Source organism: Numida meleagris, chromosome 1 (assembly GCF_002078875.1).
Source record: "Numida meleagris isolate 19003 breed g44 Domestic line chromosome 1, NumMel1.0, whole genome shotgun sequence".
Classification (NCBI taxonomy): domain Eukaryota; kingdom Metazoa; phylum Chordata; class Aves; order Galliformes; family Numididae; genus Numida; species Numida meleagris.
The window spans coordinates 75004882-75076970 of record NC_034409.1 but is presented as its reverse complement, the minus strand read 5'-3'; the positions used below and the strand labels follow the sequence as shown (position 1 = coordinate 75076970).

General features: G+C 40.3%; 2 protein-coding genes and 1 long non-coding RNA gene across 8 annotated transcripts in view; 2 read left to right on the top strand and 1 right to left on the bottom strand.

Moving 5' to 3' along the window:
- KEL (Kell blood group, metallo-endopeptidase) overlaps positions 1–4741 on the top strand; it is a 27457-nt gene extending 22716 nt beyond the window's left edge. For 4 of the 6 annotated variants that reach the window (XM_021395182.1, XM_021395199.1, XM_021395190.1 and 1 more), the window contains 4 exons: positions 207–274; positions 514–671; positions 1599–1694; positions 2978–4741. In XM_021395182.1, coding sequence (XP_021250857.1) covers positions 207–274; positions 514–671; positions 1599–1694; positions 2978–3154 — 499 coding nt within the window. In that variant the 3' untranslated portion in view covers positions 3155–4741. Of the gene's footprint in view, positions 1–206; positions 275–513; positions 672–1333; positions 1695–2977 lie in introns of all 6 variants that reach the window. The other 2 variants (XR_002438143.1, XR_002438142.1) reach the window with 2 other exon arrangements.
- Positions 7503–9800, bottom strand: LOC110392459. The gene is made up of 2 exons (XR_002434390.1): positions 9535–9800; positions 7503–7902 (listed from the first exon to the last, which is right to left on the bottom strand). It is a non-coding gene; the product is annotated as an uncharacterized LOC110392459 (long non-coding RNA).
- On the top strand, positions 36487–70739 carry LOC110392457 (transient receptor potential cation channel subfamily V member 6-like). Its single transcript, XM_021384694.1, has 15 exons — positions 36487–36663; positions 47213–47310; positions 47834–47956; positions 48815–48955; positions 49398–49496; positions 50595–50770; positions 51798–51944; positions 62619–62831; positions 63127–63213; positions 64317–64393; positions 65433–65598; positions 65878–65944; positions 66662–66930; positions 67968–68074; positions 70088–70739. Exons 1-15 carry the CDS (start codon positions 36533–36535, stop codon positions 70359–70361), a joined length of 2175 nt encoding a protein of 724 aa, XP_021240369.1. The 5' UTR covers positions 36487–36532; the 3' UTR covers positions 70362–70739.

Below are 72089 nucleotides of genomic sequence, written 5' to 3'. Positions count from 1 at the left end.
TATTGGCTAAGACTGCTTTAATGCAAACCCATGGTAAAATTTCAAGTACTGGTAATTTACATTAGTATTTGTGTTTTTACTGAGTACCACATCTGGAAGACGATAAGCAGAAAGTGCTTCTGAGCTCTCTCGAAGTAGAATAGGTTATAAAGAATTCTCAAGTGTCTTCCTTTTCAAAGCCACTCTTTTTTATGTTTGTTTTTCAGTGCTGTGAACTTTGGAGCCATTGGGGTCTTCATGGCACATGAACTTCTTCATGCATTTTATCGTTATGGTGAGTACCAGCTGTTGGGTGAAGCTTATCCTCTTTGTTTACTCTTCTAGGCTCCAGTGGTAGTTTACCTCAGGGGATCTTAAATCCTATTCCCTATATTCATGTATACATATATTATTAAAGCAAATGAAGCTAAGGAAACCCATACAATACCAAGTGGACTACTAAGAAAACTCGGTGTGAGGGATACAAGTGAGCATCAGAAATACCTTCACTTAGGTTTCTTTTTCCCTCCACAGTGCTTCCTGGTGGCTGTCCTACATGCAACAGGAGTGTGCTACAGAAATCTATAGATTGCTTGGTCGAACAGTATGAAAGTTTTGGCTTTAAGGTCAATGGTACTTTCACACTGTTGGAGAACACAGCAGACACTGGAGGGCTTGCCATTGCTTACCAGGTATTGTAGTCTACTTAATTCTCTGACTTCAATTCTGTGATCTCGAAGTCCACCAGATGGCTCAACTGACGTGTCATAAGACTACTTTGCTATATCCCTGACCCTTGTGCTGCTCCAGTCCCAGTTTATTCGCAAGTCTGTGCCAGCAAAGCACGTGCTTTGTGTTTGCTCTGCTGTTCCAGACGCAGGCTCTCCACAGAACTGTGCTTATAACCTTACTACCACCATATGAAACCACTTCTCCCGTTCACCTATTCTGGGGTGGGCCTTTTTTTTTTTACTTCCCCAGTTAGATCACGCTTACAAAAGCAAGTTATTATTCTATATTGGATTATTATATGCTTATGTTATACCTAAGCTGAGACATGAACTAGAATACTGTATAGTGTAATGATAATAGTCGTAGTAATATTTTCAGCAGTACTTCTGTCTAGAACTCCTTCCTGTAGGAGTTCTGAGGTTTAATTAATTTTTGAGTGTGGGGTGCTCTGAGTTCACTAGATGTCAGATGGTACTTACTACAATGTTGCAACAAGAATTTTGAGAGGGTCACACAAGGATTTTTTGGTGGCATCCACAGTAACAGCATATACATTTAACAAATTTTCATTCAAATAAGTGTTTCTTTCTTTGAAAATAATTTTCTTTTTTTTTTTTCACAGCATAGTCATTAATCTCCTCTTCTGACCAGTTGTGTGTAGTAGTGTCTGAATATGGGAAGCAGAGGAGTTAATGTTGCTGTTCTCCCTTCTTACAGCTATTAGGGGTTTGGCAAGCAGCAAGGCACCTCAGGGTGAGCAGAAAGAGATACAAACATGCTAAATGCATTAAATACATATTAGATTGATATGTATAACTGACAGAAGACATGTTTCTGGGTCACTGTCTGAAGGGAAGTTTATTATTATTAATTTTCTCTCTCCACAGGCCTATAAGAATTGGCTGAAAAAGCACAAACAAGAGGAGTATTTACCAAAGATTGGACTTTCACACGACCAGCTTTTCTACCTCAGTTTTGCTCATGTAATGAATTCTAGGCTAGTCATGTATCTCTCTCAGTCTTCATTGTCTTCTACATAACTACAGCTTTTCTTTCTCAATATTCAGTCCTTTCTCCCTACTCTTTGAAGAGCTGGATATGATGGATGTTGTTGGAAGATTCAGAATCTTATTTTTAAAGCTAAAATTCACTTATGGGGTTCCTAATTTGTTGTGGATCTCAAAGCAAACAAGAGGCCTTTCTATGTATATAACTTCATAAAATCTCTGGAATCTATCAAAGTTAATTTGTAGCAAACTAGTTGTGTCAGAGAAAGCTGACTTAATTGTCAGACACTGAGTACGTTTGTTTTTTTTGCTGCTGTGAGCAACCATAATAATGGAAAGTGGAACGTTAGTGGAAAAGGCAGATATTCCTCTGTCCCTAGCTCCATAGCTTTGTCATGGTGTAAGGAAATTTTGAGTGACTGATAGAGAAAAAAATTTAGAATGCTACTTAAAGAACTAGAAATACATGTACAGCTAGCTGAAGATTTCTGTGGGAACATGGTTTAAGGATTCGTGCCATTGTACATAGTTGTGAAGCTGAGTTTCTCAACATGGACTTTTGGATTTCTGCGCTCAGAAAAGTTTCATGCTTATTAGTCACTGTAGCTGTGTAAAGAGAAAAGTTCTGTGTGTATATTGGCATCAGGTCAGGGCAGTATGTAGAAAAGCAGTAATTTGGTTCTGAAATCACAAATACTTGGGTCTCAGTACCAAGAATTATATTTTAGAGGTGATCTGACAGGTGACTGGATCATTTCTCAATGAATAAGGACTGAATTCACAAGAATGAAGAATTTCCAAATGTAACACCAGTAAAGACACATAACCTTCCTCCCAAACTCTCCCATAGTAATGTGATGTTAAGTACTCCCTTTTCTTAATGATCATTAATTTATTTTTTAATAAACTAAACCTGAACACTGAAGGCTACATCTATACTGTTACAGTAGATGGTGTCCAAGGTTGCATAAGCCTGAAGTCCAAGGTGGTCTAAATTCCTTGTATTGTGGACTACATGGCATAAAGAAAAACACAAGTGCCTGATCAGATAGGGAAACTGGGACAGAGTATAGGGAAAGGGAGAACAATCTGCAGTTCTAAAGCAAAGGGTGTTAATATTGTTGGCATCCATGAAAGTGTTTCCTTGTCTACTCCAGCAGTCTCAGTCATGTGGAATATGCAGAGGCATGAAGAGCTTTATGACTTATTTCCATGAGCACTTTTGCACAAACTTACTTTTCTGTTTTGCTTCCCTTCAGGCAATGTGTGGACACCAGGATCCTGAGGAATTAGAGTCTTCCTTGGATACAGATCCACATAGTCCCTTGCCACTTCGTGTCTATGGACCTGTCAGCAATAACCAGGACTTTGTAAAACACTTCCGTTGCCCCCGTAGATCACCAATGAATCCAGACAACAAGTGCCACATCTGGTAATCAATATGAAAAAGGAGGAAGAGAGATATGACCCCAGGGAGATGAAATCTTGAGCTGTGAAAGTATGACTCATGGGTCATACTCAGGGCCAGTGGAGTGATGTGGAGCTTTTATTTACTCTTCTACCTTCCTTTTCTTGTTATCCTTTTCTCAGCAGTTTATGGTAGGAATCGTCTCAAATTGAGCTCATAAGAGAAAAGGCCCTCTTCCTGCTGCTCCCAGCACTGTCTCAGATGGGACAACTCTGTAGTTCAGCAAGTCCTAAGGTAACAAGACAACCAGTCCCTAGTAGGTAGCTTCTGAGGAGTTGTTAACAGAAGGACTGTTGCATCATTAGGCTCTCTGTTCAGTGCACTTCCTTGTCCACTCCAGCAACCTCACAGTCATGTTGAATGGGCAGGGCAATATGCTAGAGCCCTAAGACTTGTTCATACAAGATTGTATCTTAGAAAAATCCTTTGGGTTACAATGCAAACCACAGAAGTAAGTTACCAGTGAGAGAAGAACCCTTTTATCTTCTTCGGTATATAAATGGAGATAAGTTGTAAGGAAAAATTAGTGGTTCCAGTTTCAAGTCTAAAGATGAGTCATTTAATCATGAAGGTTATTCATGTATTCCACATGGAAACATCCTCTTTGAGGGAAGTGGGACTGGGAGTTGAAAATTGTTTCTTTCTTTCTTTACCAGAAAGATTCCTCTTTCTTAGTCTCTCTTTAGGGTTTAGGATATGGTTAAAGGTGAAGCATGAGGTAGTCACAAGGGTTTGTAGAGGTATCTGAAGATCATTAACTGGAATATTCAGAATTCTCTGGATCCTGAACCAGGCTTTCTCATCCCTACATTTGTAAATATTTACAATCCAAACAGAGGAGTTTATCTGTCATAAAATATAATAAATACTCGAAACTGAATTTAGGTAATAATTTACTTTAGAGGAAAAGAAGAGTAAGAAATAATATATTTTAGGGTAGCAGGAGATGTGCATGAAATACATTCTCAAGAGCAACCTAATAATTACATCAATTCAATTTTCTAAAATTTCCCCAAATCAAGAAGCATTCAAAACTCCCCCACAGTTTGCATACTCTTAGAACTGTTCTGTTTATTTTACTTATTATATTGAATCCCTGGATATTGTTTGTGGAATAGATAAGGGCAAGTGGAAAGAAGAAGAAAGAAAAAAGCCCTTTGATTACAAACTGTTTATGGCCTGGTCTGTTTCTTTATTTGGCCTGTTCTCTGCACGAACAGAGTACATAGCTGAACTTCACAACTAATAGATAATAATACATTATGATAATAGGATTTATTTAACCATTATAAAAACAAACAAAACAAAAAAGAAAATTAGTTTTTTTAAAGATATTTATCTTTTAAGCACTGTATACTCTTCCTCTACTTGTTTAATCAACTTTGTCCTAGCAGCATGTTCAGAACATTCAGTCTTTCTTTCAGTTGTTAAAATAACCAACTGTATGTAACATTATACTACACATTGTTTGTATTACAGCAGTTATTTCACTGGACTTAGACTACTTGGCTTCTTTGTTTATAATGTACAGAAAAAGAGACAGTCTGTGACTTGATAAGTTTTTTATTTCTTGTATCTATCTTGTTAAGCGTGTGTGGGGAACAATTCTCTGGAATATGCATTTTTTTTCCCCTTCTTTCTACCATGTATGATGAATTTATGGGTCTTCTGTTTCAAAGATAGGGTCACTACTGACACTGGTTAGTTCAATCCTTATTTATTCTGAGTAGAGTAGGATAGGATAGGATAGGATAGAACGGAACAGTTCAGTTGGAAAGGACCTTCAAAGATCATCTAGCTCAACTTCCTGACCACCTCATAGCTATTAAAGAATATTAATGAGGGCATTGTCCAAATGCCCATTGAACACTGACAGGCATGGGGCATGACCCAACTCACTAGGAAGCCTGTTCCAGTGTTTTGACCACCCTCACATTAAATAAATCGTTCCTACAGTCCAGGCTGAGCCTTCCCTGTCACATTTTTGTGCTGTTCCTTTGTGTACTGCCATCTGTTGCCTGAAAGAAGAGCTGGCCACCTCCCTCTCTGCTTCTGCTGCTGAGGAGGTTATAGAGAGTCACAAGGAGGTTGCCTCTTGTCCTCCTCACCACCAGACTGGACAGCCCAAGCATCCTCACAGGACATGACTTCCAGACCTTTTACCAGCTTTGTTGCCCTCCTTTGCTCAAGTATCAAATATCTTAACGTTCTGTCTATATTGTAGAGGCACCCTCAATCCCTTTCTGATGATCTGCTATCCAACCATTCATCTCCTACTCTGTATCTGAATCTGGCATTACTCTTTCCCAGATGTAGAACTTGGCATCTTTATTGAACTTTATGCTATTAGTGAATGCACAGTGCTCCAATCTATCTGGATCCCTCTGTCCCTCAACAGCAGCAGCCCTCAGTCTAGTGTCATCAGCAAACATGCAGTCCTGCATCCAGATCATTGATACAAATGTTGAACAGGAGTGGACCTAGAACTGAGCCCTGGAAAACAGTGCTGCTGACTGTCCATGAGACAGATGTAGCCCCATACACTATAATCCTGTTGTCTGAAAGGCAGATATGTTACCCAGTGTGCAATAAGCTGGTCTCACACACATAGACAAGACATTCATTTATTGCAAAGTTGTGCAAATTTTGGGTGCTAGATGGTCTTTCACAAAGCTAGCACACTCCAGGATTTTCACAATGCTTTTTTATACATATTCTTATCACTTGATCACTACTCACTTATCCAGCCTACAAGACAGGGATAATCTCACTACCTGCAGGCTAGCTAGACTTGCTAATTAACTACATGTTTTTTCAAGATCCTTCTGTCTTCAAAGACAAGTTTAGTAGTGGCACTGTGATTGGGAGATCCTCCATTTAATCACTTCAGCAGTTTCAAGGGTGGTCAACCTGACAAAGATAAAAGTACATATTTGCTATTTCTAAGGATACACATACAGAGATGGGCTGCTCTAAGGACTTCTTCTCACAGCCTGTAGACATATCTGAGATTGCCTGGATGCAAGTGCAACACCTCGCACTTGGCTTTGTTGAACCTCATTAGGTTAATGTAGGCCACTTTTTGAGCCTGTCTAGATTCCTCTGGATGAAAACCCTTCCTTCTGTAGAGTCAACTGCACCGCTCAGCTTGGTGTCATCTGCCAACTTGTAGAGGATGCACTCAATCCCATTGTCACGGTATTATCTAAGGGTCTGCGTCCGTGACAAGGGGAACAGGCCCGAAAGAAAAAAAACGAGAAAAAAAAGGAAGGAAAGGAAAAAAAAACTGCCGGCGGTAAGGGCCAGCCCCCGGCGGTCCGGTGGCTAAAGCGGCAGAGAAGCCGCGGAGCCGCCACCTGGGAAGACAAAGGGAAAGAGGGAAAAAGAAAAAAAAAACAAAAAACAGCGGCACCAATCTGAGGAGGAACAACCAACTTTACTAAATATATCAAAATGAGGCTAGTAGAATTATATTAGAGAGTTTACAGGCTGAAAATCTTACACAGTAAACTGCAGGAGGACCACGTGCTTTCTCCGCCGGGCAGGAAGGAACAGACCCCGCATCTCCCACGCGGCTTCACCACCCCCTCTAACGCAAAGACCCCTGGGGAGTGCACCTCCTCCCCTCCCCCTCAGAGGGCCACACCAAAAAAGGTAGTTTGCAGTAATCAGGGAATTAACTCTTTAACTGCCCGTACCTTACATGATGTAATGATGTGGAATACCGACAACAAAAAATCACAAAACCATAACACCCATCATCTATGTCACTAATAAATATGTGACCATATATGTCACTAATAAAGATGTTAAAGAGTACCAGTCCCCAGGGACACGACTCATGACTAGCCTCTGCCTAGACATTGAGCTTTTGAGAACAATCCTCTGGCTATGACCATCCAACCAATTTATCCACAGAATTGTCTGGCCTTCAAATTCACATCTTTCCAACTTAGAGATAAGGATATGGTGTGGGATGATGTCAGAGGCCTTGCACAAGTCCAGATAGACAACACTGGTTGCCCTTCTTTTGTCCACTGAAGCCACCACTCCATTGTAGAAAGCCAGCAGATTGATCAGGCACAATATGCCCTTGATGAAACAATGCTGGTTATCTTGGGTCACCTCATTGTCTTACATGTGTCTTAGGGTGCACATACAAAGATTTGCACAAAGGCTAATTCTTACTGACAACAATCCTTTGAGCTCTACCACTGAGCCAGTTCATCACCCAGCACAGTGTGAACCTGTTCATCTCACAGTTGAAAAGCATGTGGGAAGTGCAGGAATGGAGGTCTGGCCTAGAAAAAAATGCATGAACTGTACATTGAATTTATTGTACTTTTCAAGGAGAGAAGGAAGAAAAAGCACTTTGAATATGTGCACAAGATCTCTGTCCTTTTTCTCAGTGTTTGCAGGTTCACTGGGATGTGGATGTTGAAAAGAAGCCTTGCTGCCTACTATGTGATCATGAAACACAAGTAGATATTCAAATTGTCAGCATCCATGACGACAGTGATGATCTTGCTCTTTATGTCACAAATAAAAAAATGAGAATCATTATGCTAATGTTCAAGGAAAATGCCAGATACAACAGAAGAATCTTCACTGCTGAATTCTTCATTCTCTGAGAGGCCTCCTGCAGCACCATATCGATTAACTTCATTCCTTCTCCGGTAGATGAGGCTACAAATGTTTCTTCCATTTTCTCCCAGCCTGCAGCCACAGGTGGATGTGGACAACATAAGCTTTGTTTTGAGTCTCCATCTCTTTTCTCTTCCTGCTTTCTAAACTCTAGACTTCATTTCACTCTCCCTGTGTGTACATTCTCTCTTTCATACCTGGCAGCTTTTTATTCACAGCCTTTCCCATTCTATTAGCTTCCCTTGTGCTTTTCTTGGATTTACTCTATTCAGTCTGCCCCTCAGTGCTCACCCCCTGTCCCCCATACTGTTCTCATTATTCCCAAGTGTGGTTCCTTGATGTGTGTGGATACAAGCTGTGTAAACCTCACTAAAACTTCTCTACCTTTGCCCTCTGGAGTGCATGCAATTGCTGCAGGGTAGTAAGTGATCCTCCAGGAAGGGGAGACCACCCTTCTTGCTATTTTACCAATGGAACTTATGTACAAAGGCAGTAGTAGAACCACTGACTGGAGTCTTGACATGTTATTCTGGCTCCTAACCTACAGATTAACTTGCCTTAATCTTGGACGTGCATTATCACTATAGACTTGCCTAGTAGTCACTGGACAATCTGACCCTGGTTACTTTCATCCCTGGCTTTACCTTTAACTGCCTCAAAATCATGGACTTGCCTAATGATCTATGTTCCTGACTGATCCTAAAAAACATCCCCAGGCCTGCCTTTCTTGCCTTGCTGAATAGACACTCATCTGCTGGCTTCTTGTCCCTTAGAAAGCAGCTGGAACTTGCTGAAAGTTAGATTGGGCCTTCTAGTGCCCTAAGCTGAATAATATGGAGATGGGCCTATGATCTCTCATGAAGGACCAATGTGGTCCTGGGCACTGATCTCTTCATCCCCTGTCCAGCACCCAGGATTTTGAGTGAGGCCTCCTGCACCCTCAGGATGCTTAGCCTCTTGTACTCCACAGAGATGGCTTGGACCTTCCTTTTAAAGCTCGCGGAGCTTCCAAAAATCATCATGGGCACCCTGATACACACACACACTAAGCCATATCCACTTCTCAGTTTCCTGTCTCTTTCCTGGCTCTTCATTCTTGTAAATTGCCCTGTGGCATCCTGCAGCAATTAGGTCCCTTCCAACCCCTATGATCCTGTGATTCTGTGACTACAGCCTGTCCATTCTGAATCCTTACTCTGTAAGGTGTGATGAGAGCCTGCTGAGAATGGAGGCTGCAGTCAGAGTCATGAGTGAACTAAGAAGCTTTAATGGTCCTGGCTTGCCTAAGCTTCTGCTTTCTCCCTCATCTTCTGTCTGGTTTAAACGTAGGGTGAGGCTGTGTTTGACCCTAGTTACTGTCACTGAATCTGAACCTGACAATGACTAAGATTTCAGCTTGAACTCAGATCTGCCCTATCATGATGGACTTGCCCGCCAATCTCTTCCCCAGGTCTGTACTAATGGCCCTGTTGCTGCTGCTCTGGGGCTGTGGGGACTGGGCCCTGGTGAGCAAGAGCTCTGTTCTGCAGGTATTATAACTCTTGGCTGGTGGCTTCCTGTTCCTTATGGAGCAGCTGGTCCCCACTGTCCCTTCATACCTCTTTTAATTCCTCTTCTGCTTTTGTCTTTGCAAAACCAAGCTTCTATATATCCTATCTCATCTGCTTTTCTTGGTCATCCTTTCCTTTCAGCACATCTTCTCACCTGCTGATGGACTGTTTCCCTCTTGCTGACTCTCCTTGGCTGCGTGAATCATGGTCTCGCTTCTCAGTGGTATGAAGGCATTAGAGAAGACTAGGCAGGAAGTGACCAGGAATATAGCCACCACATAAATGGTAAACCCCAAGGAAACCATCAGAGTTGGATTAATCCTCACTCAAATCTCTTTTCCAACTCAAGATACTTCTGTTCTTTACTCGTTTCAGCTATAATGGAGTCAGAATTTCCCTAGCAACATGGTCTTACATTGTGACATCAGAGGGCTCTTCTGACATACAAAGTTGTCATATTCTTTTAGGCTGAAACACTGTGGACTTCACCCCATAGTTAGCTAAAACATCCTGAAGCACAAAAAAGAGTGTGAAAGCTTTTGGGAATAAGCAAGAGTATATCTTTACTCAAAGTCAGAAAGTGAAAATATGAAATGGGTCTGTGATAACAAAAAAGAGTGATAACAAAAGAAGATCACCTAATGTGAAAGATCATGCTTAATCCCGATAATTTCTGTAGCCACACCTCACAAGTAGTGCCCAAAGTAACTCTGAAATTGGAAAAAAATATTTTATAAGGCTGATGCAATTGAAAGGGAAATGAAGATGTAATGTACCACTTCTGTGCTTAACTAATAATTCATATTTTGTGCTGCTTGGTACTCTGTGTGGAGAATAATAAATTATATACTTTTTAAAAGCACTAGAATTGTAAGAAAGTGGTTTTTAATGTCCTCTAGATGGTGACCTAACAACATCTAATGCAGAAATATCTGTTCTGGCAAAGTACGTACTCTTTGGACACAAGTGTATATATATATGTAAAACTCATGTTACCTTTCACCTTGCCAGACCAAACTGCCCACTATAATGAAATCTCAGTCTGCACATTTTTCTATCTAGGTCTCTAATGTTAACTTACCACCATGTAGCTCATGGGACAATTCTCTAATAATTTTTAAACTCACATTGAACCCCAACTATTATTTTCTGTACCAGATATTTTCCACAGTCCCTGAATTCATGTAGAATTTTATATTACCAGTGGCTTTCTCTTTTACCATTTATTTATTTACTTATTTATTCTTCTCTCCTACTAATAATGGTCTTTCTATTCAAGATCATAACTTTTTTTCTTTTCTTTTTTTCAAAATGCTCCAAACCTATCTGCAATTCAGGCATATCAGGAATTTAGCTTGTCAGTTCAATATAGTAATTCTCCCAAGATTACTCAACTCAGTACAGAAGTAAAAATACGCAAGGACATATACACTCTAATTTACAGATGCTGAGATCTCTTTACCAGGTAGTGGGCTTTGGTCATCATCAACTTGCTGTTCAAAATTTTCAACTTGTTTTTTTTTGTTGGTGGTTGTAGGCTTTTTCTTTTTCATCTAGTCTTCAAAATGTATTACATTCAGCCCAGAGAGTGTTGATGAAATCAGGATTTCAGGAACTTACTCCGTCATTTTTTTCAGGAATTAAATTTAATGGTTTAACAATACAGAGGTGTATGTCACATAATGTTTCCTACTGAATTGTGTGCACTAAGAAGTGAGATCAATATACCAGGTATCAGTAGCTATATACTGAAGGGTTAACAGATCTCTAGATGCAGATCATAGGGCAGAGTAAGAGGGAGTGGGACAGGAATGTGGAATTTTCCATTCTGCAGTGGGACTAGTAAAGCGGCTTCCAGGGGCATGCTTGGATCTAAGGGAATCCGTACACAATTGACTGTAAGATTGCATATCAAAGGTAGTGTGCATTCCTCACAGGGAACATGGAACACTTTCAAGTCCTCACTTGCACCTTTATTTAACCAAAGTGGGTAAGTAAATAATCCCAGGTGTGGGAACTCCTACTACAAACCAAGGTCATGGTATTCATTCTGTCTTAAATCTAGGCTCCTGCCTCAGCAAGGGAGTCTGATACATGATGCTTGCTTCAACATCTTCTGTTGCTCTGATATCAGTGTTGGTGAGACACAGTTAAAGAGGAAGATTAGGTGACAAAAAACTCTTTAAATACAGACTTTTGTTAGACTGTTTTTCTAATGGATGAATATTAGATCCAGATAACGATGTATGTAGTGAGATAAAGAGTGTGGCCGCTTGCTCTGCAGCCACTCCAGCTGCTCCAGACAAAAGGCATCTCCCATCTGACTGGCGCCCAGCCTGCTGCCTGGGAGCCTGCCATATCTGCCCAGGCTACTTTACGTGGCTGCTGCTTTTCCCTTCCAGCGGGTAGCAAGTTGAATATGTATCCCAGAGACATACATGAAGAGACAGACACAGGTCACTGACATGACACAGTGACACACAGGCTGCTCTGGTTAAGGATGCCTTCAACAACAGTTGCACACAGGACTCACACAAACCTACAAACGGCTGAGACTCCTCCTTCTTCCTTTCCTTCTGGTAGAGATACAATTTCACAGGTGCAGGCACGCACACAGCACTCACAAGAGCACATGCATTTGCACATTCTTTGAGTATCAGCACAGTCTGTTCAGCACCCTGGGCCATTTACTCCCCTTCACATTTGCAAGTCCCTGGAAGTGTACCAGCACGGACTTCCCCTGTCCACCTGATACCTCAGCCTGGACCTGAGGTTCCTACTACTAGCAAATAGACACACACACACACATCAGGTTAAGGAAGATGCAGACACTTGGCCCCCATCCCAGCAGTCTGCACCAGGCACATGGTCTGTAGGATCTGCAGCCTCACTCCAGCTGCCGGTGCAGAGCCCACACTCACATCAGTGTCCCCTAGGTAGCTGGTTTGGGAACAAGCACTGCTCCCTCTCCAGTGTCTGAGAGTAGGGAACTATACTCATTGCAGTGGCTGACACCACTGTGTCTGTTCCCTGTATCTGGCAGGTGGTGGGTGGTGCAGTGACAGTGGGTTACCTCCGCTGTTGCTGATTTTTGCAGGTGCAATATGCAGGCTCTTGTTCATCACTGGCAGAAATGCATAGCTAATGATGTTGACTATGTTAAAAAATAGTGTTTTGTAGCTGAGAATTTTCTCTATCAAATAGTGTTACTATGCTCTTTGTATCTGTGAGAGTTTCCATGAAAATAAATAAGAAGCATTATTTTTGGAATGAACAACATATTTCCTTGTTACAGAGTGTTTTGCATCAGATGGTGAAGGTATGTGTGAAAATTACAATCTTTATGAAGTCAGCATGAGAAAGAACAAAAAAAAGTTTAAAGCATTAAAATAGAACAGACCTTTTTTTTTAAATTTAATTTTTATTCCCGAAATAAAATCACACTTTGTCAGCATTGCCACCCATTGTGAACAGATTCCTTTACATTATACAAATCTATCTTCAATAGATGAATTCAACCAATAACAAAAAAACCCTCTAGCTCAAATAACTATGTCAGTAATAATAACAGTTAAAAAGATCAATACATTATTTTTAAAGGTAAATATATCTAGGAGAAAAATAAAGTTATAAATAAGAAACAGGTAGTAGTGTTTATGAAATGAAGCAGGAGAAGTCATCAGACTTCTCAGAAACTCCTCCAGGTAAAGAAACTCCTCTGGAAGTGAGGAAGGAACAGAAAATAGCAATTTGAATTTGTTGGATATTGTATCTAAATTTGAGATATTTTGAATGAATTTTTTTTTTCTCCTTGGGTCTCCTGGCCTGCATAATGGTACATTAACATAATTTCCTGCCATAGAGGAGAGTTAGTTTACGATCGAAATCTTGCTCCTGGTCTTGACCTTTTCTAGAATCATCATGGTCATTTCATGCTTATTGTCACAGTGACTGCACTAAACAACTGATCCTTGCTTAAAGTTGTGCTTTTCTAATGAGACCAAGAGGTAAGGGTGCATTTCTGTAGTTAATATTGGACTCTTAGTGTAGTCTAAAGGACTGCCCTAGGATTCCTCTGAAGCAGAGGTAGAATGGGTGGAAAAGAACAGTGGCTATGGATTACCCTGTCCATAGAGTGGATCCAGAGGGATGTAGTATGAGCAACCTATGAGAGAGGTGATAAAATTGAAACAAATGGGTAAACCAGAGTGTCATGGTTTTGTGATTTTCGGTTATTGGTATTCCACATCATAACATCATGTAGTGGATATACCTGGTTCTCAGAAGAGAAGGACTACTACAGTCCCCACGGTACTTTGCTCCTCTGTTACCATTTTCCAGCTGGAGGGAAAAGATAAAAGTTCGCAGTATAAAAACTTGCAGATCACGAGACCTCATCCCTTTTTCCTCCTGTCCCTCGTCTTGGCAGCACCTCGCTCTCCAGCCGTCTTATTGTCGGTAGTAGAGTAAGGCCTACCTTGATTTTGGGACATTTTCTCTCTCTGTATTGGATTTATCAGCTTAAATTGTAATTATATTGTATTATAGTGTGTTGTTTTGCATTCCGATATTTTTTTTAGTAAATTAGTTTGTTTCTCTTCAGATTGTTGCCACTGTTCTTTGTTCTCAGGGCCATCTCCTTACCCTTTTCCCCTTTTCCCTTTTCCCGGGGCGTGGGCCTGTGGATCCCCCGTCCCCTTCGTCACGGAACCGGGCCGAACGCCCGTAAACCGTTGACACCAGAGTCTGCAATAATTCTAGAGAATTTAACTCAATATTTCATTTTTTCCTCATGTAACTAACTGCAACATGTATTGATGTGATGTGCAAAGACAAAATATGTAATCCAGTACTGCTCACTGGCCACTGCTTTCAGATTGGTCTTGGGGACAGGGATCAGACAAACTAGTTAATGTATGCTTTCTCTCTCACCAGGCTGAAAGAGCTGGTGCATTAAATCTAGTAAAGCAGCTCTCTGGTCCAGTGAAGCACAGGACCATTAGCAGCACCAGGAAGGTTATCACTGTCTGCATCAGATGACTCCCCTATGTGAGGTCAAAAACCTATTAGATTTGTAAGGAGAGGTGGAGGAGGCTGTAAAGTAATTCCCAAAACTGAGCAGAAAAGGCCTTGAGGCAAGAAGGAGCCAATGAAGGGAAGAAAGGAAATGGACTGAAAGATCATTATCAGTGAATTTCTGCATCCTACCCTAAGGCCATATTCCTCAGAGGACAGGATAGTGCCAGGTGGTTAAAGGCACACCCACTGGCTGATTTTGATGCCATGATCAGAAAACTGATAGAGATGGAGAACATGGGGACACTCTAGACTGTTGTGAGGGACTCCAAGAACATGACTGAAAGCAGATGCCCTTGAGAGTACCTAGAACTACAAGAGCCAAGTAATAGGGTAAGGGCAAATGGTACAGGTAGAACTGCATGAAGAAACCATAAGTAAGTACAGGGATGCAGGACAGGAAGAGAGGAGTTGGTAGATTGTTTTGAGAACCATATGCTGGGAATGGCTAGGCAGCTGTAAGACTAGAATGACGGAGGTTGAAAGTTCTGGGTTTGAAATGAATGCATATCAGACCACAAACAGTTGTTTGAGGAGGCAGGTATAGAACGTGGCGGAGTTACTGCCAACGGTTCTACATTCTGGCTACTAATCTGCTGCTGTGGAGAGTCAATAACTGCACTGCAAATTCTGAGCAACTGATTCCCTTCTGACAGTTAAGTTCTTTATATTTTTTCAGTCAAGCTTATTATAAGAATAGCAAGTAGTCTGCTGGAATCTGTTTTTTCATGACTCAACATGCATTACACAGTGAAGAACACAGTCTTTTTGCTTTCTTATGTAGAATTCTCAATTTCTAATGGTATCAGTACATAGGGAAGAAAAAGCAGAAACCTGGCGGGGGTTTCCAAACATGGCACTTTTCCTCTACTATTATTGGATCCCAAAAAAGGAAGATTCCTTGCTTTTTCTAACACAGCAGATACCAACAGTCAGGTAGTGTCATCCCATATAAGTGATGAACATAGCATTATTATTCCAGAGGTTTCATCTATCTTACTGTGGCATAGTAACAAGAAATGGAAAGGTTCTGAACTGAGAGAGAGTGACAATGTGTGATCATTAATAAAAAAAACTGTGCAGATTAGATTTTCACTGAAGCATGGACATGGGTCAGGAGGTTCCTGCAATGTACTGAAGATAACTTTCTGATGCAGGTGGTGGAGGAGCCGACAAGGACAGTTGTGCTCCTGGACCTTGCTCTTACAAACAAGGAAGGGATGGTTGGGAATGTGAAGGTTGGGAGCAGCCTGTGAAGAGGCAAGGCCCACATGGAATTAAATCTGGTGAAGGAGGTCATGGACAACAAGAAGGGCTTCTTTAAGTATGTCAACAGCAAAAGGAAGACCAGGAAAATGTGGGTCTGTTGCTTAATGAGGGGGGTGCCCTGGTAACAGAGAATGCTGAGAAGATGGAGATACTGAAAACTCTCTTAGCTTCAGTCTGGGCCTCAGAAATCCTAGACCATGAAGGTAAAAAAGTGAGTCTGAGGAAAGGAAGACTTCCCCTTAGTTGAGGAAGATCTTGATAGAAATCATCTAGGCAAAATAAATGCACCCAATTCATAGAATCATAGTGCGCCTTGGATTGGAAGGGATCCAAAGGATCATTGAGCTACAACGCCCTTGTCATGGGCAGGGTTGCCAACCAGTAGATCAGGCTGCCCATGGCTTCATCCAGCTTGGCCTTTAACACTTCCAGGAATGGAGCATCCATAACTTCTCTGAGCAGCCTGTTCCAGTGCTTCACCACTCTCTGAGGTTTTTTTTCCTAACATCTAACCTAAATTTCCCCTCTTTTCATTTAAAGCCATTCTCCCTTGGCCCATCACTGGCAAGTCATATAAAAAGTTGCTCTCCTTCCTGCTTACAAGCTCCCTTCAAGTAATGGAAGGCCACAGGGAGGTCTCCCTGGAGCCTTCTCCAAGCTAAACAAGATAAACTCCCTCAACCTTTCTTAATAGGAGAGATGCTGCAGCCTTCTGATCATCTTCATGGCCCTCCTCTGGACCTGCTCCAGCAGTGTTGCATATTCTTGTACTGGGGATCTCTGGCCTGGATGCAGTACTCCAGATGGAGCCTGACAAGGACAAAGTAGAGGGAGACAATCATCTCCCTCACCCTGCTTGGCCAAAAGAGGCCACCCCTCTTTTGATGCAGCCCAGGATGCTGTTGGCTGTGTGGGCTGTGAGCGCACACTGTTGGCTCATGCCCAGCTTTTCATCCACCAGAACCCTCCAAGTCCTTCTCAACAGGACAACTCTAATGACTTCTCCCAGTTGGTAGACATATCTGGGATTTCCCTAACCCAAGTGCAATACCTTGCACTTGGCCTTGTTGAACCTCATTATTTTCTCATGGGTCCATGTGCAGAAGTCCATGCAGAATGACAACAATTGCTCTTCCTGTGTCCACTGAAGCCATCACTCCATCATAGAAGGCCACCAGATTGGTCAGGCATGATCTGCCCTTGGTGAAGCTATACTGGCTGTCTCAGAACATCTCCTCACCTTGCACGTGCTTTAATATCTCTTCCAGAATGATCTGCTACATAATCTTCCAAGACACAGAGATGAGGCTCACCAGACAGTAGTTCCTCTGGTCTTTCTTTCTCCCTTTCTTGAAAATGGGAATGATGTTTCACTTTTTCCAATCACCAGAAACTTTGCCTGACAGCCACAACTTTTCAAATATGGAGAGCAGTTTGGCAACTGCAACAGCTAATTCCTTCAGAACACTGGGATGCATGTAGTCTAGACCCACAGACTTGTACATGTTTAGTCTCACCTATGGGACCTGATGGGATGCACCCATGAATGCTGAGGGAGCTGGCAGAAGTGATTGCCAAACCACTCTCTAACATCTTTGAAAAGTCTTGGAGAATGAGGGAGGTATGTGAAGACTGGACGAAAGCTGATGTCACTCCAGTCTTCAAAAAGGGCAGGAAGAAGGAACCAGGCAACATCAGACCAGTCAGCCTCACCTCTGTCTCTGGCTTATCCTGGATGTTATCACGAAGCAAGTGGATGAGAAGGTTATCAGGAGTAGTCAACATGGATTCACCAAGGGGAAATCATGCTTGACCAATTTGGTAGCCTTCTGTGATGTCAGCGCTGGCTGGGTAGATAAGGAGAGAGCGGTGGATGTTGTGTACCTTGACTTCAGCAAGGCTTCTGACACTGTTTCCCATAACCTGCTTTTTTGTAAGCTTAGGGTGCATGGGACAGATAAGTGGACAGTGAGGTGGAATGAGAACTGGCTGACTGGCAGAGCTCAGAGGATTGTCATCAGTGGAACAGTCTTGTTGAAGGCCTATAACTAACAGTGTATCTCAGGGGTAAGTGCTGAGTCTGGCCTTGTTCAACAACTTCATCAGTGACCTGGATGAAGGGATGAAGGGATGAAGGGAGTCCACTCTCAGCAAGTTTACTGATGATACAAACCTAGGAGGAGTGACTGATAGACCAGAAGGCTGTGCTGCTAGTCTACAAGAGCTGGACAGGCTGGAGAGCTGGGCAGAAATGAACCTGATGAGGTTTAATAAGGGCAAGTATAGAGCCCTGCAACCAGGGAGGAATAACTGCGCACATCACTAGAGATTAGGTGTTGATCTGCTGGAAAGGAGGTCTAAGAAGAAGGTTTCCTAGTGGACAAGTTGACCATGAGCCAGCAGTGTGTCCTTGTGGCCAAGAAGGCCAATGGTATTTTGGGGTACGTTAAAAAGAGTGTTGCTAGTAGATCATGGGAGGTGATCCTCCCCCTCTAATCTGCCCTGGTGAGGTCACATCTGAAGAACTGTGTCAAGTTCTGGGCTCCTCAGTTCAAGAAAGACAGGGAACTAGAGTTCAGCTTGAGAGCTACAAAGATGATTAGGGACCTGGAAAGTCTCTCTTATGAGAAAGGCTGAGAGATCTGGGACTGTTCAGCCTGGAGAAGAGAAGACACTTACAAATATCTAAACTGCAGCAGTCAAATGGATGGAACCAGGCTCATTTCAGTGGTGTGCTGTGACAGGTCAAGAGGTAATGGGCTAAAATTGCAACACAGGAAGTTCCATCTGAACATGTTTTTTACTTTGAGTGTGGCAGAACATTGGAACAGGCTGCCCAAGAGAGGTTGCAGAGTCTTCTTCTCTAGCAATATTCAAAACTCACCTCAATGGTTTCCTGTGCACCCTACTGTAGGGAACTTGCTTTAGCAGGGAATTGGACTTGATGATCCCCAGAAGTCCCTTCCAATCTTACGTTCTTTTGATTGTGTGACTATAAATGCCACTCTCTTATTCTCTGCTTGTTCCATTTCTGTTTTAAACTGCACTTTTCTTGATTGCTATTATTCATAATAATAACAATGGAATCATATACAAGGTGAATATATGGTGAATTTTGGAAAAGGAAGTGAGATTGTCCACATGGCTTCAGAGTTGGTTCTGCTTCTAATGTTGGCAGCAGTCTTGAAAGTTATATAACATTTATAGTTTGTGGCTAGGTAAAGTAGCTCAGAGATTACATTAGAATCTATCATCTAATGGTTAGATGTTAATTAACTTGAGGATTTAGAAATATGTTCAAAATGTTGCTAAACAATTGGACTTTGGATTTTACATGCTTAAGGCAAATGTTAGTCTGTAGGTCCCTACACTGTCTTACCAAAATTTAGATGCTTAATTATTAGTTCAAATTTGTATTAAACCTAGTCTCCCTTATTAGCAATTGAAGACAACATGTCACTTCCAGGGAGCAATCTTTCCCAATCAGTTCAAACAAGTATCAGTGCAGGATACATTATTTTATAGACTAATTCAGACTTAACCAGTTTTTAAATATGTAGATTTTAGAGAGATGAACAACTGTTCTAGTTTTTTTGGAAAAAAAAAAAAGAGAGAGAGAGAGAATTAAGATCAAGGTGGAAGTCCCAAGCTAGGATCAACTGAAGCAGACTACTCCACTTGCAGGTCCTCTTCTCTTAAACAGATGAAGAAGCTGGTGTCTTCTTCAGCAACAGAGGAGGCGATATAGCCTGTGGAGAAGTACTCTCCCACACCACAACTTTAACTATTGAAGCACTTTTCTCTCCGGCATCTCAAGACTCACATTCACTTATCCGAGTGTCTTTCTGACAATCGTCAACCACCTCCTTGTGCTATTGACAAATGTTGGAATCTCCATCACTGCGATCTACTTATGTTTTTTTTTAAAGCATTCCTGTTTTTTCTCTAAATTACTTCAGAATACCCTGGCCAAATTTAAATACAAGATAAAACAAAAAGTTTCAGTTTCATATTAGTTCAGCCACAATTCTTAAGTACATTCTTAAAAAAATTATAAGGTTGTAAGAAAGACAACATGGAAACACAGTAAGGTTTGCCTTCCACTCTTTGAATAGTATTCCTTAATCTTTTTTAGGGTTTTTTGTTTTAATAATGAAATCTAGAAAGTAGTTTATTAAAAAGCTCATAAAATTCAGTCCAATACGCAATGTAGGCTTTGAAGGCCTTGCTGTAGGAAGCATTTTAGTGATAGTACAGTGCAAGTCATGTTCATTTTCCATAGAATCTGCATATATCCATCTCTTTGTTTTTGCTTAAACATCAGTAAATTATGTTTTTCATAATTGGTGAAATGATTGAAGGCCTATGCAGAAAAATGTACAAATTATTTAATTAAATAATTAACTAGTAATCATTATTTAATAAATAAATTCATACATATCATTATGGTAATGGAATAACGCCTCCAAATGGATGAAGGATACATATGAGAATGTGAGGCAACTCTCCATGTGTTTACAGAAATTTCCTAAAGAAGAATGTTATAGCCACCATTGGAATGCAAAAGCATTAGGTGCATTGTCAGGGCCTTGCATTCCTTTCACCCCACGTGAAACATCAGTGACATTCTTCTGACATGCTTTTGTTACGAATGGTCAATTATACTAGAATCTGTTTTTTTCTTGAACTTGCTCTTGAGTTGACCACATGTTGCAACTGTTCATTTGATAAAGTACACAAATCACTGATGTAATCTTCCAGACTGTAATTTGGTTTGGGTAAATGAGTGCAGTACAATGACAAAACAGAGAGCCAAGGCAATTAAGCAGTTTGAAAGAAAGACTATAAGATTCACTGCTATTAGAGGTGTTACTTATGAACTGCCCCTGAAGCTGCATGAACTCTGCCATGCATTATGTATCAGTCACTCCTACTTGTAAGGAAGAATATTTAGTGTTCAAATAACTAAATAAACAAATCATTGTTAGAACAATTCAGAAAGATTACTGAGAAAATTAGTCTTATTTCATTCTTGTTATTTTAGTCATATTTACTAAGTAGCCATGGAACACTATATTAACCTCAGTGATTTTCATTTCTGGATTTGCCATGAGATATATACCATTCCACTTTCAGTCTGTTTACTCTTCTCACAGTTTCTGCCTTGGGTATTCACAAGCTTGTGTTTGCAGTACTGACTTGCTGTAATGGATCAGGTAGATTTAAGGAATTGCATTGCCCCTTTAAATACAACTATTCTGTTTTTGAGAAGATGTTGCAAAATAGCAACATCTTCATTTGAAGCCAAGATTTTCTTTAAGTAGTATCTGTGTGTGTACTATTACAGTGAGTTAAGTAGGGGCATTAGAAGTGGTCTTTAACATGTTTGATACAGGTAGTTAGAAGTCAGACAATACAGTACTCTAGATTAGTGCTGTGGTTTTTTTTTTTTTTTTTTTTTTTTTGAAAAAAAAACCAAAACTACCTCAAATTTAATGTTTCAATTTTATTGCTTGCTAAAGGATTTGAATTATCTAAACAGAGTTGTCTGGAGATGGAGAGACAAGTATTTGTGTCCAGTTCTGAAACATTTTGACTGAGATAACTTTGTGGCAGGATGAAATGGACCAACAGTGGCTGCAACTGCAAAGATGCCATCTCAGATGCTTTGCACTATCTACATCTTCTGTAGATGTGCTTGACATTCACTTTATCTACTTCTTTAAAGCTGAGGCCTTCTATTTTTTGAGATACTTCTTCCAAAATAACCATTCATTCCTACTACCAACAAACTGTATTGCTTTGTTTATCAGGCAAGAAAAAGTGTTCTGAAAGTGTAGTTGAGGCAGAAATACTCCCTAGTACTAACTCTGTCACTTCCTCAGAATTGTAACAATGGGCAGAATTTACCAGAATGTACATTATTCTCATAATACTCTTTATAATGTTATGTCCAATCTGTAATCTGATCTGTACGTTTTGGAATGTGAGCCATGCCCACCACTGTAGCACCTGTTCTCAGCTGTATATTGAATTTCTTTGTGTGTTTCTTCTAGGCTAGCTCTGGGAAACAAATATCAGAAGTTGTTTCGAAGGTTCTTTTTTTTATTCCTCCCTCATTCCAAAGATAGCAGATTCACAAGTGTTTTTGTTGAGATTAACCCAAAAGGTGGGGAAGTTCAAATGCCTAATATTTAGTGATTTATGTGACCTCTGAGCTCCTTCTCATGTTAAATGACATAGTTAAAAGATATATTCTTAGAGCTTTCTCTCCATGGCTTGGAAAGTTCACTGTTTCTACACAATACAATCAACATGTTACTAATATAAAAATATTGTATATAGTTTCAAAGAAAAAAAGAACATTACAGAGTGATCAAGCAATGTTATAGAACTGATGCAAAAGATGAGTTGATTTTAAAATGGTAGAAATTATATATACTTACCGATAGTGAGAACTATTCTTAAAACTGTAAAACTATTTTTTTCCATAGCCATATTGTAAGTTACTCCTGTTTTTTAAAGACGTTTATTCATTTGGGTAAGATTACAGCATATATCTCTCCCTTAGTGTAGATAACTGTGGGAAAATGTCTACCCATTTAAATTATTTAGTTTTAAATTATCTTATAATTTATCATCAGGTTATCATTTCTCTATACGTCTCACACAGGTAATGCTAAATAAATAGCATTGCTTCCATTTTTATAAAAATAATAAGAAAATGTCAATTCTAAACTTCTCCTTGACCATAATGTGCCCTTTACAACACAGTTTTATCCAAAAATGGTATGGAGATAGATGTGTCTATGAAATATGGATCTGCAAAACAGTAGTTTTGTGAAGAGTGGGAATAACATGGCAAAATAATGCCTACAAGTTTTATAAGCATTATCTTACTGACTATATATGCATAATACCTCATCCTCCAAGTTCTCTTTACTCTACTACAAAAAAGCAGGCATCAGAGTTTCATTACTCGATGATGGAAGTGAAAATGTTTCAAACTGTTGAAAAACAGAAATCTCCAAATTAGAAAAAATCAAAAGGACTACAAAGCCTAAAGAAGAAAAGAGTGAGAGATGACATTACACTTCTGGCACCAAAACACTGAATTAATGATCTGGTCCATAATAGAAATAATAAGTTTTCAAATTAAGTTTGTCTATGACTTAAGATGAGAATGGATTGTGAGTCAATGTTTCTAGCTGCCTTCAGAAGGGACTTAAGTGGCAGAGAAAGCTTTAAGACTTTACAATTTCCCTTGACATTCCCACATATGGGAGGAGAGAAATGAAGTAGGTGTGTTCAGTTAGCTTTTCTTTTTCAGTAAACTTCATGACTCCAAAGAGCAAATTATGGAAAAATGCCGTGGGTGCAAAGTGGATGGATATTCATGTCAGAAAATGCTTTGCAGTCTTTTCCCCAGGGTTTGGATGAAGGTCACTCAGATACAATGTTCTTACAGTGGTTCTAAAGAAGTGACCTCTTCTCTTACAGGCTTAAAATTGGAAGATGGGCAATGATGTGCCCCTAATTCTTGCTCCTTGCTGTGTTAATGGGAAATCAAGTACCCAAGAGCTACAGCTGATCTGATCCAGTATTTGTGAAGGTCCTGCTCTAAGTGGAAGGTTTGAATGGATACCACCAGAGGTCTCTTCTCAGGACTGTGAAGAAAACTACATTTTATTTTCAGCAGAATTATGGCTTTGAATTCCCAGCAACTTGACTGTGAAATCATGAGGAACAAGTGATAAATTGCTTCTTCCCAGTGATAATAGAGATCATACATATTTCAAGAGATATCAGATTAAGAAACAGAATGGGTCATACAGAACTCCAGAGAAAGCTAAAAGGATCTTTTATGTAGTAGGTTTACACGTCATCCTGTAGTGGTGAAATACGTAGGTTGCCCCAAAAGTAATGCCTCCAATTTATTTCTATGGAAATGACAACAGATACAAAGAGCACTTACAGAGCAAACTCTCGGCTACACAACACTATTTTTCAAGAGTCACTACCATTTGCTATGAGTTTTTGCCAGCTATGAAAAAGAATCATTATGCCACTGTGGTAAAAATCTGTCACTGTCACTGTTGCTACTGCTGAAAGGCAACACCTGTCGCTTCACTGTGCTCAATCCACTATTTGGTCTTCATAAACATTCAGTAAGCATCAATGAATGTCAGTGGGTGCCATTTTTTCCACATGGAGGAATTCAATTCCATACCTTCGCTTCAAATGCACTTCCATGTCAGATGCCATTTTGTCAGACTGCCCCTCTGTTACCATCTGTTGCACAGCAACAGAATGTAATGGAATATTGTTGAGAAAGTTCAGCCTCTACTGCCATGCCACCAACATCCACCTCTGATGTTGTGGGACAACATAATAAAATAAGAGGCATTACTTTTGGAGCATCCTTTGTACATGAATTAGTTTAGTTGGTTGTAGTAGCATCAATTTCCACTGGATTCTGTGCAACAACTCTTTTAGCTTATACAAAGAGATACTGTTGTGACTATAATGCTGTTTAACCATTAGCGTGTGCGTGTTCCAAATAGGTCATGATGAAAATTATTTTGTAGAAGAACTGAAGTTGGATACCTCTTGGGAACAACAGTTTTCCAGGTGCTTTGGAAGACAAATTCTTCATTTTGCAAATCAAAACCTTGCCAGTTTATTTTAGCAAAATTCAATGCCCAATTCACCTGATCTCATACATATCATTGCATAAAGTAATTAAAAATAAATGCTACAATTTTTTTTTTTTTGCATAAGATCTGTCTTCTAAAATTATTTTTCAGTGGAAATAAGAGATTTAGCTTTAGCTCTTTGCTCCTAAGTCCATTTTTTTTAAATTTAGACATAACTCATGAGTATATCACAATTGTGATTTGTTTGTAAGTAGCATTCAGGCCGTATGTGTTGAAAATACTAATACAAATAGAGTTGGTTCACACACACAAAAAAGCACTTCAGTATATTCATAGCTTTCAAAAAGCCCACGCACTCTCCTTGCTCAAAGCAGCATTAATATCAAAATTCAATCAGTTTGCTTAGTGTTGTTCAACTGAGTATTGAAAAGCTCAAACAACAAAGATTTTACAGCCTCCCTTTGGCAACCTATTCCACTACCAAACCACCCTCATTGCAGTGTTTAATTTTTTCTTCTTGTCTTTTGTTCCCCTGAGAAGAGTCTGGCTCGACCCTTTCTATAACACTGTTTTAAGGCAGTTAGAGACTGTGATTAGACCTTTTCTGCAGAGATGCTCATCAGGTGATCTTTCCTGTAGCCTGTAGGGTTTTTTCCATCTCAGAAACAGGCCTGGACATCTCTTTGTTGAACTCTGTGAATATTCTGTTGGCCTGTAACTTCATCGTGTCATGGACACTGTGAATGGCAGCCCTGCTCTTCAGTGTTTCAATCACTCCATATAATGTGATGTCATCTGTAAACTTACTGAAGGTACCCCTTGTATTTTGAATGCATTTGTATGAAAACCATTAACAATGTGAATAAACTCATCAATCCAGTAGAAGGTAGTCGATATCTCATTTTTAACACATATAGGACAGAAGCTTCTTAAAGCTTTCTGCTACCCCTACATCAGCTCTTGTTATGTTTCATGGATATGCAGCTTAAATACAAGGACAACCACTGGGACTGCTGGGAATACCCAAAATAAAATGTGTTGATGTTTCTTACTCAGCTGTTGGACATTACATTGAGTCCTGAGCTTGCACTTAGCGATAGTCAATGTACAGTGTGCACATCTGGGATATATGGACAGAACAGGGAGAAAATGAGTCATCTCCTAATGTTATTTTCTTATATCAAATTTACGCCACTTCATTAACTTGCAATCTTTGTGTCATATTATCAGTACTCTCAGCAGCAGGAGTGATATTTTTGTTGCTCTCTCAAGAAAAAATGTCATTTTGGACCATCTAAACAACAAAGGAAAGAAATCCTTTGTTAAGAGATACTTTAAGGAAGATTTAAACATATGTAGTGTTTGGTCCATGACCATTGACAAAAAGGGGTTTCACAGATGCTTCAAATGAGCCTGGAATATACCATGAACCATGCTTGCAAAGGAAAAGGGAACTTTTTATTTAAAACAACGTTCTCAGAAACCCTTACAAAAACAGAACTTTTGCTCTAACAGTTTGTTTTCTAAAAATCTGTCCTATTCAGAGTTACATAAGCGAATAGAGCTTGTTTCCTCTCAGACTAGTTTGTGGTTGCTAGCAAGACATGCTTCATAATACTTCAGGACACTCCTCATAATAGAAAAATTCAACTGTTCATCACTTTAGTTCAGCCCAGGCAGTGCCTGGAATATGTCCGCGCGTCTGAAAATTTAACTTCTTAGAACTTTTGTTCTGTACTCAGTTTTCAGTCAGTGCAGGTCTATTTCAGGGAACAGCTTTCTCATATATTCTTCATTCCCCAGGGAAGAGAGAGTAATGTTAAACTTTGATGATTCATCATAATCTTTATTATGTTCTTGGAATGACAAATCTTTTTTCAGTTGTAAAGTGAAACTGTCAATTTCATGGGGGAAAGATAAATGTAACACTAAAGCAAATATGGGTCTTGAAGCTCTCTGAGTGTAATGGCATATCAGGCTAAAAATCTGTTAGTTGATGAAGTCTAATTGGATAACATGAATATAAGGAAAACACGAACATATTGCAAAAAGTGCAGAAGAATGGCAATGAAATAAAATCTTCAGATCCAGCACAGCACTATGACAGGCACCAAATCTCAAGCTTTTCATTGTGACCAAGCACACACAGAAAATGAAGCAGCTAAGCATCCTGTGAAAACTCTTACTGTTAGCATGTAGTCGTACCCTATTTTCTTAATAAGACAAACTCTTCATTATTAAATAGAGTGAAAATGAGAGAATCTGTGGAAAAACAAAAATACAAACAAATAAAAATCACAACCACTAATTCTTCAATAGAAACTAAGGGGAAGATTACATGTTGCTAATAACAAAGTTGACAAATATATTATCTTAGTTTAAGTTGATATTTTAATAAATGTATTAAATAGAAAACTACAAGTTCAGTTTTACTGAGGTTAGGCTGACAGGCCTGTAGTTCCCCAGATCCTCCTTATGACCCTTTTGTAGATGGGAGCTACAGTGGCAAACCTCCAATCCTCTGGGACCTCTCTGGTTGACCAGGAATGCTGATAGATGGTGGAAAGTGGCTTGGCAATCACCTCCACCAGCTCCCTCAGCACTCTCAGGTGGATCCCATCTGGCCTCGTGGACTTGTGACAGTCTAGGCACAGTAGCAGGTCTCTAACTGTCTTCATCTGAATTGCAGGGAGTTCTGCTCCCCATCCCAGACTTCCAGGTCAGGGGGTAGAATTCCCTGAGGATAACTGGTCTGACTATTAAAGACAGATGTAAAGAAGGCATTGAGAACCTCAGCCTTTTCCCTTATCCTCAGCAGTCACGCTCTCTACCGCATCAGCTGGAGATTCTCCTTAGTCCTCCTCTTAATGTTAATATATCTGTAAAATTTTTTTTTGTTGTCTTTTATTACAGTGGCCAGGTTGAGTTCACGCTGGGCTTTTGCCTGCATATCTGAGCAACTTCTTCGTATTCTCCTCAAGTTACCTGTCTCTTCTTCCAGAGGATGTACATTCTTTTTCTTCTGGAGTTTCAGCAGAAGTTCTATGTTCATCCACACTAGTGTTCTTCCCCTCTGGCTCATCCTATGGCACTCAGGGAAAGCCTGCTCCTGCACCTTTAAAATTTCCTTCTTGAGGATCATCCAGCCTTCCTGGACCCCTTTACCCTTCAGGACAGACTCCCGAGGGATTCTCCTTACCAGAGTCCTGAACAGTTCAAAGTCTGCCCTCCAGAATCCAAGGTGGCAGTTTTGCTGACTTCCCTCCTGATTTCACTGAGAATAGATAACTCTACCATTTTTTGGTCGCTCTGCCCAAGACAACTCCCAAACTCCATATTTCTCACCAGTCCTTCTCTGTGAACAGCAGGTCTAGAGGGGCACCTCCTCTGGTCTCTTACCAACTGCATCAGGAAGTTATCTTTCACAGACTCTAGAAACTTCCTAGACTGCTTCTTCTGTGCTGTATTCTATTTCTAGCACATATCAGGGAAGTTGAAATCTCCTGTGAGAACAAGGGCTGGTGATCACACCAATTACTGTCATCCATTGCAGCATTCCAGTCTTGTTTTGGTAATGGCAACTAAGCCATAGTTTGTCTGGCCCATGATGGCTTCCCTTCCAGCTTCTCCTGTTTCCTGCCCATGCTGTGTGCATTGGCATAGATGCACATCAGCTGAGCCATTTGCCTCACTCTCAACCCCAGGCTCATCTCTAGTGAGCCTGGTTTTATTCCCTTCCCCCTCCATATCTAGTTGAAAGCCCTCTCAATGAGCCCTTCCAGCTCCTGGGCTAGGATCCATTTCCCTCTTTGAGACGGGTAAGACCCATCTGCAGGCATCAGGCCAGGTGCCAAGTAAACCTCCCCATGGTCAAAAAAAACAAAATTCCTGTGATTGCACAAGCCTCTTAGCCACATATTCATGAAATATTTTTTCCTGGTCCTCTCAGTATACCTTGCTGCCACTGAAGAGATAGAGGACAATACCACCTGTATTCCTGCTCCATCAGCTAACCACTCCAATCCCCTGAAGTCCCTTTTGATAGCCCTCTCAGGCTTCTCTCAGAAACTTCATTGCTGCCAGCCTGAACTGTCAGTGAAGGGTAATAATCAGAGGGTTGAACCAGACCAAAAAGTTTTTTAGTAATGTACCTGGCCTGGGCCCCAGAAGGCAGCACATTTTCCTATGGGTAGGATCTGGCCAACGTATTGGGCCCTCCATTCCCCTCAGAAGGGAGTCACCTACAATAATTACCCTTCTTTCCTTCTTAGTAGAAGTAGTCTTGAAGAGTGAAGTCAACCACCTTGCCCTAGACAACATCCCGGGTGGACCTTCCACCAGAGCCTCAAACCTATTACATAGGGGCACATGGAGAATCGAGGTAGGTAGGGAGGCGGGTTTGCCTGCAATGTCAAGCTGACACCTGTTTCCATTCCTCCCCACCTCCTAGGTCCTCTCCCCTTGCCCAGCAGTGACAGGGCAGGGGGTCCACAACTGTTTGGAGAGTATCACTCCAGTGCCTTTCTCACAGGTCTGGCAGGGCGTTACTCCACCAGTCTGTCTCCTGCCCACATTCCCTGATGCTCCTTAACCTCTCCACTTCCTCCTTGAATTCTGCCACCAGGCTAAGCAGATCTTCCACCTGCTCACACTTCACACATGTGGTATCATCCCTGCTGCCCTCCACCGGCAGCAGCAGGCTCAGGCACTCCCTTCACTCAGAGACCTGAACAGCCACGTTCTTGGGGAGACATTCCGTCTGGGTCACCATGTTCTTTTTGGCAAGAGCTTTCTGCCTAGTGGAGACCATGGCTAGATTTGTAGTCTGGGAGGCAGCTGACAGATGAGCCAGCCACCTGCGTGGGGAGGACCAGTCCACCTGCTCTGCTCGAACTGCCCGCGCCTCGCCCTTCTGGAAAGCCACGCCCTGTTTGCCCTTCCAGGTCGCCGCACTCTCAAGGGACTGCCTACCTACGTGTGGGGGGTTTGGCTGCTGTCACTCCGCCCACACCGCGTCGTGCCTCAGGGGCTCCGTAATTCCCATTCAGGGAAGGGCTGGGGCTCCCTTACTCTTCCAATGGGTCTTTTGTCACGGTTTTACCTCTCTGCAAGGGGTCCCTCAGTGTGAGCCTCTGCTATGACGCTGATCCATGCGAGGAAAAATAATCACACACCAGGAAGTACAGGGGCCTCGTCAGCCAAGGTCCAGCCCCATAGTACCTGTGCAAAGTGAGTAAAGCAGGCCAGATGATGGTTCAAGAAAATGTCTGGATCATCAAACAATTCTGTGGTGATAAAGTAGTTCCTAGACAAAGCTAGGAAGTTAGTCCATTGATCAAGGTGATGTCCATTGATCAAGGTGATGTCCAGTGATGGTAGCCAAGGTCCACTATGAAGGCCCGTGGTGACAAATAAGTTTGAGGTCAAATGAGAAATCAAGAGTCTAGGTCATTGGAACCCATTGTCAAACACAAGTATAACTGTAACTGAGGAAAAATCTTGTGCTCCTATAGCATAAAGGAATTTCTCTAGGGTGGATCTGGAATAAATAGAAGTAAAATATTTTAACTCTGCTCTGGGATTTCACAGGTCATAGGGTGTTTGTAGCATTCCCTGTGACCTGTGATACATAGCTGAATGGCTTTACCAAGCCATCAGCAAGCACTGTGCATCTTACTGATTAACTTTTTAACTGGACCCAGATTTCCCATGTTAGCCAGGACCAAAACTGATTCCATGTCATTAAGAGTTACCTTCAAAATTCTCCCTTTCTCCAGAGTTAGACTCTCTGCTATTTTGATACAGTAGCACAATTAACTGCAGGCTAAGGCTCAAAAAATGCAGGATGGATTCCTTTTTCGAGGTCTCTGAGAATCTTTAAAGCCTGATGCCATCTATGAAATTGGGAGTCAGAGTACTCAGGCTATTTTAATTCAATGCTATATAATATGAACAGGAAACAGCTGTCACATTAACTTCCTATAATCATAGAAAGCCCAGGTTGGAAGGGATCTTGAAAAATTGTCTGGCCCCAATTTCTGTGGTAAAAGGGAACCTAGCTGAGATTATTTAGCACCCTGTTCAATTGCATCTTGAAAATCTCCACTGATGGGGATTCTACCACATCACTGGTGAGGCTGTTCCAGTGATAGGTTATTCTCACCGTAAAAAGTTTCTTTCTCATATCAGGTTGAAACCTCTCTGAGTGTAGCTTGTGCCTATTGCCCCTTGTCTTCTCCATGGCACTTCTTGTGAAGAGGGAACCTTTGTCTTATTTGTAGCCACACATAAGTACTGGAATACTGTGACCAGGTATCCCCAGAGCCTTCTCTTCATCAGAGTAAATAGACCTACCTCCTGCAGTCTGTTCTAACAGGACAGGTTCTCCAGTCCTTCAGTCATCTTCAAGGCCTTTTTTTGGATCTTTTCCAGTCTGCTTTGAATTATGGGGACTACAACTGAACACAGATTCCAGGTGACTAACACTCTCTATCTGTGCTAGCAGTGAATGCCTCTGTGGATGCAGCCCAGGATCTGATTTGCACTGCTCAATCAGCACACTGCCAATTAATGTTCAGCTTCTTCACAGAATCCCAGGATCATAGGGATTGGAAGGAACTTCTGGGGATTGTCAAGTCCAAATCCCTGCTAAAGCAAGTTCTCTGCAGTAGGTTGCACAGGAAAGCTTCGAGGCAAATTTTGAATATCGCCAGAGAAGAAGACTCCACAACCTCTGTGGGCAGCTTGTTCTGATGTTCTGGCACACTCAAAGCAAAAAACTTTTTCCTTGTGATCAGATGGAACTTCCATTTGCCCATTACCCCTTGCCCTGTCGCTGGGCACCACTGAAATGAGCCTCATTCTCTCGACACCCACTGTTTAGATATTTGTAAGTGTTGATGAGATCCCTTCTCAGTCTTCTCCAGGCTGAACAGTCCCAGATCTCTCAGCCTTTCTCGTAAGAGAGACTCTCCAGGTCCCTAATCATCTTTGTAGCTCTCAAGCTGAACTCTAGTTCCCTGTCTTTCTTGAACTGAGGAGCCCAGAACTTGACACAGTTCTTCAGATGTGACCTCACCAGGGCAGATTAGAGGGAGAGGATCACCTCCCTTGACACACTGGTCACTCTCTTTTTAATGCACCCCAGGAGACCATAGGCCTTCTTGGCAACAAGGACTCAGTGCTGGCTCACAGTCAACCTGCTGATCACAAGGACACCCAGGTCCTTCTCTGCAGAGCTGCTTTCCAGCAGTTCAGCCCCTAACCTGTATCTAAGCTGACAGTAAACTCTCCAAAAAATCCAACACAAAGTTTTTTGACTTAACATCTCAAAGTGAAACTGCTAGGAAATCATGCAGATCACTTACCCAAGCTTCCCAGAGAGCTGGAATCCTACTTACCTACTCATTCAAGATTACTTTTATCTCAGGAGGGAACTGAAGACCCGAGACAAGGCTTAAATGGGGCTCCTCTGTTCATGGGCAGGGTGTGTTTGTGTGCTTGTTTGTGAAGGAAAGAAGTTTCCTCAGTGACCCCATTTCAGTAAGAATCAGAGAACAGTTTGAGTTGGAAGGAACCTTTAAAGATTATCTTGTCCAGCCTCCAAATGTTACAAATGTCGGTGGGGTCAGTCTTACACAGTCTAGTGTTCTTTTTTGCAGCTACACTATGATTTTCTGTAACAACAGGTTATATTGATGATACCTCATCCAAATAATCAGGGCCTTTGGAATGCATCTTTCAAAGGAGTTTGTGCCTCTCCTGCCATTCTCCACCACAAGTAGCTGGCCTTGCTTCCACTACTCCAAATCAAGAAGTGCACTTCCCATCTCTACTTAACTAGGCTTAGTATCCACACACATTCACCTACAGCACACACTATTATTTAAGATAATTCAGCCTAATGTTGAATTAAAAGTAAACTTGCCTCGATTCTTTTGCATTCTTTCAATCCAGGAGATAGATCTTCAGAATTATACATCATGGCTGCTTGTGTAATATGTAGTAAATCCCTAACGGACACCTATGCTCTGATACAGTTTATAATTTGTTAATTCGTTCATATTGTTAATTCATTTCTAGTTCTGAGTTATCTGTGATTTACTGGTGGTAATGTAATTCATACTCATACAGTAGTTGAAATCTTGTGAAGATAAGAATTTCTCAAGAATAGTGGAGATAATACTTCTAGAACATTTAGTTATTTTCTTCTATTACTTAGCTTTGTTTTACATGGACATGTATCACCATTCAGTTGTGAGATATTAAACAGTACATAATAACATGCATTTGCATACAGTCATCTACAACTTCATTTTGCTTTGCTACTCCAGTAAGATGCTGTAACTTGAATGACTGGAAATATCACAATCCATCAGGGTTTCTTAATGTATCTGCAATACACTAAGCAGTTGCTGGCTTGTTGTTAGTACAAACTTTTCAGATGGAATATTATCTATTGTACATATGGAAAAATTGCACTACTATTTATTTCTGGCCCCATGAGTTCTTGGATTTATGTCCTGTGCGTACACAGAAACTGTTATTTTTCACTACTTTTTTTCTGCATTCATGCTTCTCTCATTCTTTTCTCCCACAGCTCACATCTTAGAGCTTTTCTTAGATGCTGCAACTTCAGACAAGTAACTACAGTACAAGCAGTAATGTACAGAGGCAATGCTGAAAGACTGAAGTATGGCTGTAGGCTGCACTTCCACTGTTGGTCTTAAGATGGTAGCCTAAACCCTGTTATGCAAATCCATGCACTTTGTTTTCATCAATGTTGAAATGATAAAATTTCTCTTGTAATTTCTGAAGTGGGATTTTTTTAAGAACAAACTTTTGTGAGAGGGAAGATGAAAGATGTTTGTGAATTGAAGCAAAAAATGGGAAATGTCATTTAATTCTTAAAGTTTGAGCATATATATGATTCAAAAAGAACATATGGAACAAGAGGGAGATAGATGCAGTAGAAAAATAAGAGCTTGTGAAATGGCCTGGCAGGTTGTGACTCTGAAGCTGACCCTGAGACAGCAAAACAGGCAAATCTTAGCATAGGGAAGTTTGGTACAATGCTTATCAATGATACAGAAAGCATGGCTTGGCTAGACTAGTCAAATTGGCTTCTCAGTGTCTGTATGGTGCTGTAGTCACGCTACTTTATTTGCCAGATGCTTAACATTGATTTGGGGAGCAAATGTGGAGGACAAATGAGAAAGAGAATTTCAGGTCATCATAAACAATAAATAAGTTGAGTTCCCTCTCTTTCCTTTCTCTTCAAAAGTCATTTTGTGTAAGTTTTCCTGATACTATCCATTACATTCTTTTTTGTGCCTAATAGAATCCTTTAAAATCTTTTCAGAAGATATAAAAGAGGGACTTGACAATGTGAAGCTAAACCCTTAGGTTCAACAACTTTCCTTACTTTTGCAATGCCTTTTACAGTCTCTGTTTCTTGCTAATCAGAATTCACATTCTGATGTATTTTGTGAAATATTAAGATTTGACATTTATTTGTGGTAACTTCAAAATACCATCCATCTCTTGTAATTTCCCTTCTAAGGCAACTATAAGTGAAAATTAGAGAGAAAAAAAAGAACATGTACTCACATCCTGATTCGTCACCAGGTAAGCACATTGGATTAAATCCTACATACTTTTGGTACTCGAAACTTCCAGGAAAGTTAACAGCAGTTTTGCGAGAACATGGAATGTAAGGGTCCATTCTGAAGGAAAGGAATCCATGCCATGTACTGTGCAAATCATGTCTATCTCTATATTAGTGCTGAAACTGCTTTATAATAGGTCAGATAATAGCCACTTTGATTTATATTTGAAACAAAGAAGGAACAGAAAATCTGGCCCTAACAGAACTAAAACCAATGACTATGCAGAGATTGTTCCTGTAGTCTTTTTGGGCATGCTGCTAGAAAAGGCTAACTTTAGATCTAGGGTCACCAAAAGTCAGTTAATTTAGATTTGGCTACTGAGATATGTGTTATTGTTTTTGAAAATCTAGGATGACCTAAAAGGAATAAGAAAAAAGAAGTGCAAGGTAGTGTCTGTGGCGAGATGACAAACCCCAGTGGTCAAAGTGGAGTGTCTTGTTTCCTTGTGTTTATAGCAAGTATGTGAAAATGTGAGTTTCCTGGTTGTGGGTAAAGTATTTGCATGTACTGGCTTACCTAAACTGTTTCTGTAGCTCTAGAAAGAGCAACTCATGCTAACCATGCCATATGTAATACTGATACATCCCCTGAAATCACATAGTGATTTTAGCATTGTTTTATCACTATTTTGCTCCTTTTTTGTTGTTGTTAGACACTGTTTTGTCTAACATATTTGATCAAATTGTGTTTTGCTTTTTTTTCATGCTTACTTTGCTACTCATGGCCCATGGATACAAGAGAAAAACTGTGCATGAGGACATTTTTGCGTCAACTGCCATATTCTTTAGGTAGGGCCAGGATGAAATAATCAGAAATTATCAGTCAGAAAGAGTCCAAATCAGAATTAAGAGAAGCCAAGACACTAAGAAGGGGCATGACTGCAAACAATTTGCAGTAAAAGACTGGAACAAGGAGCACTTGTAGAGGCACGTAGAACTAGAATAATGTTGAGAGATAAAGGAGAGCCTTGAGAATTAGGGCAAGGAACCAGAGTAACAATGTGACTCAGAAGCAGTGGAGATGGATACCAAGAGCTAAAACCAGATATAATGTATGTGAAAACCACATGCATTCTATTACCTTTGCAAATGAATTCTATATGAATTATAAAAACATTCTTTTGCATCAGTAAAATTTTGGTAAAGGGAAACTGTTGAGCCAGATCTACAACAATCTGAAGAATGAGAGCTGTAACAAGGCCTCCTCCCTCCCCCCACTGCTTGACAATTTAGGGAGTCCACCTGAGATACTGGCTTGAGGTTGTTTGAATTGTACTGGCTGCCCAGGAAAATAGAGATTGTGTTTGTCTATCACAGCACCTAACTGTGTATTCAATATCTAACTTAATATTCAGTATCTGAATATCTTACTCAACTTTGAATGGAGTTGCTCCCACCCTCAAGAATATTAGGAGGAATATATTACTGATATTGTTCAAGAAACCCACATTTTGCTCATAACATCTGGCTGCCTTTATCTCTCGATGTAGCAATAAAATCACTCTTCCCATTATGGCAGTTTAACCTAGCAGCTCCTCCAAAAATTGGATGCTTCAGTGAATTTTAGAATGCAATTCCTCAAGTTTTCCTTGAAGCATTGTTCCTTTTCTTTGTGGTGACTTCTGTTTCCATAACCAATATACATCATGAGTTTGCATAGGTTTGGATGCGAATACTGGCTTGCTAAGCTTAAATAACCTCTAAATAAACCAACAATTTTGAAGAGATGACTCTGCTCATTCTCGATTAAGTGTGGAGAAACAATGAGAGACTGCAGAAAATTAAAGGAAAATGAAATATGCAAGCTTCATATACTACTTTACAGAAACTCTCCTTGCAGCTTGCGAAGTGACATGATTTTGTTTGACCCAGAGAAGGTGGAGTCTATAATGACTGTGTCTTTAATGGATTTGCAGATAGTTGGAGTGGGAGGTGTGTCCTCCTCCATACTACCTACCCTGAGCACAGGGCGCGTTTCCACATGTTCACTCAGCAAGAAGGTGTTTTGCCTGACTCGTTTAGCTGTCTGTTTCGATATTGGTTGTATGTTGCTCCCCAGAGGAATTCAGAGGTATGTTAGGAGGATGATTCAAAATGAAATGCTAGAAGCCTTCAATTCTGCACTTCAATGCTGTACTGAGTTCCTCAGTGCTGTATAGGGTCTTTGTGAGGGGTACCCTACTGGTGAGCTATTTCCAAATCAGACACACCTTTGGGTTGGGCTTGTTTTGGAAACTGAGTACTTGATGAGGGCTGAGGTATGGTCTGCTAGAGAGAAGTGATTTTATTTTGTGTTTTTACATGTACTTTGATCAGCTGATGCAGCTGAAGGACAGCGTCCTCTGCAAGCAGTGCATCAGGGGCAGAGGAGTGGTGCTTTGTAATGAACCTTCACTGGCTTTTTTTTTTTTTTTTTTTTTTTTTTTAATAGTGAGGATTACTGGCTTTCAGGCAACTAGGAAAGAAAGATAAAGGGACGTCCAATGGGGGTACCTTTATTTGATGATAGTAAACCCTTTTATTACCGGATCTGGAATGGACTGAGTCAGAAGTTGCAAGGCAAAAAGTCCTGGGATAAACATCTGGATGAAATCTACTTACTCCAGCAGAAAAGGTAAGGTGATTTTTCTTGTCTACCCTTGCTTCTGCTGCTCTCTCCTTGAAGCTCATTCTCACTCTCTTCCCTTAGGCTCTTCTGCCACCAAGTAAGCTTTGAAAAAACTTCAGAGCACTGTTGTCTGTCAGGCTACCTCTTTCAGGGTGGAACGTTTCTGGAGTTCCAATGTTATCGGCTTTCACAGATGGGTTTACTAAATCTCAATTGAGTTACTCTGAGTGCAGGATTTCAGTCACAAATTAATAGTGTATGCTTTTTTTCTTTCCTGCTTCATTTGTAAAGCTCACAAGGAAGTGCATGAGTTGGGTTTTGTTTTGAATTAATTAGAAATATGTGTGACATTTACACTGCAGTCAGCTGTATTTGAAATGATAGCTTTTTAAAGGGATTCTGTTTTTTTTCTATCTCTCTGAAGGTTGCCCTAATTAAGGATAGAATGAGTTTAATGTTCTACAATCTGATGGTCATTCGCTTCCTCAGTTTTATCTGCTGTTTCTAACCCCTTTGGGTCAGGTGCAATTATTCATAGAGTGAATCCTCCTAGACCTTATGTTATCAAGGAGATTGCTTGTGGTTTCACGTGTCATACCGAATCAGGGCTCTTTGCTACTGTTCTGCAGTGTTGCTCCTTCCACACGCAGTTGTGCAGGAGAATTCACAGAAATCCAGCTGAATCTGTTTTTCATTGTTCTTATTTCTGCATGCACAAAAACTGCATTAGTCAAGTAACAAAATTGCTTCCAGTCCTCCACTCCTTCTTTTGAATTTCCTTACAAAACTCCAAGCATCTCTGGGGAGAAAAATGTGCCTACATGGGACAAAATCTGTGTGTATGAATGCACACAGCCATGCAGAGGAATAAGTAGGATAGTACCTGAGTATGAACAAATGTGTTTATCTGTCTTTAGGGAAAGGTCTTCCAAATAAGCATATAACTCCTCACCAAACAACAAAAGCCTCTGCTATTTTATTTCAAAGCAGTGAAACTTAAATAGAAGGGATGCTGGGAACAATCGTGTGTCCATAGAACTCTGAATTGTTTACATTTGTGTACATTCATGAAAACATAAGTAACTGAAAAGTAAGTTCTCAGTAGATTCTGTAATCTCCAGCTGAACACATGCAAGCTGGAAGTCTGAAAATGTTAATGTTTTTACAGTTGTAACATCATCTTCCCAATTTTAAATTATAGAGATGTGGGAGAAGCTATCTAATCTAATCATAGAATCATAGAATTATCTAGGTTGGAAAAGACCTACAAGGTCACCTAGTCCAACCATCCACCTACCACCAATAACCCCACTAAACCATGTCTCTCAACGTCCAACCATGTCTCTAATCACTAGCTCAAAGCTAGACTATTGCAAGCTCTAAATCATACTGCTTTGGCTTGGTGTATTTGAGTCCTGAAAGCCTCCCAGGAGAGAGATTCTACCACCTCTTTAGGAATCTGTTACAGTGTCATTGTATTTGCTGATAAAGGTGGCTTTTTTTTTTTTCACTATTTTTTTCAATATTGATTCAGCCTGAACCTCTGAATTCGTCATTTGATGTTGTAACTCCTTGTTTTACCATTTACTATTACCAAGGGGCCAACGTATGGCCCCTTCCTCTTTTTCACTCTTCTTCACATAGACTGCTATTAGCATGCCTCACAATCTTCTCTTTGCCTGTCAAACCCAGCTACCTCAACCTTTCTTCATACTGAAAGTCAGTGGTAAATATGTTACTATTTATCTACTATGCTCTGTCTTCATGATTTTGTGTGTCATGACTACATTAGAAGAACGATTTTTTTTTTTTTCTGAGCCACAACTGATGATGATAAAGCCTGGAAGCTAACTGGGTAATTCTCACATTCACTGGTGTTGCCATTTATTCTCCTTCATCATGTGTATTAGTTTGCTGAATCTTGTTGGCATTTGATCTCAGCATTATCCATAGAGGGGTATTTCTTCAGCTTAATCCTGCACTATATAACATTTCCCAAAGTGACATCCAAGTTCAGGAAATGTGATACAATCTTCTTGTGTTGGAGAGGACTAAGGTTTTACTTAGCTTTACTCTGCTGGTTTCTTCCTGTTCAAGAATCTCCTTGCCTAACTCACAGCTCAGTGTGAAGTCCTGGCGACAGAGGTCACAGCTCATAGGTGCTTTCTAGAATTAGCTTTGGAATTAAACATAGCCTGGAGCATATGAACATTTAAAAAAAAAAAAAAAACAAACCAGCATAGTTCATAACCAGATTTAACAAAGGGATAAATATTTATGAAAATCCAGGGCTGATAAGGGTGAAGAAGAATCAGATGCCTGTCACAGCCGATAGGTCTTCCAGAAATAATAAGAGCCATTGGTTTGTTGGTTTTGTTGTTGTTAGTCATGGTTTTGTTGTTGGTAGTCATGGTTGTTTTGTTTTTTTCTATCTGGCTTTTAGTGTTAAAAGTTCTAAGGAAACAATCTCCCTAACATGTTATTTTAGAAACTCCACCATATGAGAATTACACTGTTCATAAAAAATAATCAAGGAATAAACTAAAGCAACTAACAGCATGGATCCATAATGTTAAGTTTTATTTTTCTTTTTGCTACTGCCTGCCTCTGTAACTTGGGTTGATAAATTATCTGTGTATCTCTTCTATCTCACAGCTGCTTCTCAGGGGCTAGTGGTATCGCCTGACTTTCTGGGATGCTATGAGACTTCATTATTCTAATAACAATAAAACATTTAATCTGTGTGGTACATTTCAACACAAATATTGAAGCCCTTTTGCATATGAATTAACTGTAGATATCTGTATTCTAAGAAATAATGCATTAGAGGTGCTTGGAACAATTTACGTAACTTGCAGAGAGCAAGCTGCTTATAGCTGGCAGAAGTCACTCTGGCCATGCCGCAGTGGAAACCTTGTCACCTCTTTTGTTGCCTAAACTTTTTGTGGCTCTTCAGTCTCACAGACATTAGTGAAGTGCTTTGTTTACATTGTTTGTGAAAGCAAACAACTCAAATAAAAATTAGCTGAGTTTTCAGTTATTGAACTGAGCTGCTTAAGGTGTACAGGGACACTAAAAGTCTTCAGCTTCTAGGCAAATCCTTCCCAAACAGTGGATGAGATATGTTACCATAGTTTTGCTTTTTTTTTGTCTAAATAATGTTACTGAATTTTCAGTGCACAAATTAACGTACAACTCTTATCTTAAAATCCACAGTGCCTCTTAATATTAATTAGTTCCTTTGCTTCCAAAGATGGCAGTGAAATGAAGATATCAGTTCCCAGTTCCATTTGTAATACTTCTCAGTAATGGTTCTCCTGAGCAGTCAAGATGGAAATAATAGCCTATTAGAAACTCTGCTGTAACATGAGTGTATAAACGGGGGGAGGAACAATTGTTCACAAGGGTCGATAGCGATGGGACAAGGGGGAATGGTCTTAAACTGAGGCAGGGGAGATGTAGGTTAGATATTAGGAGGAAGTTTTTCACTCAGAGAGTGGTGACACACTGGAACAGGTTGCCCAGGGAGGTTGTGGATGCCCCGTCCCTGGAGGTATTCAAGGCCAGGCTGTACGTGGCCCTGGGCGGCCTGGTCTAGTGGTTGGCAACCCTGCACTCAGCAGGGGGGTTGAAGCTCGATGATCTTTGAGGTCCTTTTCAACCCAGGCCATTCTATGATTCTATGTAAAATAAAGTCTAAGGCATCACTGGCAGCATTTTTAGTCATTTTAGTCTTATGCTGTTCTGCCTTCATTGTAATGGAAATTTTCAGTCTAATAACAGAAAGCAAAACCTATTAATTTCAGTTGTAAAGGTCCTTCAGAACTCTCAGTGCGCAGACAAACACACATCTGACCCCACTGCCTAAGACGTGGCTTAGCCTCATAGATTTTGGAAGGTACTTGTGTATAAATTTCCTTATGAAGAGATCAACATAAAATTTATGTTTTGCAAAAAAAGAACAAATTAAAAAAATGTTAGAGAAAATCAATTAGGTATTAGGGTGAGGAACAGAACCTGGAATAAAACAACAAAAACAAAAACACTTTGTTGAAAAGGTTTGGGAGTTTTGATACAGGATGAAGTTGTGTTGCAAAGAATGTATTTTTAATTAATAATTATAATAAATAAATAACTAGTAAATAATAAATAATAACTAAACTCTAATAAACTATTCATCCATTTCTAGCATGAGATTATTTTTGGGGTGCTCTCATATGCTGATTTTTTAAAAAGGACATTATTGCTAGGAGGTTACCCTGCTGGAAGTGACAGAATAAGATTTCTGCTACTTAGTGTAGCAGACAGTTTAAATATATGAAGGAATAAATCTTCACTATCAGTTTCATGTCTAGTAACATTGTCAGATAGTAACCCATTTTATTGATTTCCAGAGAAGCTATATTTACTGCTGGCTGAAAGAGCTTCAACATACATGAACAAGAGTTTCCAGTTAGTTTGCCGAGTCTTGCTGAAGAAATTTGGTGACCCTGCATTGCTTGTCAAAGTCCCATTCACTTTGTACTGTTAGTTCCTAATGCACTCCTTAGCATCTTGTTAGATGATTGCGTTGATCCTCTTGCTGGCTGATTAGCTTCAGTCTAAGCAGTTCCGTGATCTCTTGAAGTCTTGCACGTATTTACATAAAAATGCTAGTGCAGAAGGAGGAGAGAAGATGAATCTTATTTGGTGATGTCATGATGAACTGTAGGGCATGAATATTCTGAGAACCACAATAAAGTTCAGTAAATTTGAAACAATATCTTGCTGATGAATTTATAGCCCCATGCAAATAACTATTTTAGACCCTCTGTAACAGAATTAACTGTAGAGATAAAGCATGAAGCTAGTAGATGCCAATCTTAAACTGTAGCAAACAATAGGAAATCTGCATAATTGGAATATCTGAAGCAGTAGAATCTGAGAAGGGAATGAAGGAGGAGAAAGAGATTCTCCATTGTACCTCTAGTGAGCCTAGTTTTGAAAAAAGAGGTTTCAGATAGTTTTTTGTTTGTTTGTTTTTCCCAAACAGTTCACATATTTACCATAATTTTTTCATTTTTGAAACATAGAATCGTAGAGTCATAGAATGGCCTGGGTTGAAAGGGAAGGACCATCAAGTTCTAACCCCCCTGCCACAGGCAGGGCTACCAACCTCCAGATCTGGTACTAGACCAAGTTTCCCCTTGGCCCCGTCCAACCTGGTCTTGAACACCTCCAAGGATGGGGCATCTACAGCTTCTCTGGGTAGCCTGTTCCAGCACCTCACCACTCTGTGAAGAATTTCCCCCTGACATCCAATCTAAACCTTCTCTCCTTGAGCTTAAAACTGTTCCCCCTTGTCCTATCACTATCTACCCTTGTAAAAAGTTTACTTTTCTCCAGGCTGAACAAGCCTAGCTCCCTCAGCCTGTCTTTGTAGGGAAGGTGCTCCATACCTCTGATGATCTTTGTGGTCCTCCTCTGGACTGTCTCCAACAGCTTTGCATCTTTCCTGTGTTTGGGAACCCAGACCTGGACGCAGTACTCCAGATGGGGCCTCACGAGGGCAGAGTAGAGAGGGACAATCACCTCCTTGTCCCTGCTGGCCACCCCTCTTCTGATGGAGACCAGGATACCATTGGCCTTCTGTGCTGCAAGAGCACGCTGCTGGCTCGTGTTCAGTTTTTCATCCTCCAGGACCCCCAGGTTCTTCTCCGCAGGGCTGCTCTCAAGGAGTTCTTCTCCCAGTCTGTATACATATCTGGGATTACTCTGACCCAAGTGCAAAACCTTGCACTTTGCTATGTTGAACCTCATTAGGTTCACACAGGCCAACCTTTCGATTTTTTTGAGGTCCATTTGGATAGCATCCCTTCCTTCTTACTTGTCAACCGCGCCACTCAGCTGGTGTCATCAGCAAACTTGCTGAGGGTGCACTCGAGCCCATCACTGATGAGCACTGGTCCCAAGACAGATGCCTGGGGGACACCAGTTGTCACCTGCCTCCACGTGGACATATTGCCATTCAGCACAAGTCTCTATCTACAGCCTTCCAACCAATTCCTCATCCACTGAATAGTCCACCCTTCAAATCTGTATCTCTCCAATTTAGAGATAAGGATGTTGAGGGGGACCATGTCAAAAGCCTTGCACAAGTCCAGGTAGATGACATCAGTCACCTTCCCTTTGTCCACCAGTGTTGTTGCTCCATCATAGAAGTCCACCAGATTAGTCAGACATGACCTTCCCTTGGTAAAGCCATGCTGGCTGTCTTGGATCACCTACTCATCCCTAATGTGCCTTGAAGAACCCTGTTAACTGTAATTCCTATTTTTATAACAGAATTAAGATTTATGGAGTTCTTCTTGCATTCTTTATATTCTTCTAAATGCAGTGAGCAGGATGGACTCCAAAAGAAGTAATTAGGAAGCCCTAAATCCAAAAGTATACACATTACCAGCAGAGAGTGTTTGTGAAATCCTTAATCTTGTTTCAAACTATTTTACATGACTCTCTCAGTCAGCATCTGACCTACATTCTATCTTGCATTTGTTTCACAGTGGATTTTTAGGTGTTTCTGATTTTGCCCTTACCTACATTGAAAAACAGCTTACAGCTCCCTGAGCATATAATGGAATCACCTATAAAGAAAACTGAATTACAGTAATCATAAATTGTTTTGGGTTGGAAGGGACCTTTAAAGATTACCTAGTTTCACACACCCTTACTCCTCCTCCACACCTCCATGGGCCTGAACATCTTCCACTATGTTAGGCTGCTCAAAGCTCCATTCTGCCTGACCTTCACCACCTCTGTCGATGAGGCATCCACCTACCACTTCTCTGGACAACCTGTTCAAGTGCCTGTCAGAAGTACTTACTGTTTGGCTATGTAGCTGTGCTTATCCTAAACAGTATAAGACAACATCAGCATTGCTTAGTGTTACAATATCTAGTGTAAATGGGTAAATTAGGAACTTGGTGTTGGTTGATTTCACAGTTGATGAAGACAGTAATTTAGAAAAAGCAGCTTAATTTAGGTGTTCTGAATTATCATCTCAGGGTATGTAAATATTTCTCTTTGCTGGATCATTCTCTGAAATACACCTTCTCTGTCTGTTGGCGTAATGGTACTTTATGGAAACTAAGCATGTGCTGTAGGAATTTCTGTTAAGAAACTGCTAATGCTTTTTATTTTGCTGCTGCTTTGAAACACATACCATGTTCAATGGATCAGGAAGGAAATAGATATGCATAACTGTTTGAAAATATGAATACTTTGAAGGTTCTAGATTTGTGTAACTTTTTTTTTTATATATTAGCGAATTTGTGTCTTCCAGTGGTCAACATTTATATACTCAGCATATTGTGGTAATGTATTAAAAATGAGGTGACTCAATGGTATGTTTTAAATGAGAATAAAATGTTTCCCCAATTAGGGGCCAGAAAATTAAATGAGCGTAAAAGTATATGGTATAAACATCTCAGTCATGGATCTTTGAGGCATAAGAGGAAGTTTGGTGTGATATTTACCAACAACTCTTGATTCTTCAGCAGCTTGCTATTTGGCCTGGAATCTCCAGCTCTCTGAGACAAGTAGGAGATCTCTACAATGATTACAAACGTTTGACAATTTTGCCCTCAATTTCTGAAAGCTGGGTACAGTATTTGTTAGATGTCTAATTAGTAGGCTTCTAATTTAATTAGTTGTTTACTTGAACTTTGGAGAGTTTTTTGAGAAAGGTATTGTGTTTGTGTTCTCCCACATTATCTCTTGCCCAATCCTTCCTCCCCTCTGAGGTCATTGAAAGGATAAAAGCCTACCCAGTAAAGCATCAACAACTTAATTGCAGCATTGTTTATACTATTGAAACCCCACCTCCTTCCCACTTCCTGCTTCAGAAAGTTACATTCCCTAGGAAAACTGAGTCTTCCTCAGCCAAAATGCTGGTAGAGATGGCAAGCTTGCTTCACTGATACTGAATGTTACAACATTAGCTCAAAGTGCCTCTTTATTTTATCCCTGTTTGTCTGATCCTGGATGCAATATCCACATCAAGTCATGTAATTAGCAACTATAGCAACTGCCACATGAAAAGTAATATTTCTCAGAGCAGCAAGGCCAAGAGTTTGAAGGATGCAAAAAAGGTGTCAGAATGGCTCCTTGGTTTCTTCAGTTTGGTTCTTTGTATTATTAATTCTTACTTCTCTTCTGTTCTTTAGAGTTTTTTCTAGCCTAATTTCTACCGTCTTAGACAAAGGGGTACTGTTGGTAATAGGAAATGTTCCTTTTATTGAATGATAAATATAACAGTCATTTATGCTTTTATTCTATGTAGCCTGTGTGCATTTTTGTTTTGCCTTTTCTCTGTTAGGTTTTCCCAGATGCATCATTATCCTTCTGCTGTAAAACTATGCAGAGCTCACACATTTCAACTGGATTAAATTCAGATATAATTCCATGTCAAAGGTGGTTGTTTTTTTTTGTTTTGGATTTTTTTTAGTTTCAAGATTCTATAGTATTGCATTTAAAAGAACAATTTAAAGCAAGAAATATACATGGATCACTTTGAAAGCAATGCCTCATTTTATTTCTGTGAAAACTAACACAGATGCAGCGAGTACAATAACATTATTTGATAGAGCAAATTCTCAGCTACAAAACACTATCTTCCAGCAGTCACCACCATTAGCTATGCATTTTTGCCAGCAGTGAACAACAGTCTGTGTGCTGCTCTTGTAAAAATCTGTACCTGCAGACGTGCCCCACTGTTGCTGTCACCACTGCTGAAACACGCCACCCACCACCTCACTGTGCTCACATCCACTGTTTGATCTCCATTAATGTTCAGCAAGCATCAATGAATGTCAATAGGTGCAATTTTTTTCTTCATGGAGGAATTCAGTGGTACACCTTTGCGCTCTCATGTCAAACACCCTTTTGTCAGACTGCTCCTCCGTTGCCATCTGTCGCACGGCAACAAAATGTAATGGAATATTGTTGGGAAGGTTCAACCTTTCCTGCCATACCGCCAACATCCACCTTTGATTTCATGGGCCAACATCATAAAATGGGAGGTGTTACTTTTGGAGCAAACCCCGGTAGATGTGGTTTTCAAGTTAAAGGATTAATGTTTTGCCATTTTTACACCAGCAATTGAAGATATGTCAGAAGCAATTGAAGAATGTCAGACAGAAGCTGAAGAAATATTTGATATTGCAAGGACCACGCTAATTACAAGAGTTGATTATCCTCTGTTGTGATCAGAACTACTGTCTAGGATAGCACAAAATCAAAGAATAGTTGAGGTTGGAAGGGACCTCTGGAGGCCACTGGGTTCCAGTACCCTTGTTCAAGCAGGGTCACTTACAGCAGGTTGCTCAGGACCATATCCAGATAACTTTTAATTATTGCCAAGGGTGGAGATTTCACAACCTCTGTGGACCACCTGTGCAAGCACTGTGTTGCCCTCACAGTAAAGAAATGCTTCCTGATGTTCAAACAAAGCCTATGTTTCAGCTTGTGTCCCCTGCCTCTTGTCCTGTCACTGACACCACTGAAAAGAGCTTGGCTCCATCCTCTCTATGCTCTGAATTGAGGTATTTGTGCACTTTGATATTTCCCGTGAGCCTCCTCTGCTCTAAACAGTTCCGGTTCTCTGAGTCTTTCCTTATAAGAAAGATGTTTCTGTTCCTTAATCATCTTTGTTATCCTTTTCTGAACTCATTCCAGTATGTTTTCCGTAAGGAGGAAACCATAACTGGACACAGGACCCCAGATGTTGCCTCACCAGTGCTGAATAGAGAAGGAGGATCACCTCTCTCAGTCTGCTGTTTGTGTCAGCAGACTTTGCTGGAGTGAACTGTGGTGACTGTGCTTGTAAATTCTTAATCAAATCCAAAGGGTCTACTAAAATAGCTCAGAGTCTGGTGGAAGAGCCATGGATATTCTCCAAATATAAGTGAATTATTTGGTCTGAAATTTGTCTAATGGCACACTCTTTCCTAGAACTGGCATACATTTCAGTTACCATTAATTTCCTCAATTTTCTCAACATCGGAGAAAAAAAATAATATAGTTAAGCTATTCAGTTTTCCTTATAACTTTTTAGGAGAAGCTGCTGTGTTTCACATTGCATTCTTTTACCATAGGAAGCGTTGTTAAGACGTAACGGGGAATTACTGTTTATATCTTTTCTTTTCCATCCATTCAGATGCAACATTTTTATAAAATATATATATTTTTAACTGTGCTGTATAAAAAAAACTACCTGTTTTTTTTCTGACTCCTGAGATAACTAGCTTACTGGCAGGAGGGTTATCACATGACTCATCATTTTCTATCTTCTGAGCCTCAAAATATAGACCATATGTATACACCACACACATATGTACAAACCTCTTCCCTTCTTTTCCCTTTCCTCCCCTTCAGTCAAAAATATCTCAGCTGATAAATATGCATTACTGGTCTTTAAGGAAGAAATTGATAATTCATACTGTCTCAAGAAATATTCTGGAAAGAGGCACCATTTATTTCTCTGCCTTCCTTAGAAGCCACTTTTACTTGACTGCAGGATCTGTGAGTCCCCTCTCCTTCAGGCTGCCAAGGAGAACAACATCCCAGTCATTAGGAAACTTCTCAGTGATGGAACATGTGATATTTACCAGAGAGGTAACTCTTATTATTTTCTCTAAATTGTTTTCGAGGGGAAAGCAAGAGCCTGAAACAATGAGTATAGTAGTATGTAAGCTAGTTTACTGCAACATTCATGCTGGCAGAATCAAATGACTTAAATCTATGTCAGCAGCTTTGCAACAAAGTGAGTTCTCTGACTCAAGTCCTAAACAGTTGGTAATGATTGGAGGTTTACAGCTCGGACAGGCCATTTTTACAGAGGGCCTGAAGGAGGTGATGTACAGAGGTAGGTGGGCAGTGGAAGGGCTGTGTACTCATTTCACTTCATGGAACTTACAAACGCCTGAAGTTTCTGTTCAGCATTCGTGTTTTGACGGAGGGAAAGATAGAGACAGTGCAGTTATGTGACTGTCACCACACTGTATGATGAAGTGGCACCTGGCAATACTCAAAAGCAAGATCGAGCATTCCCATAATCCTCCACCCTAAGAACTCTGTGTCTGCTTTTATTCCATATAGCTGAATGTCTAGACTCATGTGCTTACTTTACTGTTTCTAGGAGCAGTGGGGGAGACTGCCCTTCATGTAGCTGCCTTGTATGATAGTGTGGAGGCTGCACTGGCTCTGATGGAAGCAGCTCCAGAGCTTGTCAATGAGAGGATGACATCAGAACTCTACGAAGGTAACATCTCAAAGAATGAGGATGGAGAGGTTTCTCTGCAGGGGGAGGAAGGAGGTTATAACTGTTTCTGTTTAGGAAACTGGAATATACTGTTCCTGGTTCAACATATTACTAAACTGTTACATTGTAAAAACAATATACAAATAGCTCCTGCAGTATGCAAATGTGTAACTCTCAAACCCCTAACTACAGGTGGGCCTGCTCACTACCGTGGGATGGCAACGATATGTGCAGATTTGCGTTCTACCATAGACAAATCTAATCGTGTGACGAAGGAGTTACCTACCTGTTCTTCTTTTAAAAGACAAAAGAGGGTTATTTTGCTGGCAAATAATAGGGGTTGAAAACAATCCTGGTTGCTGAGTTTTGAATCAGAGCATTTTTTTTTTAAAAGCTAGAGTTTCTTACGTAATTCTGATTCACTGCACAGAACTATCAGAGAGAGTATTGAAACCACTAAAATGGTGATTAAGGGGTTTTAAAACTTCTAATAGCTAGATTGAGGGATTAGAGGAAGTCTGGGAGCTTTGTTTTGACCCACTCTTCATCTCTCGTGAAGCCCTTTCGGACTGATTCCTACCTGCAAAATAACTCACCTCTCCAAACAAACAAAAACCCCAACATGCCTCGCTGATTTAGTTAGCAGATTGTAAAATCTTCTTTTATTAACTCATGAAAATATATAAGTAGAACAAGACAACTGTAAGTCTCTAGTCCACAGCAGTAACTTCAAAGCTAAATCATATTATCCCTATGGATATGATCTACCACAACTTGTGTTTACCATGTGTTAAGTGTGAACTGCAGGCTGCTGATCAGCCTTCTTAGAGGACAAGGTTTTATGTCTGTGTTTTACAGGGCAGACAGCTCTCCACATTGCAGCAGTGAACCAGAATATCACTTTGGTGAAGGCTTTGCTCAAGAGAGGGGCCAATACCTGCACAGCACAGGCCACTGGGCACTTCTTCAGGCGCAGCTCCCAGAACCTTCTCTATTTTGGTACAGTCTTCTCTTCTCTCCCTCTTGCTATGAGAAGCAACCAAAAGAGTGATGGGGGAGGCATGGTTTGGTTCCCATCTAAACTGCATAAGTAAAGGCTTCTGTCTTCAAGGGTCATCATTCACACACTTCTGTCTCACAGTAAAGCTTAATCTAAGTGTGTAAATGCTACATTAATATTAATATACATTAATATATTAATTGAATACATTTTACATATTTGCATGTATACAAACATTATATATTACATAAAAATATTATGTTAATTTCTTCAGTCTTTTTGTCCTTTCTGAGTAGGATGAGTGAGGAACCTCACAGGTTACTTTTACAGGTTCCTTTTATAGCCTCTGGTTTGTGATGTGCATAGTTCCCCCTCAGCATACTTCAGCCTCACTCACATGCTAGGGACTTAATACTGTTTCCTCCATCCCCTTCTTTGCAGGAGAACATGTTTTGTCATTTGCTGCCTGTGTGGGAAATGAGGAGATTGTACAGTTGCTCATTGAAAATGGAGCTGACATTAGAGCTCAGGATTACCTGGGTATGTGCCTAGTAAATTGCATACATTGAACATTTTAAAGTAGACCCTATCAACTTGTTCAGTGTGGAGAAGAGAATACTCCAGGGAGACACTGTTGTAGTCTTCCTGTATTTAAAGGGAAATTATAAACAGGAAGGAAATCAGCTTTTTACAGTGGTAGATAGTGATAGGACAAGGTGAATGGTTTTGAACTAAAGGAGGGGAGATTTAGGTTAGATGTTGGGGAAAATTTTTCACTGAGAGGGTGGTGAGAGACTGAAACAAGCCTCCCAGAGAAGTGTTCAAGGCCAGGTTAGATGAGATCCTGGGCAACCTGATCTGGTGGGTGGCAACCCTGCCCATGGCAGGGGGGTTGGAACTATATGATCTTTGAGATCCCTTCCAACCCAAGTCATTCTATGATTCCATGATATATGTACATATTTATTTTTCTCTCATTACAAACACAGTTGGGATGAGGGATATGAGGAAAATGAAAGTCATTGTTAATGGCATCAGTCAATTGCCAGTCTTTTCACAGAGTTGTGTTATTCAATATGCAAGGGCTGCTCCAAAAGTAATGCCTCCCATTTTATGATGTTGGCCCATGAAATCAGGGGCAGATGTTGGTAGTATGGCAGAAAAGGTTGAACATTCCTACCAATATTCCATTACATTTTGTCGCCTTGCGACAGATGGCAGCAGAGGAGCGGCCTGACATGGAAGTGCATATGAAGCAAAGGTGTACCATTGAATTCCTCCATGCAGAAAAAAAATTGCACCTATTGACATTCATTGATGCTTGATGAACATTTATGGAGACCAAACAGTGGATGTAAGGACAGTGAGGTGGTGGGTGGTCTGTTTCAGCAGTGGCGACAACAATAGTGGGTTACCTCTGCTGATGCAGATTTTTATGAGAATGGCATGCAGTCTTTTGTTCACTGCTGGTGAAATTCACAGCTAATGGTGGTGACTGTTGATCGGCATTCTGCTGCTGATAATTTGCTCTATTAGTGTTATTGTACTCTTTGCACCTGTGGTAGTTTTCTTGGAAATAAGTAAGAGGCATTGCTTTCAGCGTAACCTATGTATTTACCTGTTCTGATTATTTAACAGGTAACACTGTTCTTCACATCTTGGTTCTCCAGCCTAACAAGACATTTGCCTGCCACATGTACAGCCTGATACTTTCCTATGACAGGAGCAAAGAGGGACCGAGATCACTTGAATTGATTCCTAACAATGAGGGGCTTACTCCATTCAAACTGGCTGGAGTTGAGGGCAACACTGTGGTAAGTTTATGTGTGACACAGTTGCCTCCATATTAAAGTCTCTATTCAGAACCAGAGAACTTGACATAACAACACCCAGAATGAGGGAGTTTGTACACACACTTAATGGCTAGAAGTCCCATATAAGATCCTAAAGTCTGTATAAGAAATTTCTTTATCCTAGTGAGAGAAGCTCATGCTTAAATAGTAGATCTTTTGATCCAGTTTTTGAAGCATTTCAGTTAGACAGTTACTAACATAAAGATCCATCCGAAGCCTTTTTTAAAAGTGTGACTGAAGTTGTTTCTGTTATCTAGATTTCATTACCCTAAACGCATGGGGAAGTTCTCCAGATATCTGCGGACATTTATTTGTCTGGGATAATACCTGTGCTGCACAGCTGTAATGCAGGCAACACTTTTTACTTATTAATAGTTTAGCAAGCACCATGTAATTCTCTGTATTCCCTTTCACATAAGCTTAAGCATAAAAACTTTGAACATCAGTGGGAGAGTGTTTCTCTTTAAGCTCAAATACATCAACATCTGAAACGAGGCCTATTGAGTCAATGCCTGTATTTCTGACACACAGGGTAAAATAACTGGATCTTTATTGTGCCAAGTTTCCTACCTTGGCAGCCTTTGGGTGAAACCTTAACACCTCAAAACAAGAAAACAAACAAAAAAAAACCACAAGTGGACAATCCACATTTCACATATGACATTTCACATTTATGAAGATGGAATAAGGGCTCTGGGGCTGCTATTGCAGCTGTTGGAGGGTGTGTAGGTTGGATTCTCCTCTCAGTGACCCAGCTTTATGCTTTACTTCAAGCACAAACTGGTAATCAAATGGATCAGAAAAAAGTTCTTCCCATTCTTAAGCTGTTGGAAGCTATTATTGTTCCTGAGAGATGTGAGAACCACAACTAAGTTAAAGGAAAATATTTTGTAATGCAGAATTTTTAACAATTTCAGTGTATTTGCAATGAGAACAAATATTTATTGGAAAGCTTCTGATATCCTTGACTGCCTTCTTTTCTCCTCAGATGTTTCAATACCTCATGCAGAGGCGGAAGCATAATCTCTGGTCCTTTGGCCCCTTGACCACTGTGCTCTATGATCTCACAGAGATTGACTCCTGGGCTGAAGATCAATCCTTCCTTGAGCTCATTGTCTCAACCAAGAAGAGAGAGGTACTGTAGGCATAAAAAGTTTTCAATGTGAGGACTGTGGTGATTATAAAAGGAGAAGAAGAATGAGTTTGAAGGCTCAGGCTCTTCTGTATTATCCACAGGGCAAAGATTTGTATCATGCTGCAGGCGGTACATGAATATAGCAGCTTTTTAACTATATATTTGTATTGGATGCTTTGACAGTTTATTCTGAGATAGAAGCTTGCAGATAGATTGAAAAAACTTCATATTAACAGATTACGTGGAACACGATTCAGTACAGGGTTCTTTCTTTTTCCCATGCTCAAAAATATAAATAACATGTAGCTCTAGAGCAGCTTTAGCAAATAATAGCTTTCTGTTTCAGTGATAGTGATTAACAACATCCCTGAGGCAAACTATGTTAAGAAATCCTAAATTGGAATGCATTTTAAAAACACTCATTATTGTTACTATTTTCTTTATTTAATGACATGGGTTATTCAGATTATGACTCAAAAAAAAGTGGGTGGATTATCTCTGCTTAATCAGAGATGAATCAGAAGACACTTTAATTATTAAATGGATAAATGCTGTAGTGGAATGCTTCCAGTCCTATATTATCTCTGTCTATAAAAATTTTAGTTAAACTTCTGAAACAAAAATTTCAGCTGCTGGAGAACAATGTGGAGGAAGTTCATGAAACTCTCATTAGTTTATATTTAAAATCCTCTAAATTTCTATGCACAGAAATTCATGAGAAAGCACTCTGTGTCATAAAACAGAACAACGATGTAAGTTGTCCAGAAGGATAAAACATAACCCTGAAAGAAGGAAGAATATTGCGTATCTGTCTTTTCCTGAAACATATAGTGTATGCAGATCCAACGTTACCAATTCTAGAGAGTAAGGTGTTCCTAGAAACCAAAAGGCTTCTTTGTTTTCCAGAATGCTCTAAATCATGAGTAGTTGCAATTTCTGCATGAATAACTAGGAATTTATCATTGCGTTTGATATACCTTTGACCAAAAATCTTTCCTGTCTCTTCTGGACACTTATATCCCCTTCTTGCTCATTGCAGGAATCCCCTAAATGGTACAAGAAGTAGGACTAGAAGAATTTAGTTAAGTTTGTGGCTCAAATTCATTAGCATAAGTCCTACTTATGCTCTAAATGTCAGTCTTTTAGCAGAAATTGAAGGCTTGATATAGATGTTTCAATGAAGCATCAACCAATTAATAACACAGAAACTTAAAATGGTCTATTTTTACATAAGCCATGAAGCTTTAGACAAGTGCTAGTCACATCTGGAAAAAAAAGTTCTTATTTTTTTATCCTAAATAATCTGATAAAAATACTTGTATTGCTGTAGTAATGGGAATGTTCTGTCATCATCAATTCAGTGTTCCCGTATATGACAAAATCATTTTGAAAGTTTATTGGATAAACTTAACTATTAGTATTTTATCTTCAAGAATCTGCCAGAACTTAGGGTATTTTTTAGTGAATTACATACATGCCCTTGTCTCCCTTTTACTGAAAAGACCTTGTTTGACTTTGGTGCTCAGCTGAAGAACTCCAAAATGATTGCTGCAAAAGCAGCTAATTGGTTGTGTAAAGCCTGCATGTGTTCTATGAGCTATGAGCTAAGCAAATTCTTCCCTTTCTATAGGTAGAGAAAATACAAATGAAATAGCACTGTCTTAAAGCAGCTGAATTTAGCTACCTTTAACAGTTGCTGAAGTACAAAGCAAACTTTTATCCTTCATGATGTCCTAGTTTTGTCTGGGATAAAGTCAGTTTTCTTCACTGTAGCTGTGTCTTGGTTTTATAATTTTGAATCAGTATTCCACATCATAACATCATGTAGTGTACTGTGAGTTAAAGAGTTAATGCTGTAGTTCCATAAATTATCAATAGTTCCAGGTACCTGGTGACAGAAGAGGAGAATGAACTACAACATTAGAGTAAGGCTTTTGGTTTCTGATAGTCTCTCTCTCTCTCATTTTATTTGATTTATTAACTTCAATTTCAATTACATTGTATTATATTGTATAATCTTTCATTCTGCTATCATATTTAGTACATTAGTTTTTTTTCCTTATCGCTGTTTTCCTCATCTGGGCCCATCTCCCTATCTTTTCCCTTCCCCCTTTCCCCTTTCCTGGGACATGGGTCCATAGAATCACAGAATCGCTCAGGTTGGAAAAGACCTTCAAGATCATCAAGTCCAACTGCAACCTAACCATATTACCCTAACTCTAACAACCCACTGCTAAATCATGACCCTGAGCACCACATCCAAATGGTTTTTAAGCACATTCAGGGGTGGTGACTCAGCCACCTCCCTGGGAGCCTATTCCGGTGCTTAACAACCCTTTCTGTAAAGAAGCTTTTCCTGATATCTAAACTAAACCTCCCCTGGTGCAACTTGAGGCCATTTCCTCTTGTCCTGTCACCTGTCACCAGTGAGAAGAGACCAACCACGCTCTCGCTGCAATCACCTTTCAGGTATTTGAAGGGAGCAATAAGGTCTCCCGTCAGCCTCCTCTTCCCCACACTAAACAGCCCCAGTTTCTTTAGTTGCTCCTCATAGTCCCTTTACCACATTGGTCATGGAACTAAGCTGAACTGGGCCTAACCGTGACATTTTTGGTGCACTGTCTGGGAAAATGAACTTTTAAAGTGAAACACTCTGACCTCTCACTCTCAGAAAGCTTTGTTAGAAAGCTTATCTTGTTTACAAGCCTTGATGTCTGGGTGGGCTGTCAATGTTCTGGGAATTACTGATCAGCAATTTTTTTTTGTTTTTGGCACTGTGCCAACTTGTTTTTATAAAGAGACAAAATGTTCTTGCTTTCTCTTGTAAAACTGTTCTTCAAGAGATTACACTCCATCATGTTCATCGTCTTAATACTTAGAAAGTACTAGACCTTATCAAGTCTGCCACTCTGCTCTATGGAGCTGTATGCATATGTAAAAAGTTAGAAGCACTGGTGGAAACACCTGTCTGGTTCCTGCATACAATGTGGTATACTTTGAACATTGAAAGTTATGTTCCAGAGGGAGTTAAATGTTTTACAGAAAATGTGATTTTTAAACAGGCTTCCATTCTGTCCCTTGAATCTCTTATACGTTTTTGAACGCTCATTCAGTGATCATGTTGTCAGTCTCTCTGAATGTATTCCTCATCATCTCACTCGGTATCTGTGTTTACAACATTTTGAGGAAGCCTTCCCCAAAACCAGAGAATACTAAGTGACAGGGAGTGTGGAGGGACTTGAGAGAGACTTTAGAGAGACGGGTATCCCCGGTGTCATGGAATTTTACTCCTGAGCACCTGCAAGATCCTAAGAATCTAAGCAGATATTTAAGACAGGGATGTTGCAGCTCAGGTAAATCTGAGGAGTCACAAATTATTTGGGGCCTAGCTTATGCCTATCAAGCCTTATTCAACACTATCCCAGAGAGGTTACAGAGAGTCTCTGATCCAGAAAGGAGAGTTTCTGGGAGAGAGTCCAAACTGAGAGTGAGAATCTCTGGGTCAAGAAAAAGAGTCTCCTAATCGAGAAAGAGAAGCTCCAAACTGAGCAAGAGAGTCTCCAAGCTGAAAGGGAAACTGCGAGCTGAGGGAGAGAAATTCCAAACTGAGAGAATCTCCAAGCCAAAAAAGAGAGGTACCAATCTGAACAAGACAATTTCCAATCTGAACGAGACATCCACTGATACAAATGAGACCGTTTCCAAAACCTCTCCTACCTCTTCCAGTCTGAATGAGACAGTATCCAAAATGAATGAGACAGCCTCCAACCTAAACAAGACTGCCTCCAGTATGAATGAGACAGACTCCAATATGAATGAGTCAGCCTCTGAGTCGAGCTAGAGAGGAAGAGCATCAAAACCGCGCAGCCTGATCAATCACAGGAGGCACCAGTATCGATGTCAGTTGCCCCTGTAAGAGGACAGAAATTGAAATAGACTTCACCTCATTTAGAATGGAAAGAAGAAGAAGAGGAGGAGGAAGAAGAGGGAGAAGATCCAGGGGAGGGGCCCTCAACAAGACCACTGTCACCAGCACCAACTAAGGCAATGGTGAAAACTAAAAATTTTGTATGGCACCCAAATGAACCCATTGTCTCCTGGTTACTTTGATGCTGGGACAATGGGGCCAATAGTGTGTTGCTAGATGGTAAAGAAGTTTGCCCACTGGGAAGCATTGCTAAGGACTCAGCCATTGACAGAGGGATTAGTAGATGTCAGGATGGGGGCCTTCACTCTCTGGAAGCAAATGCTATTAGCTGTAAAGGAAAAATACCCCTTCAAAGAAGATCTGATGCCTGAGATAAAGAAATGGACTACTATGGAAAAAGGCATCTATTATTTGAGAGAATCAGCTGTGGTGGAAGTGTTACATGACCCCACATTCATTCCTGACGATCCACACCAAGAGCATGATCCTGAGAGAGTCATGTGAACACCAGGTATGTGGCAGAAATTCACACGAACTGCACCAGAAAAGTACACTGGTGCACCAGCAGGAATGTATGAGAGAGAGCAAAGAAGACCCCTTTCATTTGAACTGGTTATTAGACTTCCTAACTTTGAACAACATTTAGCCCCTCCACAAACTTGTTTTTCAGCCATTTCAAAAGTAACTGAAAGACTGAATAAAATGGAGAGTAAACAGGAAGGTGTGATGGAAGAACTGTCTACCTCGCTTAATCGTGATGAACCCAAAGAACCTGTGGTGGTATCAGAGACACCTGGTAAGAATCAGGATTATCAAAGCAGTCTACTGAAGAGGCTGATCAAATAGATTTGCTCCCCACCTGTATCATCTAGTATCTCAGCTATTAAAAGCAGATGTCTTCCTGCTCGAGCAAGTGACAACAGTAAGTCTATGTTGTGTATTGCTTTGTGGAGTTATCTACGTGAGCATGGAGAAGATATGAAGAAGTGGTATAAAAAAAAACTACTCCTGCACTATAAGCATGAGTAAGAGAATTAGAAAACAGGTTGACTACCAAGGTGAACTCCTCTACTAGGGTGATCGCTCCAGTTGCTGTGGGACATGGCAAAAGCCATAAGGGTCCTGATCATAACTCACAAGAGAAGAATGATAGAGGTAACAATGAGAGGGGCTCTGCCCCCAGCCAGTGGGAGGAAGGGGATAATGGAGTGTGTTGGACTGTGTGGATTCAGTGGCCTGGCACATCAGAACCACTGACATATGACGCACTGGTGGACACTGGCGCATAGTGCCCTCGAGTCACAAAGGGACAGAATCAGTTTATATTTCTAGGGTGACTGGGAGTTCTCAAGAGTTGACTGTGTTGGAGGCCAAAATAAGCCTCACTAGTAAATACTGGCAAAAACATCCTACTGTGACTGGCCCAGCGGCTCCATGTAAACTTGGTATAATTTGCCTCAGAAGGAGGTATTTTAAGGGTCCAGAGGGTATCAATGGACCTTTGGAATAGCTGCTTTAGAAACAAAAGATGTTAAGCAGCTGTCTGTTTTGCTTGTCTGTTTGGCCTGTCAGAAGATCCGTCTGTTGTGGGGTTGCTAGAAGTGGAAGAACAACAGGTACCAGTTGCTACAATAACAGTGCACAGTTGACAGTACCGCACCAACAGGGATTCCTTACTCCCCATTCATAAGTTGGTTAATCAACTAGAGAGTCAGGGAGTAATCATCAAAACTCACCGTTTAACAGCCCCACATGGCCAGTGCATAAAGTCAGTGGAGAGTGGAGGCTGATGGTAGACTACCATGGCCTGAATGAAGTCACACTCCCTCTGGTTGCTGCTGTACCAGACATGCTAGAACTCCAATATGGAGTCAAAAGCAGCCAAGTGGTACGCCACCACTGACATTGCTGACACCTTTTTCTCCATTCCTTTGGCCACAGAATGTAGGCCACCGTTTGCTTTCACTTGGAGAGACATTCAGTATATCTGGAACTGTTTGCCCCAGGGCTGGAAACACAGCCCAGCAATTTGCCACAGGTTGATCCAAACTGCACTGGAACAGGGTGGTGCTCCCGAGCACCTGCAGTACATTGATCACATTACTGTGTGGGGCAATACAGCAGAAAGGAGAGAGAATAGTCCAAATCCTTCTGTGAACTGGTTTTGCTATTAAGCAAAGCAAAATGAAAGGACCTGCACAGGAAATTCAGCTCCTAGATATAAGTGCCAAGAGGGGTGACATCACATCCCAACAGATGTAGTCAACAAAATTAGTGCTACGTCTCCACTCACTAGCAAGAAAGATCTTAGTTACACAATCTTTTCTGGGTATAGTGGGTTTTCAGAGAACACATGTTCAAAATTATAGCCTCATTGTAAGCCCCCTTTACCAGGTGATGCAGAAAAAGAATGATTTTATGTGAGGCCCTAAGCAGCAGCAGGCTTTTGAGCAAATTAAACAGGAGATAGCCCATGCTGTGGACTTGGGGCTATATCGTGTATATATATACATGTATATGTACATGTATATTTATATATATATGTATATATATTTTATATCATGTGTGGGACATGATATAAAAAACATCCTCTACACTGCTGCTGGAGAGAGTGGCCCCACTTGGGGCCTTTGGCAAAGAGCCTCAGGAGACACCTAAGGCCAACCCCTTGGATTCTGGAGTTGAGTTGTACAGGGGCTCCAAAGTGAACTATAGTCTCACTGAGAAGGAGATCTTAGCCACGTATGAGGGGGTTCGAGCTGCTTCCGAAGTAATTGGTACTGAAACACAGCTCTTTTCACCACCCTGACTGCTGGTGCTAAACTGGATATTTAAAGGAAAGGTTCCTTCTGCCCATCATGCTACTGATGCCACTTGGAGTAAGTGGATTGCTTTGATTACACAGTGAGCTCGGTTGGGGAACCTCAGTCATCCAGGAGTCTTAGAAGTGATCATGGACTGGCCTGAAGGCAAAAAGTTTGGAACATCAGCAGGAGAAGAGATATCCACCATACAACGAATTGCCAGAAAATGAAAACAAATTTGCCCTGTTCACTGATGGATCATGTCGTGTTGTGGGGAAGCATCACAGATGGAAAGCTGGTGTGTGGAGCCCTAAACAACAAGTTACAGAGGCCACTGAAGGAAAAGGAGAATCAAGCCAATTTCCAGAGGTAAAGGCTGTCCAACTGGCCTTAGATGTTGCTGAACAGGAGAGGCGGCCAGTGCTTTATCTTTATACTGACTCATGGATGGTGACAGATGCCTTATGGGGGTGGTTACAACAGTGGGAACAAAACAACTGGCAACAAAGGGGTAAACCTATTTGGGCTGCTGAACTGTGGAAAGACATTGCTGCCTGAATAGAGAATATTGTTGTAAAGGTATCATGTAGATGCTCATGTGCGCAAGAGTTGGGCTACTGAAAAACAACAAAATAACCAACAGGTAGATCAAGTTGCCAAAATTGAAGGGGCTCAAATAGATTGGACTGGCGACACAAGGATGAATTATTTCTAGCGCAGTGGGCCCATGAAACCTCGGGTCATGAAAGAAGAGATGCAGCATATAAGTGGTTAAAGACCAAGGGGTGGACTTAACTATGGACACTATTGCACAGGTTATTCATGTCTGTGAAACATGGGCCACAGTTGAGCAAGCCAAGAGGGTGAAACATTTCTGGGAGGAAAGTTGATGGTAAAAACATAAATATGGGGAGGCGCGGCAGGCTGATTATGTCACCTTGCCACAAACCTGTTACAGACCCCCAGGTCCTTCTCTGCAGGGCTATTCTCAAAGAGTTCTTCTCCCAGTCTGTATACGTATCTGGGATTACTCTGACCCAAGTACAAAACCTTGCACTTTGCTATGTTGAACCTCATTATTTTCACACAGGCCCACCTTTCAAGTTTGTTGAGGTCCATCTGAATGACATCACTTCCTTCTAACATGTCAACTGCACCACTCAGCTTGGTGTCATTGGCAAACTTGCTGAGGGTAGACTTGAGCCTGTAAGATCATGGCATTGATTGGATTTATCATATTCCCTACCATGCACCAGCTTCTGGTAAAACCGAATGATACAGTCAGTTGTCAAAAACTATGTTGAAGGCAACAGGTGGTGGAACATTTAGGCTTTGGGAGAAGCATTTGACAGAAGCCATGTTGTTGGTCAATACATGATGATCTAACAGTCAAGATGGTCCTGCACAATCTAGCTACTCCCTTCGCCCCACTGGTCATGGAATTAGTCTGAACTGGGCTGAAATGTGACAAGCTGATATTATTGCTGTTTTGGATTTAGGATCAGAATGACGTTAATAACACAAATGTTTCAGTTGTTGCTGAGCAATGCTTGTACTAATTCAAGGACTTTTCTACTTCTCATGCTACTCTGCTAGAATAATATCACAGAGTCATAGAATGGCTGAGGTTGGAGGGGACCTTAAAGATGATCTAGTTCGAAGCCCCCTGTCGTGGCTACCAAGAATCCCAGTCAGCCTGGCTTGGAATGCCTCCAGAGATGAGGCATTCACAACATCTCTGGGCAACCTGTTCAAGTGCCTCACTGCCCTCTGAGTATAGACTTTTTTCCTAACATCTAACGTAAATTTCCCTCTTTCAGTTTAAAGCCATTCCCCCTTGTCCTGTCACTGTCAGACCACGTAAAAAGTTGGTCCCCATCCTGCCTGTAAGCTCCCTTCAAGTATTGAAAGGCCACAATGAAGTCTCCCCGGAACCTTCTCTTCTCCAAGCTAAATCAGACCAACTCCTTCAACCTTTCTTCATAGGAGAGGTGCTCCAGCCCTCTAATCATCTTTGTGGCCCTACCCTAGACCTACTCTGACAGCTCCACATCCTTGCTGTACTGGGGGCCCCAGGATTGGACGCAGTACTCCTAATGGGGCCTTACAAGGGCAGGGTAGAGGGGCACAATCACCTCCCTCTCCCTGCTGGCCACGCTTCTTTTGATGCAGCCCAGGATACTGTTGGCCTTCTGAGCTGCAAGAGCAAACTGCTGGCTCATGCCCAGCTTTTTGTCCACTAGGACCTCCAAGTCCTTCTCCACAGGGCTGCTCTCAAGGAATTCTTTTCCCAGTCCAGGATTGCCTTGACCCAAGTGCAACACATTGCACTTGGCCTTGTTATACCTCATTAGATTCTTGTATGCTCACTTTTTGAGCCTGTCCAGCTCCTCCTGGATGGTGTCCCTTCCTTCCTTCTTTTGTGTCAACTGCACCACTGTTGCTCAGACATCAGTTAGCTATTGGTGAGCTATTGTGTTGTGCATCACTTGTTTTATTTATTCTTTTCATTATTGTTTTTTTTCCCTTTTATTAGATTAGTGATGCTCAACAGAGGAATAATGTTTAATTTTTTTTTCATAACATCTCCCTATATTTTCTTTGCTCTTTATATGCATGTATGTAAATCAACCAGATCAGCCATGAAGGCAGTAAAGAAAATTTCTGGATTATTCCTGTTAGTTTTGTAAATTGAAGTGGATGATAAGAGAAGATTTGTTCCTCCCTCCAATGCTCATAATTCTACTGCACTAGCTTCTTATAAATCCTCTTTGTCACTTCTAAAACTATATTCAACCTTTTTGACAAAACGTTTTCTAGAAATTCTCATCTGCACAGTTTGTATGAATATATGCAGATCTTTGACAGAAAAATAACCCCAGTGCATTCAGTAGTGCTGTTTTTCCTATCATGCAAGATGCTCACTGAAGCTTCTGTTTACTCCTGGAAATATGTGGTCTTTTAGATATACTTGAGCTGCACCACTGTTATATTAAAATAAAAGGCCAAGGCCTTGAATACAATCTAAATAACCCAGAGGAATTATGTTGAATGAGCTTTGTTTGTTTGTTTGTTTGCTTTAACAGTATGTCTCTTTGAGGGTGTACTGCAGGTTTTATCATCATAGGTTAATGGTGGAAACTTGAAAATGCAGGCCGTTAAGAGTCTGCATTTAGACAGAAGTGAAAGAACTTTCAAAATCTTTCCGAAGTCCTCTTAGTTGCCTAGGTAATATCAGTTTTTTAAAGAGAGCAAATGATCTCGTGGACATTTTGATCTGTTTCCTGAAGATAAACTTTCCTCAGTTGCACTGAAATTGATAGAAATAGCTGTTGAAACCAGTACTTCTTTAAACATATGAATGAAAAACTCCAATTTGGAGAAAAAAAATCTAAGAAAAAATTCCACAAGATTGCTTAGAAACTGAAAATATAATCACATATTCTAAAAATGATGTTTATTTTAAATAGAGGAGTGTATTTGTCTGCTGTACATTGTACTTTCTTGCTTAACATAAAACATTCTTCAAATAATTTTACAGTTACAATAGAAAAGTTCATGAATTGAAATATTTTTATATGTGTTCACAGATTTGGTCAACTTTCTAGCACTGTAAATTTAGCCCTTAGGTCCGTATTCAATGTTTGTATAGATCTAGGCCACGGAGACAGAAAACTTAATCCAGTGTCTAATACACTTATCTTGTGTATCCCTCTGGTACTCAAAAGCTGTTCTCTAGGGTATATATATTTTTGCATTTTCCAAAGCTCTACTAGCAAACTGAGCAAATCCAAACTCACTTGAGCATTCTAACTTTTCAGAAACAAATTGGCTTCCTAATAGTGTGAGAGCACTCTGTTAACATTCTCCTGGGAAAGTGTCAGTGATACTTATAAACAAATTCCCTCACAGTAAATAATTCCTCCTCTCTATCTTTCTCAGGCACGCCAGATCTTAGATCTAACACCTGTGAAGGAGCTGGTGAGCCTGAAGTGGAATATGTATGGACGGCCCTATTTCTGCTTCCTGGCTTTATTCTATGTACTCTACATGGTCTGCTTCACTATGTGCTGTGTCTACCGGCCACTGAAAGCTCGAACAGGCAATAAAACAAACAGTAGAGACAATACAATCTATGTCCAGAAAATGCTGCAGGTACTGTGTCAGTAGGAATCAAAGCTCCATAGGCAGCATCAGGCAGTTTTTATCTCACCTACTTAACTGAAAAGTCCAAGTATTTCCCAGTCTCCAGCTTTCCCAGCTGTCATCCTTTTCCCATCAGCTGACCTTCGTCAGTGAGGAACACTGAGCATGATCTGTTCTCTGTTGTTTGGGCTGGGATAGTTCCTGTGGCTTTGTCAGGCCAAGTCCTGTTTGTTACAGTAGTAGTGGGCCTTCTTTTCCCCCATTCTCTATTTTAATTTCTTTTCATTCCTTTTTCTTTTTTCAGGAATCTTATGTAACATATGAGGATGAGTTGAGACTGGTGGGAGAGCTGATCACAGTTATTGGAGCTGTAGTAATTTTGATCCTTGAGGTAAGAGAAACAGTGAGCTCTTGAGTTTTGAATTTAATCAAGACAAGATTTTATTTGGTGCACAAAAATCAGTTTGTGCTCACAACTTGGTAAGGACTATTTGCTGAGTCTAAATGCTTCAATATACATCTATTGCAGTTGACACAGTCAACAGTATTTATTGGATGAAACAGATACTCTGACAGCTTACTAGTAAGAGTAGATACTGAAGAACCAAATTAGATGGACTGATCACTATCAAATACTATCTGCAGGGTAATGCTAGATTTTCCATTAGCATCATCTGTAGTTCCAACTGAATCCAGCTGTTACATGAAATTTTGAGACTTTCTATACTGATGTGTTTAGGAGAGTTGGGTAAATGACTCCTGTGCTTATACAGGAAATTTTATGTTAAATTGGAGAGCAGTGACTATGTGAGCCTGTAAGAGGAGTGTTACACAACCAGAATTCTGCAGTAGATATGTCTAGGTGATTTCCTGATCATGAATTTTAGAATTTTAATTTTAAAATTAGATAAGAGCTGAAGTTTTTTAAACTAAACACGTACCCACACATGATGTCATTATAACATGAAATTGAAGATCAAAATTTTTATATAGAGAAAACTCGAATGATGATCCCAAGGGTGACTGAAGTAAAATGGAATTTTCAAATCCCATTAAAAAAAAAAAAAAGAAGAAAAGAAAAGATGTATTTCTCATATATGTTCCAGAAAGACAGGTGCTTCTTCCTATTTTTGGCCAGGACTCTGGGGTTCCACTAGAGCTAGCAAAGAGAGTCTGATTTATAACAAGCTCCTCTTATTCCCTGAAAAGTTCTTTTTTGTCTTTTCTGAGGCTCAGCTATTTGTCTGGTTTCTTATCAGTAGTCTACAAGAACTTCAGGATCATAGCTCTGTGTTGCAGCATTTCTTTGTCTCATATCAAAATTTCTCAATCTGCCCACCTCATTCATTCTCTTTTTAAAGTAAAATTATAATCAAACTGTGAAGCAGCAAACAAAGCAGATGCAGCTGACCCCAAGACTCTCTTGATATTAGTGGTTACATTATGTTTAATAGTGGAATCTAAGTCCTAAAGTCAATAGGATATCATTCTTAGATCCCAGATATCCTTAGAGTTGGAGCAGCGAAATACTTTGGACAAACCATCCTAGGAGGACCTTTCCACATAATTGTGTAAGTATACCACCTTTTAAGTTTAATAAGTACATGATCTCTCATTCCCTCCTGCAACTCCCCCCTCCATCCAACCCTGCCTTTTGCCAGATGAGTCACCTTCTCTGTTCCATTAGGGCATGGGTGTCCAACCTTTTGGCTTGCCTGGGCCACACTGAGTAAAGAGAAATTGTCTTGGGCCGCATATAAAATATATAAAAGAGTTAATGTATATAAGTAACAAAATAGAAACAGAATAGCAGAAACACTTATGAAGTGCATATTGCAAAACTAATTAAAAATGTATCGCAAATTATTTTATACTTTTGTGAGCTTTTTGAGATTTTCAAAATTAAAAAAATTGTCAGCACTACATGAGTATTCTGGATATTTCTTTCACAGTGAATTTGTTAACTTATTAAATTATTTTAAGAAATAACACAAGCCCAATTTAAATAATTAAATAAGAAAACTTACATGCCTGCTTAGTAGCAAAAAGCACACGTCCTTACAGGCACACACACTGGTAAGTTGAAATATTATTATCAGTAATCACTGTATTTTATTCATCAACTGGCACAAGTATATATAACGTGCAATACATGCAGGTTTTAATGTGTCTGAGTGGGTGTAAGAGGAGGAGTTGGCACTGCACTGTGCATTCCCCTCCACAATGTATTGTTGTCACCTAGACAGTCTGCCCTCAAACTATGTGTAGTCAACTGATGAAAAATATTTGCTAAAAATCAAATAATAATGTTAAAAATTTACGATCTTGTGGGATTGCATTACTAGCTGTCTTGGGCCATATCCAGCCTGTGGGCCACGAGTTGGACATGCCTGCCCTAGGGCATTCCTACTGTTAATTTCTTTCTCTTATTGGCCCAAGTGGTGTGTGAGAAGCCAGGCAAGTGAACAGCTAGAGCTGAGCATGCTGATTGGTCTCTGCCTATGAGCTGGTGGCTGTATGTGCCTGTCATGAAATTTTTGTGAAGAAAAGAAAAAGGAGGGTAAGATTTCTTTACTGAACATTTTTTTACTGTCTCTTCTTTCTTTACAGTATCACATATGCTTGCATGATTCTGATAACCATGGTGATGCGTCTTACCAGCACTACTGGTGAGGTGGTGCCCATGTCCTTCGCCCTGGTACTAGGATGGTGCAATGTCATGTACTTTGCACGAGGCTTCCAGATGCTTGGGCCCTTCACCATCATGATCCAGAAGGTATAAGAAAAAATAAAAAGGGCTTGTTGCACACATTGTGACACCTCTTTGCGCCCAGGGAAAACTGGAAGAATACTTTTTCTCCCTCTGGACTTGCATTAATGGCAAACGGACAAGTTCCTGTCTGCATGAAGGGTTTGGGACTTTCATATTCTCTTTAGTGCAGAAGTTTCCTTTCATCCACTTTTGATGTTACAATCTGGAAATGAGTTACACAGGGTTGTATGGTGGCTTGGTGGCACAGTTGGGCCTTATGGTGGCTCTGTCTTTGCTCTACAGATGATATTTGGAGATCTTCTGCGCTTTTGCTGGCTCATGGCTGTGGTGATACTAGGCTTTGCATCAGGTAAGTCTACAACAGGAAAATGGTGTTATGTTACTCTGCCACCTCCTTTGATATGAATTAAGTGCTGTGGGTTTCGGATTACTCTCAGGTCATACTCTGAGTAAAAATTGGCAAAAAGTGGCGATATTGTGCATTTTCTATTTCTTTGAGTGTAGTCTCTTTCTTTGCACTGATTTATGTACTCATTAGCTTGGTTTTCAACTCTTGCTCTTTCCAGGATAATAGAAACTAGGGCAATCCAGATAAATCCACATATATCTAAATCAAAGTTTAAAAGCATATTGCATTTATGGTATTTATATTTGAAAAATGACGAATTAGTTTTATTCTATCCATGAAGAAGAAAAAATTTCCATTTTATAGGACATTTTGATGAATATCATTAGGTGCCATTTTTTCTATGTGGAGGAATTCAGTGACACACCTTTGCTTCATATGCACTTCTATGTCAGATGCCGTTTTGTCAGATCGCCTCTGTAATGGAACACTGATGGGAAGGTTCAGCATCTACCACCATACCACCAGCATCTGCCTCTGACATTGTGGGCCAGTATAATAAAATAGGAGGCATTACTTTAGGAGCATCCCTCTTACATGTAACTCCTACCCAGACTACCTTGTATTGTCAGCTTCTCTTAACAAGACCCTGCTGTTGCTCTAGCATTATGATTCCCATTTTTAAACTATATCTTTTTTTTCCCCATTGCTCTCCTTTAGCTTTTTACATCATCTTCCAGACAGAGAACCCTGAAAACCTCGGGCAGTTCTACAACTATCCCATGTCCTTGTTCACCACCTTTGAGCTGTTTCTGACTATCATTGATGGCCCTGCAAACTATGATGTGGACCTGCCTTTTATGTACAGTGTGGTATACTTTGCCTTTGCCATCATTGCCACCCTCCTTATGCTCAATTTGCTAATTGCCATGATGGGTGACACGCACTGGAGAGTGGCCCATGAACGGGATGAACTCTGGAGAGCCCAGGTAATCTGGGTAGGGTGTTCTCTTTGAATAAAAGTAAGGAAAATTTGCCCAGGAAAGATGTGTTAGCAATGCAGTTACTTACTTTACCTTCTCTGCACATTAAAGTCTTTCCCAGGCCTTCACTTTGCTCATGGACTTCTCATGGCTCAAAAAGCCATGTCCCTTTAGTTCTGCTTTACAGATTCTGTGCATCAGCCCCCAAATGTCATTTTATCAGTATGAATTTTCTAAATGCAAGACTACTTTTCCGTAGATCTTCCCATGTGAAAATAATATATATTTATATATATATCCCTTATATCTTTGGTGTAGTAATATTCCTACCTTATTTCAAATAGCAGAGGGAAAAGCCTGTTCAGCCTTTCTCATCCATCCTGTGTTCCCCAACTGTTTCTTCATTAAGTGTGGAATTTCTAATAGAATTAAAGTTGCCTCTTTCTTAAAAATCACATTATTGTGTAATTGAGAGTTAAATAATAATTACAGAGATTGACTGGGAGGAAGATACAATGAAAACTAAAGGTTACAATTTGGTCAGTAATGTCTTTGGATCCATTAAGAGAAGTTGGCCTGACTCACTTGCTGAAAAGGCTAGGGCCTTTTGATGTATTCATACGGATGAGTTACATAACTGCTCAACAAGAAACCCACTTCCTAGTATTTTTCCTGAGATAAAACAGTATATCAGTTAACTGTTGTTGTGTGGCCAGGGTAGTTAAGTTCTAAAAATGGTTAATGCTGGTGTAAATATTGTCCACTTATCTAGCTTATAAATTAATTATCCTATCCATTGCCATCAGGTATAGAAGGAGACAAGTTTGACATTGTTTGAAGAGCACCATTGGCAATCATAGCACAGTTAGAACTGAAATTGTGAATTTCTCTGTAAAAAACAGAGTATTGACTCAGTGTTTTTCTTTCATTATGTGTGGAGCTGATGAGTACTCATGAGACTGGTAATTTTGAAAGAAAGACTGATTTTTTTCTAACTCAGACAAATTCTTTCTGTTTTATTTCGTTATGTTTTAATTGTAAAGATCGTTGCTACTACTGTCATGCTGGAACGGAAACTGCCACGGTGTCTCTGGCCTCGCTCTGGGATCTGTGGGCGGGAGTACGGGCTAGGGGACCGATGGTATCTCAGGTGAGTTCTCTTATAGTGCACATAAGATCCCAGAAGAAGCATCCAAATGCATGGATCAGAGTCATTCTGATGGCCTAGAGAGGAGTGCTTGTAGTCCCTTCTAGAACAGAGATCCTAGTCCGTTTTATATTTATGACAGACACCGTCTCCTCAGAAAGTTCTACTATTCAATTCTTCTCATCAGTTGATGCTTTCTTTTCCATTAGTCCCAGGAGAAAGATCCCAGAAATTGCATGGGTTGTAAGGCATGTTTGTTTTTTTTTCCAACTCCTTATAATGATGACAAAACTTCACTGCTGTGCTTGGTTGACTGTCTCTAAGCATTGGATGCTTGAAATAGCAGAGGCAAAAGCAATCAATGAGATGTTCAGAAGAAATGAACTGTGCTTCAGATGATTCAAAATAGGACAGGAATAATTAAAGATAAGCTTTCTCTTTGGTGTAAACATAATAACTATATTTTATAATTTGCAAGGACTTCATCTGGTGACAAAGTCTTGGGTCTAGGATTTCTGTTTAAGCCCTGAAAGAACAAACTGTCTGTAGTCCAGGTAATAAAATATTCCTAATATTCATCAACATTTCTACTGGGGTGAGAAAAGAATAAACCATACTTGAGCCTGTGCTCTTTCTCACTGCTTTATTTTTTGCTGATAAAACTAGAAGGGAGGGTGGTGGCTGTATGAAACAGGACTTTCTTCAGGTTTTAGGGAGAAGTGAGCCTTGCAGATTTCCAGGTTTACCAGTTAGAACAAACAGATCTAAAGTGTTGTCAATGAACAATGAGTTCAGTCCAAGGTATAGAATGTAACTTTGCAAAAGCAATATCCCAGCAAAAATTCTTCACTGGATGCAAAGAGAAAATAGTGTTGATGTGATCTGTGAGGGCTGCTTCAAAAGTAATGCCTCCTATTTTGTTATGTTGTCTCATGATGTCAGAGGTGGATGTCAGTTCCCACCAATATTCTGTTAACATTTTGCTGCTGTGTGACAGATGGCAGCAGAGAGGCAGTCTGACAAAATGACATCTGATATGGAAGTGCATAGGAAGCAAAGGTGTGCCATTGAATTCCTCTACGTGGAAATAATTGCACACATTGGCATTCATTGATACTTGCTGGGCACTTAAGGAAATGAAACAGTGGATGTAAGCACAGTGAGATGGTGGATGGCACATTTCAGCAATTACACCATCGTAAAAGCTGTGAAACAGTGGGTCACCTCCGTGCAGATTTTCAAGAGCACAACATGCAGGCTCTTGTTCATCACTGGCTAAAATGGATAGCTAATGGTGGTGGCTATTTTGAAAAACAGTGTTTTGTAGCTGAGAATTTGCTGTATCAAATAGTATTATTGTGCTTTTTGTTGTTGTTTCCATGGAAACAATTGGGAGGCGTTACTTTGGGAACAAATGAGAAGTTCTTTCAAATTACATGTATGTTTGTTGTATGTAGTATGGGACAGTATTTCTGAAGGCAAGTCATAAGTGAGGCAGAGAAAGGTTGATGGAAGTGGACAAGATAAATCAAAGTTCAGCAAAAGATAAATGACATCCTGATATTAACAAGCATGGAGTATCAAAGGAGGAAAGACAGCAAGGAAGGAAATAGATGAATATATGTGTATATATGTATCCAGATATTATATATCTGGAGCTGGAGTTAAATGGTGTGGAATTGCCAGTAATTTATAGCTGGCAAAACAGAAAAGGCAAATCACTGCCAGGGACAGAAAGCAATGGACTGAAGTCAGTGTCAGGAATGAAAGCCTAGAAAGGAGATAATTGTGCTAGAAGCTGAGATGGTGAGGCTACTTTTATGAGAGCGTATGTTAGAGATAGAAGAAAACCAAAAGAACCACGCTTATTGATCAGTTTCCTGCTTCTGTGTAGGTGTTTCTGGAATGGCTGAGTCTCTAGGCATGTATTTGGGAGTGGTCTGTCCATTTATTTCGTTGACAAACTGGCACAATTCTACTTCCTTTAGTTTATGTTTTTTTTTAATCCTCTCACAGAATAGAAGACAGGATTGATCCCAACAAACACAAGATGATGCGATACACAGAAGCATTTAAGGCTCATGATAGGGATAACTGTGACAAAGGTCTGGAAAAGCTGGAAGTCGATAGGAACATCCTGTACAAGAAGGACCCGTCCATTCTATCATTGTCACGAGGCACATCTAGGACTAATTCTCAGAGTGGCTGGGAGATCCTGAGGCACAACACTTTCCATCAACTTCATGGAGAGATCAATCATGCCATGGAAGAAGAGGTCTATGATGTCTAAGCTTATTTATTCACTCCACAACATGGATTGCATTTGCCACAGCAGTTGTCTCCTCCAATTGTTCATACACACTCCAGCATGCTACAGATTCAGCAGCCTTGAAGAGCTCTGCCAGTGCATCATGAATTGTTCATGGCATCTATGCTATGATATATAGATTCAATCTTTCCTACTTTTTAGGTGTCCCTGCTGTTGCGTTAATATTTGTGCCAAGTTAGTTGGCTTGTTGAGCTAAGGCCTATGGTAGTTTGTAATGCTTGTAAAACCCCACAGAAGTGAGCAATAGAAGACAGCACTGGAATTTCAACAATTTACAAAGAGGCAGTCAGTAAGACCTCTTCCAGAATGTAACATACGCAGGTCATTTAAAAAATAATGCCTCCTGTTTATTTCCATGGAAAATACAACAGATACAAAGATCATAATAACACTGTTTGATAGAGCAAATTCTCAGGTACAAAACACTATTTTTCTAAGTAGCTACCACCATTAGCTATGCATTTTTGTCAGTGATGAACAAGAATCTGCATGCCACACTGTTAAATATCTGCACCAGTGGAGGTGATGCACTGTCACTGTCATCACTGCTGGAATGTGTGATTTGTCACCTCACTGTGCTCACATCCAGTGTTTGGTTTCCGTAAATGTTCAGCAAGCATAGATGAATGTCAGTGCATGCAATTGTTTCTGCACGGAGGAGTTCGTTTCCATACCTATGCTTCATACACACTTCCATGTCAGACGCCATTTTGTCAGACTGCCTCTCTGCTACCATCTGTCACACAGCAATAAAATGTAATGGGTTGTTGATGGGAAGGTTCAACCTTTTCTGTCATACCACCAACATCCGCCTCTGACATCATGAGGCAACATGATAAAATAGGAGGCATTACTTTTGGAGCAGTTCTTGTATAATCTCTCCCTCCAGTCTAACAGTATCCCAGTGCTCTCATAGCAAATACAGCTGACTGAAGTATTGTTTTATGACTTGATACAGAACTGAAAATAAAATCCAACTGAACCCTGTAACTAAGCTCAGGAATGAAGGTAGTTGCTGACACTGTGTTGATTTTAAGGCCTTTAACCTTTCAATTGGCATTCAAGGCCTGACAGATTTTGTCCTCTGAAGAATGGAAAATTCTATTAGCTGCGCTTTCAACATTGCTATTTTAGCAGGACTGTTTTTTTTTTTTTTTAATTTTATTTATTTATTTTTGTCATATGAATGCACTTTAAGCTGTATTGCTTTTTTAAAAAAATTATTTCTATTCCTGGGAGGATCTGAAGTGGGGACATTTTTCCTCATGAGAGGATATAAGATGATCTTTGAAGGTGCCTACCAACTGAACTGCTCTCTCCTCTCCCTCTCCCTCTCCCTCTTCTCTCCTCTGTGGTGTGTTACTTATTAAGCACTCGAATGAGCTGAAGCTTGTCTCTTACTTTCTGTGGAAGAGTAGGGTTCTGGACTGTAGCGCTTTGTTTTACTTCTGAGCCATCAAGGTTAGTAGCAGTACTGTACTACTACTATTACTACTGTACTACTACTGCTACAGTGTAGCAGTGAATGAAATGGAGAGGAAATGGTGGAAAGGTTAATAAGAACTATTGAAAAAGCAGTTCAGAAACTGTGGTCTATGTCTCTTCTTCAAAAAGTCCCAAATTATCATTACTAGATTGTAACATGACTAAGTCATCCAGACAAACATGATGTTTCAGTCTGTCAGTTTG

What these genes read in the sequence shown, in the direction of transcription:
- LOC110392457 (XM_021384694.1), top strand. Translation starts at nt 36,533, where the DNA reads ATGGGGGTACCTTTATTTGATGATAGTAAACCCTTTTATTACCGGATC. An exon ending in TCACCATCATGATCCAGAAG is followed by an intron (nt 65,599 to 65,877) that starts GTATAAGAAAAA and finishes TTTGCTCTACAG; the next exon opens with ATGATATTTGGAGATCTTCT. An exon ending in GATACTAGGCTTTGCATCAG is followed by an intron (nt 65,945 to 66,661) that starts GTAAGTCTACAA and finishes GCTCTCCTTTAG; the next exon opens with CTTTTTACATCATCTTCCAG.